This window comes from Prionailurus bengalensis, chromosome E1, assembly GCF_016509475.1.
Source record: "Prionailurus bengalensis isolate Pbe53 chromosome E1, Fcat_Pben_1.1_paternal_pri, whole genome shotgun sequence".
Classification (NCBI taxonomy): domain Eukaryota; kingdom Metazoa; phylum Chordata; class Mammalia; order Carnivora; family Felidae; genus Prionailurus; species Prionailurus bengalensis.
Window position 1 is genome coordinate 35,115,330 of NC_057347.1, and position 60,948 is coordinate 35,176,277.

A 60,948-nucleotide genomic window follows, 5' to 3' on the forward strand; every position below is an offset into this window, starting at 1 on the left:
TGGGAGGAACGCTGATAGACACATAAGCGGCCACCCAAGAGAGATCTAGGACAATGTAATGACCAGAAACCCGGGCAGCTCAGATTGAAGGAGACTCGTGGAAACATGAAGGGCCTGTCAGAACCCAGCTCATCGTGGGCAACTCCAGCCACGTGGCCACCTGATGTCCCGGCTTTAGATACTCGGCCTCTGCCAGGGCCCTTCTATAGGGCACACAAGAAGCTGTTTTTCCAACAGTGCCTAATTCTCCAACGCAGACGGTCTTTCTCCAGAACGCCAGGGGTCTACATCGTGGTCCTCCTATTGGGGTGTCAAAATCCTTTCTGACGCCACAGATATGATATGATGATACCATAGGGTCTGCGGGTCTTACGGTCCAAGTGGCCACACCCGGAACTGTCACAGGGCTCTTTCCTGCTCTGGGTCTCACCCAAATCTGGCAGCCTCTCACGCTACCTGTAAATGGGTCAGAGCCATCTTCCCAAGTGTAGACTGTGTTTTCTCCAGCGCTAGCAAAGCCCTACTAAATGTACTTACTTGCGGGGGCGCCTGGGTGGCTCCGTCGGTTAAGCGTCTGACTTCGGTGCAGGTCATGATCTCACAGTTTGTGAGTTGGAGCCCCACGTCAGGCTCTGCTCTCCGGAGCCCGGAGCCTGCTTCGGATTCTGCGTCTCCCCCTCTCTCTCCCCCTCCCCTGCGCACGCTCTGTGTCCCTCTGCCTCTCAATAATAAATAAACGTTAGAGAAATTTTTTGTACACATGATGTTAAGTGTAGGTCGTCCAAAATAGCCGATCAAACTGATACTCTGTAGACAGTCCAGATGATCCAGGTCCCCTCAGGCTACGTTATGACAGAGAGTGGGAGTGAAATATACCTGGAGACAAGACCTCAAAGGCATGCTGCAATCCAGCCCAAGTGAATGCAAATTATTTCCGCTCCTCTTGATAGGGAGGAAAAAAGAATGCACTTGTGGGACCAATGGCCATGTACCATATGCCCGCAGTGTGTTCATCCGGTTTAGTAAAGCCATCCCACCTGGCCCAGAGGCGGCAATGAGACTAGCACTTGGTGGCGTCCATTGCCGTCGTCCGACAGCAGCTGTCTGGTGACTTTCTGATTTTGTGTGACACATCCACCCTAGCAAGCCCACTTCTCTGCGCCTTTTGATCCTTTCCTGTCCGCTCTGGCAATTCTAGCATTTCCATTGCACTCGGCGTGAAGTCAGCCCGCAGGTGATCCAGGTCCCAAATCCTGTGAGAGAGTCTGTTTCCTGAGGTGCCTGTAGAGCCTGTGACTCTTGATCTCAGGGTTGCGAGTTCGAGCCCCACACTGGGTTTGGAGATTACTTAAAAAAAAAACAAATTAAGTCAGCTTCCTTGGACCACTCCTGGCCACCAACTGTCTTAGGACAAGCCCCTGGGAAACGGACTCTGAAATGGAGATTTGGGTGCAGGAATTTGTTGGGGAGTGAATCAATCAGGACTCGACAGAGAGAGATCTTTAACTGCAATACACATTCATCACGGACGTCTCCACCGATCCCACGAAGAGTTCTGGAGCTGAGATGGCCCTTCGGAGTTGTCCTCCCTGGAGACAAGGGTTTGGGCGTTTGTACCCGCACGTCAACCAGTCATAGGATGACTGCCTCCGAGGAGGAAGCATGATCTGTGGCAAAGGCAATCCCTTTGGCGGACAGTGATTCTGGGAGAGGGCTGGGGAGTCCGCGGCTCCCACATTGCCATCCGCTTGGGAAATGGGTGTCTCAGTCCTGCGGTGGGTGCCTGGACGCACATCCCAGGAGTGCCTACGGCACAGGTTGGGGAAAGGCAGATTTCAAAGACGCCTCCGGCCATGAGAGCTTCTTTGAAAAATAGCGACAGCCCTGTCACCAGAAGTATGTGAGCCTGAATCTATAATTACCTGTCTCGGGTCTTAACAGAAAAAAAGCATGGACCGAGCAGAGCTTGGGCTCAATTAACAGTTTTCAGGGAGCACCTGGGTGGCTCAGTCCATTAAACGCCCGACTCTTGGTTTCAGCTCAGGTCATGATCTCACAGGTTTGTGAGTTCAAGCCCCACATGGGGCTCTGTGCTGACAGTGTAGAGCCTGCTTGGAATTTTCTCTCTCCTTCTCTCTCTGCCCCTCCCCTGCTTGTGCTCTCTCTCTCAAAATAAATAAATTAATTTTAAAAAAAAACAGTTTTCAAACTGGGTTCCAAGGCACCTCGAGGGTCTCTCAGACTTCTCAGGGGGCCGCATGGAGATTCAGGTTCAGGTTCATCCCGCGCCCCTTGCCATCACTGCTGTAACCAGGACAGCTCCATTGTCATCTGCTGATACACTAGGGCTCTCTGCACAAAGTTTTGTTTGTGGAAAATCTTTTGCTGCTGGAAAATAACACGAGGAAATTTTGCAGAATACCTAACCAGGACTCCTCAAGATATCAAGGCGACGAAACATAAGGAAATACTGGGAAACCATCATAAACCAGAGAGGACCAAGGAGGCATGACAACCAGATACAATGTGACGTCCCTGATGGGATCCTGGAACAGAAAAGGGACATGGGCAGAAAAACTAGTGAAACCCAAGTAAACTCTGGAGATTAATTAATAGTAACAAACCAATATTGACTTCTTCATTTTGGCAAATGCACCGTGGTGATGTAGTCTGTGAATGCTGGGGAGAACTGCGTGAGGGATAAATGGGACTTTTCTGTATTTCCTTTGCAACTTTTCTGTAAATCTAAAATTGTTCCAGAATAAACACATTCTTCTGGAAAAAAAAATCGCATTAGGAGCCCATCGGACAGATGAGTTCCAAATATTTCCAGAAATGAAAAGACAGATGGGCTTTGCTGATCTAGGAAGGCTTCCAGGAGGAGGCCAAGCTTGGATCTTAGGTGGGATTGGGATGTCAGGATTGGGTAAATTTCCTGCCCACAGATTTCTCTGTGGAATGTTGGATGTCCATATTCCTGTCTTTCCTTATCTCCAGCTTCTCCAGGAACGTAAGGACCCATCTGGAAAGGAGGGAACTGAAGTTGGGCTCACTGGGGTGGATGAAACTATTGAAACATTAAAGTTCGAACAGGCTTTGAAGGGAGATCGAGAGGCTGGTTTGTGCCTCGGTCTCTTCATCCTTGCTTAGGGGCCCAAGCTAAGGCCAGGAGAAGTCAGACAAAGGAGGAGGGGCCATGCCCCCAGTCTGATGGAAAACGCCAGGGTTATTATCTCAAGGGACCCCAATGTGGTGGGGACAACACAGTCCCTGCTCTCAGGGAATCTCAGTCTGAATGAGGAGACCATAGTTCCTGCCTCTGGGAGCCTCCTGTCCGATGGGAGGGACACAGTCTGAAGGAGGAGGCAGGATACATCCCACACATGCAGCCATATCTAAGCTAGCTTGTGGATATTGGTATTCAGGGACAGGGAGAGCCTGGGAGGAAGGCTCGAAGAGAAGAGGACTGTGGCTCTTGTACAAAGAAACCAGTAGGAAGGGTCCTGGGACAGAGCTGATAGGCCCCCTGGAAGGGGGTCCTGCTCAGATACGGATGTTCGCTCTGACAATGGGGGCCACCAAGCCTCTGATCCCTTGTCCTCACAAGGACTGAGAGCAGCTGAGAAGCAGCGAAGGGACAGCGAGGGACAGGCGATGGATGGATACACACGGAGGAGACAGATAGGGAGAGACTCAGCCGGAGATGCCAGCAGAAGATCTGAGATGGAGAGACACAGAATGGATGTGAGCCTAAGACCAACACAGGGGCAGAGGCAGAGAGCCCGCGCCCCAGTCCCACCCCCCCAGGCCTCGGCCTCCAGCCGACCCAGCCATGGCCCCCGCTGGCCTACCCCATTTGCATCCCCCTGCCTCCAGGCTCTCTCAGCCTCTGGCACTGCCCCAGTGTTTTCCCTCACTAAGTATCAAATGCAAGCTAGAGCCAAAATCCACGTGTCCTAGCTGGCTGGGGAGGAGGCTCCCTGGGAAGGGAAGCGAGTGAGTGCGGGCACAGCCCCCCTCCACTGTGCGGTGCGGGGCAGGGGCAGGGGCAGGTGGAGGAGGCAGCGAGGACCTGTGCCTTGCTCCTCTGGGTGTGCTCAGGGCCTGGCCCAGTGCTGGGCACGACGGGGCGGTCAGCAGTGGCTCCTGACTGGCCGAACGAGTACTGCCCGGTCAATATTAAAGAATGGGTGATGGCACGGTGGCGAGAGCCTGGGTTCAAATCTCAGCTTCACGACTTCCTGGCTGTGTGACCTCGAGCATGTTCCTAGACCTCTCTGAGCCTCGGTTTCCTCCTCTGTAAAGCAAGGATAAGGATGTTAACAAAAAACCCGGCCTTGTAGGATCGTTGTGGCCGTTCCGTGAGCTACTTAGGACAGTGCCTGGCATACAGAAAACACCAAACACCTGGGGGGTGCCTCACGGGTATGGTTTTCCTGCCTGTGTCACATGCATATGTGTTCAGTGTGGAAGTGGTGTGGGCAAGGGTGCTCGTGGGTTGGAACGCAGCGAGGGTGGCGGTGAGGTTATGCAGTGGGAAGAGCGCTCGGTCTGTGGCCAGGCAGGCATGGGATCTAGTCACAGATTCACCACCTCTTGGCTGGGGGGGGGGGGGGGGGGAGGGCGAGGGTCCCTAGCAAGGGGCTTCTCTTCCTCTACAGAATGGGTGTAAGATCTTCCTGGGGGGGGGGGGGGGTCAGGGAGGAGGAGCCAAGTGCCACTTGAAGCCCGATTGAGGGGATTGAGGGCCGTATTCCTTCCCGCGTTGGACGTGGTCTGTTGGACGCGGCTCTGCGTGTTCTAGCCGTTTGCATGGATTTGCAAATATGGGAGGCATGAGACCACGGAACGAAGCCTGATCCAGCTGTCGGGGCACCTGGGGCCTGCCTCAGCTCTAGGAAGAGCATCCTGGGGCCCCGCCTTGATCCCCCCGGGTCTCAGGTTCTCCATCTGTACCAAAGACGTGCCAAGACTGACCTCCCAGAGCTGTCGTGAGGATGAGATGAGATGATGCGTGAGGTGCCGTCAGCCAACGGCCCTTCTCAAGAGCTCTCCGGCCGCCACGGTGCTGCGGTTCGCTTCCGGCCGCCTGACACTGTGAGCCTTCCCATGCGTGCGCGCAAATGGAGTGTGCCTTTTGCGCAAGGGGCCAGATCTTCAGGAAACGGAGGAGGATATCCCTTGGCATCCATCCTGGGTCTCTTGGACCCGTCCAGTGGCGCTTAAGCCCGCGGAGCCAGGCTGCCTGGGTTTGAATCCCAGCTAGGCCACTTCTAGCTTTGTGACCCCAGGCAACTGACTTAACCTCCCTGCGCTTCTCTTTCCTCGTCTGAAATTGGAGACAGCAACAGCGCCCCCCTCAGGGGGCTCTGTGAGGAGTACACAGTTCAAGCGCGCAAAGTGCTCAGGGCAGAGCCTGGTACAGATGTTTGTGGTTATTCCTGAGCGGGACTGGGTCTGTGGGGGTGCGTTCCGCTGCCCAGTTCCCATGTCTCTCCTGGCCAAACAGATAGCTCATCCGCTGGAACAGCCCTTTCTGAGTTCTGACCAGTTTCTCGTAGGCAGAAGTTCCTAGAAGGGTGCAGCCTGAGGCAAAGCAGCCAGCACAAGCTGCTAAAATAATCACACTTACAGGAGGCCCAGGATGTCGGTGGGACAGATAGTTTTGAAAGTGAATGTGAGTGAGTTTCTGGAAAGAGAAGCTGGGGGACACGCTTCTGCAGGTCCCCGGCCGGGTGGGACAGAGCAGGCTCCTCTGTGCTCTATTCCTCCCCCTCCCAGGCCCCCTTCCCACCCAGAACCTCCCAAAGAGGCAAGTGACCTGAGGGGGCGGTGGGAATCGCCCTTGGCAGGGACGGAGGTCTCACCCTCTGAGGGTCAGGTCTCCCTTCCCACTGTTCCTTTCTGCCCTTGCCCTGCCCGTGACCTCAGGAGTGGGAACATGTAAAGGGGAGGGGGTGGGGGTGATAGGGATGGGAGGAGAAATGAGGGGCTGTCAGAGAGAGGGAGATGGAAAATGGGGGGGGGGGGGCGGTGGCGCTGTGACCGGAGCAGGCAGAGGCTCACGAGCTCCTGAAGGGTGTTTGCCTGAGCGCGTGAGCGGATGTGTGTGACGCAGTACCTGTGTCTGTGCCCCGCTGTCTGTCCGTCTGACCGGGAAGGGGCAGAATCGTAGACCCACGCCACCAGCAGGGACATTGTCTGACCAGACTCCTGTTGTGCAGAGGGACGAACAGGCTGAGGAATGAAACGCCCAGTCGCTGGGCAAGTCGGGTACCAGACCTTTGGTCTCTAGACAACTAATCCGGGGCTGGGGGTGGGAAGATGAGGAGGAAGGGGGCTGAGAACACACGTTTCATCTCGGGGGGTGGGGAGAGGATTGGGAACTCTTCCTAACTCCTGCCCTTGCCCTCGGGCTCCCCTCCAGCCCCCAGCTACTTCCTCAGGCTGGAGGAGGAGACCACCCCCCAGGGATGCCCCAGAGAAGGTGGGGGAAGCAGCCTTGCAGGGTGCAGGGCCCCCGTGGGAAGGGGCCAGGCATCCAGCCTCCCACGTTCCTGCAGACGTGGACTCCCCACCCCAGCAGGGATGTGTCATCCTTGGAGCCCGTGACAGTAGCTGCAGCCTCTCTCCAGTTTTCCTGCCAGACCCGGCCTTGAATGTGGGGAGGACCCTTCGGAAAGCCGTCTGGGCACATCCCCAGCCTGGCAAAGCTGAGCCCTAAGATGGAGGGGGGCGGGGAGGAGCCTGAGCCCTCCAAAGTGCCGGCCCTCCCCTACCTGGCCCTCCTCAGTGTCCCCACCTGGGAAATGGGAGAAAAGGGCAGAACGTTCTAGCGGCGAGGGGCAAAATGGAATCTCCCAGCAGGGCCTCACCCTGGTCTGGCATATGGCTTCCCTGCTCCTCCTCCCTGAGCCCCCTGCCTCGGTCCTAAGGGAGGAGCGCCCTCGGCCCTTAGATTGGGGGAGGAGGGGAGAGAGGGTCCACGGCCAGAGGAGGGAAGCTGCAACCAGAGCAGACATTCCCGATGACTCACGGGCCCGGAACGCCTCTCCAGGCGGCAGGGCAGCCTCTGTTCAGCGGGGGCAGCCTGAGAAGACCCAGGCCCCAGCAGGGGGTGGGGGGGAGGGGAAGGCGGAAGGTCGAGAAGCAGAACCCAAGAGAGGCTCGGGGACAGTCACTGAGAGGTGCCTTAGGGAAGAGGGTACAATGTGTCTCTCCCAGGGCAGCGGCAACAAACAACGAAGGCTGGGCGCTATAGGAGACGCCCGTCCCCCACCTCCAGGGAACGCCCTTTCTGGAGAATGGCTTGAGAAGAGGAAACCCGTCTGCCCCTACCCCTTCCTGGGACTGAAAATCACACCCTCCTGCCCTAAGGAGGCAGGGGGGTGGCTTTGATGGTCTCCACAGAGCCCCCCCTTACTTTCTTCGCTGCCATGCCCCACCAGGGGCCCCAGCCCCTTCCATTTGCTCGGTCTCATCTTTGGAGAGGGGCAACTGAGGCCCAGAGCGGTCCAGGGGGTACGGGGAACGCAACCGCTCCCTCCCAGGTCTGCCTGACCTGGCAGAGCTCGGGGCTCAGGGTGCCCCTGTTCAGTTCCTCCTTCCCGCGCCAACCCCCCCCCCAGCAGAAGAAGCAGTAAAGCCATCGGTCTACGTGGCAGGCAGAGGGGGGCCTGCGAGGGAGGGGAGCTGGGAATGAGGTCAGCGGGTTGGATGGGCCAGGCTGTGGCTGTGAAGGCATCTGGGCTGCAGCAGTCTGGAAGGTAGGGGCCTCCGGGCCGGCCACTCCCAGCCCCAACCCGCCATCCACCCGCCCACCATGGCCTGTCTCCCGGCTCCTGCTCCTCCCCTCCCTGCAGCCCACACTCCAGCCAGGCCAGATGGTTCCCATCAAGGCTCTTCCATGTGGCAGTTCCACCCTGCCCACCGGGCTCCCTTCCCCCTCTGGCCACACGGCTCAGCTGAGAGTTGGGGAGCAGCTCTCTTGCCCTGTCCCCCCCAGGCCTGGATGAGTATCACGTGGGATCCTTGTGCCTCTTGACCGCCCTCGCCCCCATCCCCAGTTGCTTCCCTGGCCCCTCCAGCCCCCCAGCGGCCCTCACCACTCAGGATCTTGAGGTGGAGCAGGGATCTTACCCCTGACCCCTCAATCTCAGCCGTGTGACCTTAAGCAGGTCAGTTCCCTACTCTGAGCCTTGGTTTTCTCCTCCATGCAAGGAGGAGAGAGCAGGGCAGAAAGAGTTCAGGGGTGGAAAGAGTTCATTCCACCTGAACATCTGTTGGATCATATTCCCACTTTACAAGAACAGGAAGCTCTAGAATCTAGTAGAAACCGACTTCAGAGGAGTCATCTGGTCTACCTCTTTGCATGCTCCCAAGTGGCGTTTCCTTGATGGTCTGAGACCTGTAAGTCCCACCCACTCTCCTCGCATTTTCCCCCCTTCCCCAGGGGCTCCAGACTTCAGACTTGAATTCTGCGGCTACCAAGGGATAGGTTTTCTGGGCAAGCCTTTGGCAAAAAGGCTTACGACCAAACCCTACTCAAAAGCAGTCACTGGCTCTCTGGCCCCCAAATAGATTTGAAATTCTTGTGCTAGAACTCCAGGCCTCTAGAAGTTGGCCCCAGCCTAATTTTCCAGCTGTATATTCCATGCTTCCTCTGCCCAAGGCCTTTTCCCCACCACCTCTCTCTCTCTCTCTCTCTCTCTCTCTCTCTCTCTCTCTCTCTCTGTTGGAGTCAGGGGAGGTTTCCCAGGTTGGTGATGCCCTCCCTCCCATTCCAGCCCTGCATTCAAACCCTGTCACCCACCTCCAAGGCTCGGCTCAAAAGCAACTCCTCTCTGAAACCTGCCTCATCTCCATTGGCGTTCTCGTCACCTTTGCATCTCTCTGGAGGCTTCCATTTACTGAGCATGACATAGGGCCAGCAAGGTGGCCTCCCACGGCCCCGTTTCACACACTGGGGAAATGAGGATAGACAGACGGAGAACCTTACACAAAATCACACAGCCAGTGCTGCCCTGGGCGAGAGACATTTCCAGCCTTCTTTTATTCCCCAACCTGGCTCCCCATTCTCTAAGGACAGGAGCTGGCCCCAGGAGGTCTGCAGTAACCCTCCACTGAACAGAATTGACTGGAGTATTTGCAGTGGGCACTGAACTCAGGATGTCCTTCCGTGCACGGAGCCCTCGCCCAATCTCCTCCTTTCCAGGGTATCGCGCTATCCAGTCCGTCAGTCAGAAGGGCAGGAGTCATAGGATGACTGCTTCTCACCACCACACTCCGACGTCCACCTGTAAACCCTCCCTCTTGAAGCCATGCTTTTCTCTGGTTCTACCCCCCCCCCCCCTTCAACCTGGTCCAGGCTCTCCTCCTCTCTCACTTGGGCACCTGCCACAGCCGACTTGTACCACAGCCCTCCTGTCTGCACCCGCTGCACCGACTGACTACGGCGGTCTCCTACGAACACAGGACCTGATTGGGCCCCTCCCCGCTTCAGACCCTCTAACGGGTTCCCTGGCCGTTAAGGGACAAGGCTAAACCCCCTGATGTGGCTTCTTCGGCCTGCCGGCCTTGGCTGCCTGTGCCCCAGCCACACTGGCCTTCTCTGGGCTCCCTGGACATCTAGCACTTGCCATGCTCCCTCCTGCCCCAGAACCTGCGCATATGTGGCGACTCTTACTGCAAACCCCCACGCTGTCACCTACCCCTTACCTAAGGTCTCCCCACTCGTCTGCCAGCCTATCCAGGGAAGGCTTACTGGGCCCCCAGGTCCAGGGATGACTCCCTGGGATGCCTGCCACTCAGAGCTCTGGGCTCCTTTCCTTCAAGACCTTGATAGTTGCCATCGCGTGTTTATTTATTTGTGTGATTTCATCCGCGTCTGTCTCTACCAGATATAAGTTCCGTGAGGGCGGGCACCGACGGGCCGGACCCCAGTGCAAAGTGCCTGACATGTAAATGTTGTCGAATGAATAATTCTGGATCCTTTCTGTGCCCAAGCCACGCTCTGTCCAAAGGGGTGCCTTGCCCAGGGCTGGAACAAGTGAAAAACTGGGATCCCCCCCGCCTCCCCCCTCACTCAACCCCCACCCCAGAAACTCCAGAATCCCAGGTTTGCCAGGAGGAACCAGTGGCTGAGGCTTCCTTGTGGGGGCGGGGGTGGGGTGAAAGAAGTGGATGATGGGCTCTGGACAGGTGTCTCCATCTCACAGAGGCTCCCCACCCCCCTGCTCTTTTTTTTTTTTTTTTCCTTCAAATCTAAGCCTCCAAGGAGCCTTTGCACCCACCTCCTAGGCACTTGGATCAGACATCTGGTTGTGATGAGAGCCTTGCCCCCCTCTGCCCCACTCTCCCCTCCCCCCCCCAGGCTGGCAGCTTTCCTGGGGTGGAGGCCTGCACGCGGCATCAGGAGACAGCCCCACCATGGGATCGAGGTTCCAGAGATACCGGAAAAGAATGGGAGAGAAAGAGCAGGGAGGGAGGAAGAGAGCGTGGGTGGAGGGGCGGGACAACGGGGCGGCCAGACGCAGAGGAGAGAAAGAACACGGGAAGGAAAAGATCTAAGGAAAGGAAGGAAAATCTGTGACCAGGAGAAATGGGGGGGGGGGGTGGAGGGGGGTGGGGGGATAAAAGAACAGTAATCAGGAAGGAAGTGGGGAAAGAGAATGGGGCTAACACCAGTACAGAAAGGAACCAGACCAGAAAGGAGTAAAAAGTCATTCAGCTCCTTGGCTCACCCAACCTCTGACAAGAACCTTCTCTGCCCCCAGACCAGGTGAGGGCGAGAGATGGGGCGGAGCCCCTGCCAGGTCCCTTTCCGGGGAGCTCACGCTCCAGCAGGGAAGATGGGCATTGACTCCTCACTTGAGTTCACCACGGAGCGAGGCGAGAGCCCATTCAGCACACTATGCTCATCTGGGACCTGGAGGAGACCTGGTAGGGGTGGCCGGAGTGGGCCTCAGGAGTCCTGATGTCACTGGTGGCTCACGCTCCAGCCCCTTCCCTGGCTCCCCTGCCCCTCCCTTTTCCCCCTCCTGGACTGGGCCCCTCACCCCAAGAATAGTTGCCAGGGCTAGAAATCAAGCGTTCTCTTCAAGAGCCCGGACTGAGGGCACGTTCTAGAAGAGAATGGGGTGCCGGCTGGGCCTGGATGTGGGTATCCGAGGGGAGAGAGGGCCAAAAGCAAGGGGGATCCAGAAAAAGAGCTCAGGAGAGGGAAGGGTGGGGGAAAGAAACACAGTTTCCTGGAAGAAAAAGAGGAGGGAGGCAGAAGACAGACAGACAGACAGGAGTGGGGGTGGCTCCGAGCAGGCAAAGAAAGAAGGACAGGAGGGAGGATGGGGCATCTACTCACTCTCCTCCCCTCTCGGCTAAGCTCCTCCTCCAAGCCGGGAGCTCTCCGACCCCATTTCCTGGCCTCCCACTTGCTCCCCAGCTCCTTCCAGTGTGGCTTCGCCACCCACCGAAACTTAGGGCGCTAATCAATCACCGCCATGTTGCCAAACCCAGGGAGCATTCCACTTCTTGTACTAATTCTCTCTGCAGCGTCTAATTCTCCCTCCTTCTAGAACAATCTTCCCTTGCACCCACCAACCCTGTCCTCCGCGCCTTCCTATTCCCACTCTTGTTCTGTCTCCCGTGCGGGGCTCCTCCACCCCTTCCCACCCCCTCAACCATGAGGGTCCTTATCGCTTCTCGGCCTTTTGGCTAAGATCGAGTGCAGCCATGAGGGTCCTCAGGCTCATCCCAGCCCCTCACCGCTCCTGCCTCCATGATGACTCCCTCCACACCACCGTCCCGGGGTCCCACGTAGGGCTTTCCTCTGAGCTCCAGACCCAGCCACCCACGGGTTTCCCCGCACCTTGCTGACCGGACGTCTCGCGGCACCTAACACTCCACGTGGACAGGCTTCCTTCCTCACCTTCCCCCTGAGCCTGGAAAGGATGGAAGAGACGGAGGGACATCTCGGAAGGCTGAGGGACTTGGATGGAGGCTGAGGCCCCAAGGGCCCGGGTGGTGGCAAGCTGAGGAAAGGGAGGAAGAGAGGATCCCACACACTTGGGGTCTGCCCCAGACTCTGTCCCCAGGGACCCTCGATAGGACCCGAGCAGAGCTCTGTGATGGGGACCCGTGGAGACCAAGCTCTCCACTGCAGTCACAATCTCAGAACCCCTCCCCTTCTCTCTCTTCAACCCTCTCCTAGGGTCCCTCCGTCACCAGCTGCGGCCAGGGTGGGGTAGAGGGGCATTCTAGAGGGTCAGACTGGGGAAGGAGAGTCAAAGCAGCTGCAAAGGGCTGATCCCCACCCCCCACTGCCCCCAGGTGCACCACTGCGTCCCTGCCCCACACCACAGAGTCCAGACGGGGGACCTGGGGAGGGGGGGTCCCGAGGGAGGGGGGAGCTGGGGCACCCAGGCCTGCCCTCTCTCTCATGGAGGGAGGGCACTTGGGGAAATTTGGAGAAGCAGAGAACTCAGAGCTCAGCATTTTCCTCTTTCTGTTTTTCTTCTTGAGGAATTTTTTTCCCTAAGTGCTGATGACTTTACCATTGCTTGGGGTGTGTGTGCGGGGCGGGGGGGGGGGAGATTTTTGGCTTTTGCTCCCCCCCCCCCAACTCCAAATGCCGGACAAAGCCTCACATTCCAGAAGAAGCCAGAGCTTCAGAGTTTCCTAAAGATGAGGTGGCGTCTCCTCCCCTCTCCCAGCTCCCTCCCTCGTCCCTCCGCCCCCCCCCCCCCCCCCCAAGTCTCAAACCCAAGGAGGCCCAGCCAGGCTGGGAGGAGACCCCAAGCACATTCTTCCTCTCGCTGTCATGCTGCAGAAATTAAAGACACATCTTTGGGCTGGGTGCCCGCCAAGCGTTTCAAGTCGAAAGTGGCAGAGGAGGCCCTGGGCCTCCGCTCTATGCCACGTGTAAAAGAGTGTAAAGGATGCTTGGAAAGCCTCTCCCCGCAACTCCGGGGACAGAAGTCTGAAACTGGATGTTGGGGCAGTGATTCTCACACACACACACACACACACACACACACCACCCGCCAACCTCAGGGGTCCCTGAACATCCTTCAGAACCCCGGGCCCAAGAACCCCAAGCTCCTACTTCTCATCTGAGGCTTAATCTCTTCTTTAAGACAGGCGTGGGACAGCCTGGACCAGGGGACTGCAGGCTGGAGTCAGTCAGGGAGGTTGGCATGAGGCACCAACCCTCACCCCAAGCCTGTGACTCCCTGCCCCAGGCGATCACTGCCAAGCAACAGGACCCTTGTCCTCTGTTGGGGAGGGGCGCCCCTTGACCTGACCCACACTGGGCGGGGGGGGGGGGTGCAGAAACTGCCATCTCAGCATCTCAGCCCCTGTCCTGCCCTGCAGTCGCTGGCACTAGGCGGGGGCAGACCCTGGGCCACAAGCTGCTGCCACATGGTGAGGATAATTGATGAAGGCCCGTCCCTCCATTGCTGTCTGCAGCCCTGCCTCTCTGGAAACTCTATATTTTCCCTTTAATTATAGCCCCTGCACTCTGCCTCTGCCGCCCCACCCGCACCGCTCATCCTGGCTGCCCACGGCCCACGCCGACGTGGCTCCCTCCCCTTCTGTTCCCTTGGTCTTTTTTTTCTTTTTTTTTTTTTTTTTTTCCTTTGCCTTCGTTGCCCAAAACCAGCTGGGGGAGGGCGTGGAGAGGGGCGGGGTGGGGGGGAGGCAATGGAATCTTGGATGGTTTGGGGGAGGCGGGGACTCCCCGCTTCCACGTTAGCAGCTCTGGAACGATGGGGGTGGGGGCTCCAAGGCAGGAGGGCCTGGAGTTGACGGGCATTGCAAGGGACCCCAACTGGCTTCTCTTGGGCCCACAGATTGTGGTAGAGCCAAGGGTAGGGTGCCGTTGGGAGGCTGGGACACAGGCAGGGGAGGACACTAGCTTTGGGGGCATCTCCCCCCAGTACAGCCTGTTGTTCTTGGGATCCTCACCTCCATGCAGGGTACAGAAGAAACTCTCCTGGTGCCAGGGGCAGAGAGCAATGCCCGGGTTTTCAGGAAAGAGGGACAGCAGTGGGAAACATCCTCTAAAATAAAGTCATCAACCTCCCCTTCAATTCCATCCCGAGCCCCCAAAGCCTAGTCCCCCCCCAGACACCCAAATTCTCCCTCTGTCCCCAACCTCAAGTCCAGGTACAAGCAGTGAGTGGCTTTCCGCAGCTCCCAAAGGAGCACCCTCTCTCTGACCCAGTGCCTTCCACCCAAGTTTTCTGCTATGCTGTGTACGGGGGTCTCTAACCAGACCCTGGCTGCAGCCTGGGCCAACCCCCCAGAGGACCCTTTTCTAGGTCACTAGTGATCTTGGCGCTCCCAAGCAAACCCACTGGCCTGGGCGTGAAAGAGTCCCGGCAACTTCCCACGACCACTCGGCTGCCCGGCCACTTAACCGCCAAGCCTCCTTCTGGAGAGACCACGCAGTCAAATTTCTCATCCAGTGCCTCAGCCTCCCCACCCCATCCTCTCTCAGTCACGCCTCGGGTTTGGGGGAGAGCGTTCCAGGCTTCCATCCTGAAGCCTCAAGCATGGCAGAATTGACATCCTCAAGATAAACCCCTTCTGGCCAACACCCCCCCCCCCCCGCCAAGTATCTGATTCTTAATGTCTGCAAAGGAATCTCTAAACGTGTTCCCCAAATATGCCTAAGCTTCATATCCCAGCCACACCAGAAGACACCCCTAAACGGGCACATCTTTTAGAGGGAGAACGTGGTCTCTTCCTACCCATCCTTTAGCTGTTGCGGGACAGGTCAGGAAGGCGAATGAGGCATGGCCAGGACGGCCCTCTCCCAATCACCCCCAGTCCTTCCACCTCGGGAAGGCTCCCCTGCCAGCCCCTCAGTTCCAGATCCCCCAGACGGAGGGATCCCAGGAAGAAAGCCCAAGGGGGCCCCACGGCCCGGTCTTTAGCCCGCACTGTACTGAGGACCTAGCCGTCCCTCGGCAGCAAGCATCTCTGGCCCAGCCTGGGCTGGGGGGCTGGGGAGGCAGCCTTTCGAAGGGGGAAATGCGTGGTGGACTCCCTTCCCCGTCCTCCCCTCCCCCTCTCCCTTCCAACTCCCAAATTGGGGGCCGGGCCAGGCAGCTCTGATTGGCTGGGGGGCGGGCGGCCGGCTCCCCCTCTCCCAGGGACCGAGTTCCTCCCCGCACTCCGTCAGGATGGTATAAAAAGGGCCCGGGCCAGTCGTCGGAGCAGACGGGAGTTTCTCCTCGGGGTCGGAGCAGGAGGCACGCGGAGTGTGAGGCCACGCATGAGCGGACGCTAACCCCCACCCCAGCCGCAAAGAGTCTACATGTCTAGGGTCTAGACATGTTCAGCTTTGTGGACCTCCGGCTCCTGCTCCTCTTAGCGGCCACCGCCCTCCTGACGCACGGCCAAGAGGAGGGCCAAGAAGAAGAAGACAGTAAGTCGCAAACTTTTGGGGAGTCCAAGGCTACTTGGTACCTCGCCCTGCGCTCTGTCCCGGGGGTCCGCGACTTAAACTAAGACTCGGGATGCTCCGGAGACTCAGGGACGGAAGGGAGATGGCGAGGGCTCTTCCTGGGCGCCCCGGGAAGAAAGCAGTGTACCCTGGGTGGGGGGTGTAGAGGAACGCGCCCCCCCCCCCCCCGCCCCGCCGGTAGTGAGAGGGCAGAATGGAGCGCCGCCCGAGTTGGCACAGGAGGAAGTCCCGGGCTCGCTCTGTGGAGCACCACGGGGGAAATGGGGGTCTGCGCGCCGGGTGAGGGGAAAGTACGTCGGAGATGGGATGGGGGGCGCCGTGCTGGGAATTTGGAGCCCGAGATGTAAAAGGGATCAGGAAGGCTTGGGATGATTCATAAGGAAAGATTGTTTGCCCTCTCTGCAGGCTAGACAGTGTTCCTGGGGCTGCGGGGGTGCTGGGCTGAGGGGGGAGGGGGCGCGGAGAGTGGGCGGGTTGGAGGACGAGAAACTTTGGCGCGGAGTTGACAGGGCGGGGTCCTTGCGCCCTCTGCTGATCCGCACGGAGCCCCGCGCCTCCCCGTCCAGCGCTTCCCCGCGCTGGGGCTGCGTGGAGTGGACGGGCGCTATTGCCGGTTGTGGCCCCCGCCTCTAGACCTGGAAAATAAAACTGGGGACCCGGTAGCCTCAGTCTCTGAAAGAAGTGGCCGAGGCCGAGGAAATTGCTTAGTGTTGCCCGCCACCTAGTGGCTGTCTGGGTAGACGCTCGCGCGGTGGGCGTGGTTAGCTAACTTCGTTACTATTTGCGGACTTTTTGGTTCTTTGGCCAAGGAGTGACCCAGAGGTCCTGGCCAGGTTTAGGAAACGGGGGTTGTCCCGAGAGAGGGCTTTTGAGATGTCTGGGGGCTGGAGGGTGGGGTGTATCCTACTTTGGAGGTATAATTCAAGTCTCTGGGCGGGACCCCAGGCCAATAGGCCCCGCCCCATCCTCCTAGCACCGCCCACGCCATCCCACCTGCCCCGGGATGGGCGGGATGGGGGCTGGACCTTCCGTCTCTCCTCCTACCCGTCCCCGCCCCCGTCTCCACCCAAACCACTCCCCAGGAGCCTGCCCTCTGGTTGGGGCCCCTCTTGTTCTCCTCCCCAGTCCCCCAACTCCCCTCCCCCACCCAATGGCTTTTTATTTCACTTGGCTTCAGCGCCGATGGGCTGGGGTTGGAGTTGGAAGCAACTCCGGCCTAAAGCTTTGTTTAAATTCCTGAGAACTGGAAAGAGTTACAGCCGCCCTGGCCGGGCGCCTCGGCGCTGTCACCGGCCCTGATGAGGAGCAGATGAGCTTTTAAGGATTTGGGGAAAGGGTTGGGGGGCGGGGCGGTGGTGAAGGAGGCGGCGGGAAATGGAAAATCTAAATGTGTCTCTAAGACAAACGGGAAAGGAGGGTAGGGCTGGGGGTCCCTGGAGCCCCGAGGTGGGGGGGGGGGGGCTCGAGCGCCGCTGACAGCCCCTCCTTTCCCCTCTTGCCCCAGTCCCACCAGTCACCTGCGTACAGAACGGCCTCAGGTACTATGACCGAGATGTTTGGAAACCCGAGGCCTGCCGGATCTGTGTCTGCGACAACGGCAACGTGTTGTGCGATGACGTGATCTGCGACGAAACCAAGAACTGCCCCGGCGCTCATGTCCCCCCGGGCGAGTGCTGCCCCGTCTGCCCCGACGGCGAGGGTACGGCGAGGGGCCTGGGGCTGGGGGAGGGCGGGGCCGCCGGGAGCACCCGGTGCAACCCCGCCGCTCACCCGCGTGTCTTCTCCCCTAGCGTCACCTACCGGCCAAGAAACCACAGGAGTCGAGGTAATCCTCTGCCCTCGACTTTTGCCCCCCCCCGCCCCCCCCCTCCCGAGTCCTCAAGCGCCTCCCTTCTCTAACTCGACTTCTTTTGCTTCTTCTCCCCCCTTACCCCATAGGGACCCAAAGGAGACACTGGCCCCCGAGGCCCAAGGGTAAGCGTTGCGCTCTCTGCTGTCGGGGCTGGAGGTGGGCGTGGCTCCATGCCTGCGCTCACCGCCGCCCGCCCTCTCCCGCTGCAGGGACCTGCCGGCCCCCCTGGCCGCGACGGCATCCCTGGACAGCCTGGACTTCCTGGACCCCCCGGCCCTCCCGGACCCCCCGGACCCCCTGGCCTCGGCGGAGTAAGTGAAGATTCAACACACTCCTGGCAGGCCGGCCCTGAGTGCTCCCCTCACCTCCTGTTCTTTGGTTTTTTGTGGGTTTTTTGGCAGATGGCATACTTTGTATTTTGAAATGGTTCCAAACTTACAGAAGAGCTTCAAGAATAGTGCCAAGAACTCTCACATACCTTTCGCAGTTTGTCACATTTGCTTTGTCAGTCTCTATGTATACATATAATCGTCGTTATTTTTCTTTCGGAACCATTTGTTCCAGAATCAGTTGATGTTGTGTCCTTTTGCTCCAAACTACTTTAGCTTTGGTTGTATTTCCCGAGAACAAGAACTTTCTCTTACGTGACCATTGTAGAGTGATTACATTTCGGAACGTTAACACTGACACATAACTATGATCTGAATAGACAGTCCCTATCCAAATTTCACCAACATCCCAATAATACCCTCTGTGGCATCTTTTTTCTGGATCCGGGATTATAAATTGCATTTAATTGTCATAGCTCCTCGGTTTCCTTTACTCTGGAACATTCCTCAGACTTCCTTTGCCTTTCATGACCCTGGAGTTTTTTGAAGAAGCCAGTTGCTTCGTAAAGCCCAATTATTTTAGTGGCCCTCAGCTCAGGTTGGCCGGATGTGTCCCCATAATTGGAGTTGGGCCGTGCCTTCTGGGCAGGAATATCTCACAAGTGATGTTGTTGACTTTCTTAGTGCATCAAGCCAGGAGGCATATGTCAATATCCCATTGTCAGTGATGTGTTGCCTCTCAACTCACTGATTTCTCATGCCCTCTCCTCTCTCTTGTTTCTTCTAGAACTTTGCTCCCCAAATGTCTTACGGCTACGATGAGAAGTCAACTGGAGGAATCTCTGTGCCTGGCCCCATGGTGAGCCACTGGGGTGCAGAGATGACAGAAGAGGAGCCCGTGGGAATCTAGACAGGATGGGCCAGTGGTGGTTTATGGGGGAATTTCAGAGGTGGTTTATGGTGGAAATTCAGAGAGGATGCCAGACGAGTGGGAACACTCCAACAGGAACCACTGGAAGACAGCAAGATCACACCCATGTTGCACCTTCCTAAAGAGGTATCAACATGGCCGCTCTTTTTTTTTCCCCCTTCTGTAGGGTCCTTCTGGTCCTCGTGGTCTCCCTGGTCCCCCTGGCGCACCTGTAAGTATCCAGGATATCATCATACACCACCCTGGGCTTTGGCCTTTTGAAGGGAGGATGGGGATGAGGGCAGGTCAGGTGCTCTGAGAGATCTCTTGGTGAGATGGGGAAAGACTGACGGGGACCTGTCCTAACTGAATCCCTCTTTCCTTGTCCTCCAGGGTCCCCAAGGTTTCCAAGGCCCCCCTGGTGAGCCCGGCGAGCCTGGAGCTTCAGTAAGTGCCACCCCCCTCCCCACAAGTTGTACTCTATCCAAATACATACTCCCTCTACAAACATGTGGATTGTCCTATTGAAGGACTCCTCCACCCCTGCCATCTGAAGTCTTCCTTGACTCCTCCTTCCAATCCCAGCCTCCCCCTTCTTTTTTTCCCCTTATCCTGGTCATTCTAATCTCCTTTCTTCCTGTTTCCTCTAGGGTCCCATGGGTCCCCGTGGTCCCCCTGGTCCCCCTGGCAAGAACGGAGATGACGTAAGTAACCCAGGCAAGATGATCCCATGTAGCCCCCAATGCCTCCATGGGCTAGGTTCCTGTAATCTCCACTCCAGTGCCCCACCACCTGTGAAGGTGATACCCAGAGAAAGGAGGCCAAGTTCTCCCTGATGCATGGGACTGCCCTTGAACAATGATCTTCACCCTTTATGGGATGTTCCCCCTTTCCCCAGTGGAGGTGACTGACCCTCCCCTCACCCCAGCCACTTCAAAGCAATCCCCAACACTGTCCCTCGGGGTGAATGACTTCCTTAGGCTTGACTGCCCTGGGCACCGCAGATTTGCTCTCCCTATACAGAAATAAACAGAAATTCCCTCGGAGGGACTCAAAATTCACCAAGCAAGGATTTCACTGTAGATTTAAGCTGCGCTCTAAATCCAAAGACAAGATTCTGGGCTCCTAAACCTGACCTTCAACAATGCCAAGAAAATTCAGACCTTCCACACGTTTCCAAGGCATGGGCATCATGGCCTTTTCTCTCCCTCTCAGGGTGAAGCTGGAAAGCCTGGTCGTCCTGGTGAGCGTGGGCCTCCTGGACCTCAGGTGAGCAGGAATGCGTGGCCGGCCCTGGACATCGCCACAGGGGGGCTCCACTTGGGCACTGGGTCCACAGTGGCGTCTTCTAATGGCCCTGCCTTTCTCCTCCTTTTCTTTTCTCTCCAGGGCGCCCGGGGATTGCCTGGAACTGCTGGCCTTCCTGGAATGAAGGGACACAGAGTAAGTCCCCTTTGTAGCACCCCACCATCCTACCCCTTCCCCCAAAGGATCCTCCTGCGGGTGTCGACGTGGGGTGGCAGCTACAGAAGTCCCAAGGGATAGAGAGTAGACATCCAAAAGAACTTCCCTCCATTGGGAAAGAAATCTCCATAGGATTGGGTGAGATCTTGGGGCAGTTGGGGTCTAGTCTAGTGCAGAGACAGGGGGATGGCTGTGGTGACCCCCTGAGGCACCTTGCCAGGTCAACATGAGGGCCAAGGTGGTCCACCCCTTCCAACGGCACTCACCTTGGCCCTTCTTCCCTATCTTAGGGTTTCAGTGGTTTGGATGGTGCCAAGGGAGACGCTGGTCCTGCTGGTCCCAAGGTAAGAGGATGCCTGAGTATCTGGGGCCCCCACCGCCCAGTCTTACCACGAACAAATTCCTAACTTCATTCTCTGTTCTCTAGGGCGAGCCTGGTAGCCCCGGTGAAAATGGAGCTCCTGGCCAGATGGTGAGTGTGTCCAGTTCTAGAAGGAAGAGATGGAACAGGGTAGAGGGGCGAGATGGGATTTGGGGGGAAGAGTGTGTCTCTGATCTCACTCGGCTTTCCTGGCTTTTGTCGTCAGGGTCCCCGTGGTCTGCCTGGTGAGAGAGGACGCCCCGGAGCCCCTGGCCCTGCTGTAAGTCCTCTTGGCCCCTTGGGGGGATCCCGGGGCACCGGAAGGGGTTCCTGAGGGGTTGCGGGGACCCGCCAGCACTCGGTGCACGTGACTGGGGCCACCCCTCTCTCTCCCGCAGGGTGCTCGTGGAAATGACGGTGCTACCGGTGCCGCCGGCCCCCCTGTGAGTACAGCCCCCGGGTCTCTGTGCCTGGGAGCCCCGAGGGCTCCTGGGGCTCCCCCCCGGGGCGGGCCCCGTGGCCACGAATCCCAGGACCTCTTTTGCCGCCGGGTGTGACTCACAGTGGCCATTTTCCTTCTCACTAACGGCTCCATTTCATTCACAGGGTCCCACTGGCCCCGCTGGTCCTCCCGGCTTCCCTGGTGCTGTTGGTGCTAAGGTGAGATCCCTGCCCCCGCTCTGAGCCCAGCACCCACAGGCCAAGGGATGGGCGCCTCCCTGCTCTCCAAACCCGGAGAAGCCCATGCCCCAGCACCTTTGTCCTCAGGTCCTCTTCTGTGATCTTGGAGTCCTAATTCCTGCTCTCCTGTCCCTGCCCTCCACCCTCACCTCCCGACGTCCAAAGACGCGCTTGGGCTCCTGACCTGTCCTTGTCTCCTACCCAGGGTGAAGCTGGTCCCCAAGGAGCCCGTGGCTCTGAAGGTCCCCAGGGTGTGCGTGGCGAGCCCGGCCCCCCTGGCCCTGCTGGTGCTGCTGGCCCTGCTGTAAGTGCTCCTCAGTGCCCCCGTGCCACCCCCCAATTCAGAGTCCTCTTCTGTCACTCACCCTCCTCTCTCCGGGCCACAGGGAAACCCCGGTGCTGACGGACAGCCTGGTGCCAAAGGTGCCAACGTGAGTATCCTGCAGCTTTCAGAGCCGCCCCCGGCGCCGCCCTCCCCCCTGCCCCACGCCCTCCGCTCCGGGGCTCAACCTGTTCTGCCTCCCACAGGGCGCTCCTGGGATTGCTGGTGCTCCTGGCTTCCCTGGTGCTCGAGGCCCCTCTGGACCCCAGGGCCCCAGCGGCCCTCCCGGTCCCAAGGGTAACAGTGTAAGTATCACTCTCTCACTTGTGCCCACCCGCGCGCGCGCGCTCGCGCGCGCGCGCGCCGGCTCCGTCCGGCGTGGCCCCGCCTGAGAAGCGTGAGGATGCGAATCAGCCCCCCTCCCCGCCTCCCCCCCCCTCATCTTCTTTTCCCTCCCGCAGGGCGAACCTGGTGCCCCCGGCAACAAAGGAGACACTGGCGCCAAGGGAGAGCCCGTAAGTCCCCCCGCCCGCCCCCCACAGCTCAGCCCATCTGCCCCCGGGGAACCCCGGGAGGACGGGAGGGGGCCCCCCGGGTCAGCCCCTCACCGCGGACCCTCCCCTCATCTCTGCCCCTCTCCAGGGCCCCACTGGTATCCAAGGCCCCCCTGGCCCCGCTGGGGAAGAAGGAAAGCGAGGAGCCCGAGGCGAACCCGGCCCCACTGGCCTGCCCGGACCCCCTGGCGAGCGCGTAAGTGTCCCCTTCTTCGCCCCCAAGGCCAGCCCGGTGCCCCCCGTGTCAGAGCTCACTGGCCTCTTCTCCTCCTGCAGGGTGGACCCGGTAGCCGTGGCTTCCCTGGCGCAGATGGTGTGGCTGGTCCCAAGGTAACTTCTCTTCATGGCTGGGGTGCTGGCCCTGCTCCGTGGACATCACCTGTCCCTCCCCATGTAGTCACCCCCACCCCCCTCCCGCCCCCATCAGTGCTCCGCGCCGTGGCCGTGCACTCTCTTCTTCACACTCGGCTTCGCCTTGACCTTCCCCCTGCCACCGTCTGAGCCACCTGACCCTGTCCCACTGGAGGAATAAGAGGCCGGCCTGTGGTAAAAAAGAAGCCCGGACTCGAGCCCCTAATTGTCCCTGTGACTCCCCGACCAGGGTCCCGCTGGTGAACGTGGTTCTCCTGGCCCTGCTGGCCCCAAAGGTTCTCCTGGTGAAGCTGGTCGCCCCGGTGAAGCTGGTCTGCCTGGTGCCAAGGTGAGCCCCCCGCCCCTCTGCCCCACTTGCCCTGAGACCCTTGCCCTGTGTGGGGCTGGAATGAGGCACCCGGAGCGGGACCGCGCATCTGCCCTCTGAAGGGCCCTCTCGCCTCTTCTGTCACCCTCACTCACATGTCTCTGTCCCCTCTCCACTAGGGTCTGACCGGAAGCCCCGGCAGCCCCGGTCCGGATGGCAAAACTGGTCCCCCTGTAAGTACCGCTCCCCCGGGGCCCCTCCCCCGCTCCCGACCGCCCACCTTCGGTCCTCGCCTCCCATCTGTGCCTTCCGTCCGTCCGTAGGGTCCCGCTGGTCAAGATGGTCGCCCCGGACCCCCAGGCCCCCCCGGTGCCCGTGGTCAGGCTGGTGTGATGGGATTCCCCGGGCCTAAAGGTGCTGCTGTGAGTATTCCTCAAGGGACGTCGCAGAGCCAGGGACAGGCACTCCCGGGAGATGAAAGGCCTGGGCGCCAGTCCCAGCTTTGCCGCTGGCTTGCTGTGTGGCCTCAGGCCGCTCACTGCCCCTCTCTGGGCCTCAGTCTCCTTATCCATAAAAACGAGAGACTGATCCTGGCTCCACTACCATTGCTCTATCCTTGGAAACAAGCATTGTTGGGGCCACCCCTGCGCCCCCCCACGGGGTAGAATGGGCCTTTTATAAGATAGGCATCCCCAAATCTTGGTGGGTTCTTTGAAAAATAGGTCCCAGAGGAGGTGAAAGCCCTTTGCAAACAGGTCACCGTAGGCATATGGCGGCGAGAAGGAAAGGGGGGGCGGGGGGACAGCAGCCTGAAGGGGCATGTGGTCTCAGAGGGAAGAGGCCTCAGGGAGACACCAAGGGACCAGCAGAAAAAGCCAGCAAAGCGTTTCCCCAGGCCCAGAGCTGGGCGAGAAGAAAACCCCTAAAAGAACCACTCAGGGTAAACAGGAAGGACCCAGGGGACCCGTGTTCCCACTTAAGCCCCCTTAACTCCCTGACTGTCTTTGCCCGTAGGGAGAGCCTGGCAAAGCAGGAGAACGAGGTGTCCCTGGGCCCCCTGGCGCTGTTGTAAGTATCGCCCTATGGTCCCCTGTCCCCTTCCTGCCCCTGCTCGTGACACGTCCCCTCCCCTGCAGGAGGGGCGCAGAAGGCCACAGCCATCACCAGGGCATCAGAGGCCCCCCAGCGGGGTCTGCCCTGTCCCCCCACCCCTTCCCCGGCACCCCACCTGCCCTGCTCCCTCTGTCGGCTGCCCTCCTCACCTCCCTGATCCTTTGCTCTCTCCCCACAGGGTCCTGCTGGCAAAGATGGAGAAGCTGGAGCTCAGGGACCCCCCGGCCCTGCCGTAAGTGTCCCTAAGAGTCAGCCTGGGGAGGCCACACTGTGGAGATACCCCCCCACACACCCCTTTCCTCCTGGGTCTTCTGGTGACCACAGCGTTCTCTCTGTGACAGGGCCCTGCTGGTGAGAGAGGCGAACAGGGCCCTGCTGGCTCTCCCGGATTCCAGGTGAGGCCTCAAGGCTGGCCGGGGGTTAAGGTATGGGCTCCCCTTTGTCCTTTTTCAGATTCTAATCCCACCCCCTCCCCTCCCCCATTTCCCACCTCCAGGGTCTTCCTGGCCCTGCGGGTCCTCCCGGTGAAGCAGGCAAACCTGGCGAACAGGTAAGAGGTAGCAGGTGGGGAATGCGGGGCATTTAGAGGGAGAGGTCAGTCCTCCCGGCTGATCAGATAACCCTCGGCTAGGATCAAGGTTAGACCCCCTCCCCAGAGGACTTCCTTCATGAAGGGAGCCACACAGAGGGAAGCTGGGCGCTACACAGCAGCATGATATGATCTAGAAGTTTCCGCATGGCTGCCAGTCTGGACGACTTTTTTTTAGAGCTGCAGGGATATCTCTGACTCTCCCTCACCCCAGAGTTTGAAGAGAGGGCCGTCTTTTTTTTTTTTTTTTCAACGTTTATTTATTTTTGGGACAGAGAGAGACAGAGCATGAACGGGGGAGGGGCAGAGAGAGAGGGAGACACAGAATCGGAAATAGGCTCCAGGCTCTGAGCCGTCAGCCCAGAGCCCGACGCGGGGCTCGAACTCACGGACCGCGAGATCGTGAGCTGGCTGAAGTCGGACGCTTAACCGACTACGCCACCCAGGCGCCCCGAGAGGGCCGTCTTTGACACATCCCCAGGAGAAGTAGAGAAAGCATCCCAGTTCAGGTTGTGAGAAGGGGCTGGTCTCTAATGACAGACCCCAAGGGCCAGCCCCCAGGAGGAGAACAGGAATGCTTTCTAGTGGGGAGGGGGGGGTGCTCACTGTCTGTCCCTCCCTCCCCCTCAGGGTGTTCCTGGAGATCTTGGTGCCCCCGGCCCCTCTGGAGCCAGAGTAAGTAACACTGTCCCCGCCAAGATGCCCTACGCCTGGCCCTGTCTCTCGAGCAGCCATCACGTGCCCTGTCCTTCTTTTCCAGGGCGAGAGAGGTTTCCCTGGTGAACGCGGTGTGCAAGGTCCCCCCGGTCCTGCCGGTCCTCGGGGAGCCAACGGTGCCCCTGGCAATGATGGTGCTAAGGTGAGGCCAGCACGGGGACCGGGTCTAGCCCCTCTCGAGGCAGGGGCGCCTGGCCATGGCCAAAGCCACCTAGATGTGGGGGAGGGCTGGGAAGGGGACAAAACTGGGTGGGGTCCCCCAGCAACCTGAAGTTCCAGGCTGGGAGCCTTTCCTCTTCTTAGCCGGCTCATCTTTATCCTCGCAAGCAAGCCTGGGAGATCTCACGAGGGCGCTCGGGGCTGTGACCCACTCCTGGGACCCCAAAGCTCATGGCCGTCCTCTCGGTTGTCACCTAGGGTGATGCTGGTGCCCCCGGAGCCCCCGGTAGCCAGGGTGCTCCTGGCCTTCAGGGAATGCCTGGTGAACGAGGTGCAGCTGGCCTTCCTGGCCCTAAGGGTGACAGAGTAAGTCCCACAGTCCCACACCTCCTCCCCTGATCCATGTAGGGTTCCCATCTCTGTCTCCCTCTACTTTGGATGCTTCAGCCTCCCTCTTTACCCTCCCTGGGGTCTTTCCCTCTTCTCCTTAATCCTCTCTTCTTCCCTTCTGGCCTCTTCACTGATAAATCCTCCACCAGCTATGCAGGCTCTTCCCTCCCCCTGAATTACCATGGTAACGGGAAGCAGTGTGGCCTCCTGGATGGGGGAATCCCTTATTCATCCCTCCACACAAGGCATGGGCCTCTTAACCTAGCTTCCACCACGCTCCCCTGAAAGATCTCGAGTCCTGAGCACAGGTCGGGGCAGGGCAGAGCTGGGGAGGAGTGGAAGCCGGTAGCAGGATGCTATGGGTCACCTCCCTGCCCCCGCCGGAAGTCTCAGGCCTTCCCTGTGTCTTCAGGGCGATGCCGGTCCCAAAGGTGCTGATGGTTCTCCTGGCAAAGATGGTGTCCGTGGCCTGACTGGCCCCATTGGTCCTCCTGGCCCCGCTGGTGCCCCCGGTGACAAGGTGAGGTGGCCCCACCATCTTCCCTAACACACAGCTTCTCCGGCGAACCTGGGCGTGATTCCGGCCTGGGGGAGGGAGGTCCTGCCATTCTGAGCTGGTGACCTGAAGGTGGGAGGTTCCAGGAAGGAGGGGAGACTCTCCCGGGGTCATCTGCTGGGAGCGCTTACAGCTGACCTGCGCCTCTTGTCCCTCCCTCTCAGGGTGAAGCTGGTCCCAGCGGCCCCGCTGGTCCCACTGGAGCTCGTGGCGCCCCCGTAAGTACCGAAGACCCACACGCCGCCCGCCCGTCTGCTTCACCCTTCCCGGCCCTCTTTCTGTGCCTCGTCTGCCTTCACGCTCACCTGCCCTGGGCCCTGGGGCATGCTCCTCAGGGCCCCGCTTCCCCACCTGCCTGCGCCATCCACCCCGCCTCCCCCAGGTCAGAGCCCCTCTCAGTCCGCCTCCTTTTCTTCTAGGGAGACCGTGGTGAGCCTGGTCCCCCCGGCCCTGCTGGCTTCGCTGGCCCCCCTGTGAGTACCAAGACCCCCATCGTTTTCTATCACCGCCTGGGACCCGGGACCTCGGGTGACCGCATAAGGACAGAGGCGTGGAGAGGGGACGGTGTCCCGTTCAAGCATCTTTGTGCCTGGACTTACCGCCCTTCCCCAGCCCCGCGGAACCGCCCAGTTCCCCACGCTGCCCCATCCCCCTCCTCCGCTCACCACACCCCTTCCTCCCCCAGGGTGCTGATGGCCAACCTGGTGCTAAAGGCGAGCCCGGAGATGCTGGTGCTAAAGGCGATGCTGGTCCCCCTGGTCCCGCTGGCCCCACTGGACCCCCCGGCCCCATCGTGAGTGTCCCACCCTCTGAGCCCCGAGCCACAGGCGGGGCTGGGCCTGGGTCTGGGCCTGGCCCAGTCTTCATGGCTCTGTGCTCTCCTACAGGGCAACGTTGGTGCTCCTGGACCCAAAGGTGCTCGAGGCAGTGCCGGTCCCCCTGTGAGTATCGCCCTCGGTGCCTCCGCTGGGGCTGTCGCTCCAACCTGGGTTCAGAGATGGGGGCGCTGGGCCAGGTGAGGGGGCTGCTGTCCTCCTGACTCCTTTGTCCTCTCCTGCCAGGGTGCTACTGGTTTCCCTGGTGCTGCTGGCCGAGTCGGTCCTCCCGGCCCCTCTGTAAGTATCGTGGCGGTGACTCTGTTGCTCGGGGAGCGGGGGACAGACTGTCGGGAGGGTGGCGGGCCCATCTGAGGCCTCAGCGGCGCTCCGGAATCCACCGGAACCTGACGGCCCCGCTTCTCCCCGTCCAGGGAAACGCTGGACCCCCTGGCCCTCCCGGCCCTGTCGGCAAAGAAGGCGGCAAAGGCCCCCGCGGTGAGACTGGCCCCGCTGGGCGTCCCGGGGAAGTCGGTCCCCCTGGTCCCCCCGGCCCTGCCGGTGAGAAAGGATCTCCTGGTGCTGACGGACCTGCTGTAAGTGCTCCGGAGGGGCCCCGGGGCGGGGGCCGCGCTCCCGGGGCCCTGCAAGGCGCCTCACCTTCATCACCCTCCCGCAGGGTGCTCCCGGCACTCCCGGACCTCAAGGCATTGCTGGACAGCGTGGTGTGGTTGGCCTGCCCGGTCAGCGAGGAGAAAGAGGCTTCCCTGGTCTTCCCGGCCCCTCTGTGAGTGCCCCCCTCGCCTTGGGGGACCCCGAGAAGAACCATCACGGGGCTTGGAGGCTGCAGGGGGCGGGGGGGGGTGTGCTGGGGCCAGACAGGACAGGTGTGGTAGACGAGCTTGGGGGCCCTCGGGCCCTCCCCCCAGCCCATCTCTGGCCTGACTCCTTCTCCTTCAGGGTGAACCTGGAAAACAAGGTCCTTCAGGACCAAGTGGTGAACGTGGCCCCCCTGGTCCCATGGGCCCCCCTGGATTGGCTGGACCCCCTGGCGAGTCTGGACGTGAGGTGAGCGGTCGCCAGCCCCACACCCGCGCCCTCAGCATGGCCATTTTGGCCTCTGCCTGAGCCTGACTTCCTCTGGCTGACACTCACCTCGCGCTCTCTCTCCGCAGGGATCTCCTGGTGCTGAAGGCTCCCCTGGACGAGATGGTTCTCCCGGCCCCAAGGTAAGGTGGCTGCATCCCAGGGCCCCAGCCCCACCTGCCACTCCCCTGCCCCAGCCTAGCCTCTTGAGCTGGGACTGATTCATAGACCCCGCCCCTCCCCTTCCCAGGGTGACCGTGGTGAGACCGGCCCTGCTGGCCCCCCTGGTGCTCCTGGCGCTCCTGGTGCCCCTGGTCCCGTCGGCCCTGCTGGCAAGAATGGCGACCGTGGTGAGACTGTAAGTAGCCAGGCCCCGGGGACTCTCCGGGCCTGCCCACGGGCCCGCAGATGGACATCTGGCTTCACCTAGGCTGGGGGAGGAGAGGAGGTCTTACACGACGTCGGGGCCCCTGGCCTTCCTGAGAAAACTGAGCCACAGCTCAGTCCCGAGGCCCCTCCCCCAGGCAGTACCACCCTTATTCCCCCGGGGAATGGGGTTCATCCCCAGGTGCCTGCCCCAGCTCACGTGAAGCCTGAATTCACATGAAGGTTCATGTGGGGCTCAGGAGGGATGGGCACGGCGGGGAAGGGTGTGAGGAAGGGTGGATGTGGCCGAGGGGTGGTTTCGTCCCGCAGCTCAGGCTGCAGCAGGATCTAACACACTCTTCACTCTCCCCAGGGTCCCGCTGGTCCCGCCGGTCCCATCGGCCCCGTCGGTGCTCGTGGTCCCGCTGTAAGTGCCCTGCTCTGGCCCTCGTGTCCTCAGAACCCGGCCCAGAAGTGGGCTATGCCCGACTCGGTGCCTACGGATCTTCCACCTGACAGCCTGTCCTCTCCTCTCTCCTAGGGACCCCAAGGCCCCCGTGGTGACAAGGGTGAGACAGGCGAACAGGGTGACAGAGGCATAAAGGGTCACCGTGGCTTCTCCGGTCTCCAGGGTCCCCCTGGCCCTCCCGTGAGTATGCTCGGCACCCCTCCAGCCCCCAGCTGCCATTGAGCCCTGCCACACAATGAGGGGCGATTTTGCCTCAGTTTCCCCTCTTGATAGTCATTTTCACTCCTCCCTAGCGGGGACCGGGGTCTGAAGAGTTATGGGCATTTCCAAGGGCCTTCTGAGACGGCGAGGCTCACAAAGAGGGGTTGTGGGAGGCGTCTTAGCCTGTGGACACCTTGGGACTAGACGTCCAGAATAACGAGGCGGGGGGCAGGTTGCTGACCACGTGTGACCCCCACTGAGCTTGCGTCGCCTTTGCATCTGTCCTTCAGGGCTCTCCTGGTGAACAAGGTCCTTCCGGAGCTTCTGGTCCTGCTGGTCCCCGAGTAAGTCACGCCTCTGTCTATCTTCTCCTGCTGGGACCCAAGCCCAGGCTCCCTTCAGGGCCCTCTGCCTGGTATACAGGTGTCCCCGCCTCTCTGCAGAAGGGTCTGGGGGCAGGGGTCGGGAGAAGAAGGGTCCTGGACAGTCTTGCCCGACTGTGGGAATGGCCGATGATGAGGTCGTGGAACCAGAGGCAGGCAGGGAGGGTGGTGGGTTTCTCCGAAGAGTTGGGCTGGTGGTCCTGTGCTTTCTGGCAGGCTTTCTCCAACCACCTTCCCCTTTGCAGGGTCCCCCCGGCGCTGCTGGCTCTCCTGGCAAGGACGGACTCAACGGTCTCCCAGGCCCCATCGGCCCCCCTGGTCCTCGTGGTCGCACTGGTGATGCTGGCCCTGTTGTACGTAGCCCCTCAGCCCATCTGCCCGTGGCCCTCCAGCCCCATGGGCGCTCGGACCCTGGTAATCCCGACTCCTCTCCCTTTCCGTGCAGGGTCCCCCCGGCCCTCCTGGACCCCCCGGTCCTCCCGGTCCTCCCAGCGGTGGTTTCGACTTCAGCTTCCTGCCCCAGCCACCTCAAGAGAAGGCTCACGATGGCGGCCGCTATTACCGGGCCGATGATGCCAACGTGGTCCGTGACCGTGACCTCGAGGTGGACACCACCCTCAAGAGCCTGAGCCAGCAGATCGAGAACATCCGGAGCCCCGAAGGCAGCCGCAAGAACCCTGCCCGCACCTGCCGCGACCTCAAGATGTGCCACTCTGACTGGAAGAGCGGTGAGGGCCTGCCCCAGCTGTGCCCTTCCTCCTCCTCCTCCTCCTCCTCCTCCTCCTCCTCCTTCCCCCGTCCTCCTCCTCCTGCCAGCACGGGCCTGAGCCCTGAGGGGCCCAGGGGCCCATGTGTGTCCCCGCTGCCATACCTCCCCTGACTCCATCCTGCTCGGTCCCACTGCAGGAGAATACTGGATCGATCCCAACCAAGGCTGCAACCTGGATGCCATCAAGGTCTTCTGCAACATGGAGACAGGTGAGACCTGCGTGTACCCCACTCAGCCCCACGTGGCTCAGAAGAACTGGTACATCAGCAAGAACCCCAAGGACAAGAGGCACGTCTGGTATGGCGAGAGCATGACCGACGGATTCCAGGTGAGGAAGTTGGCCCTGGAGCCACTCTCACAAGATGGGGCGGGAGGCGAGGTCCGCGCCGGGCTAGGGGCAGACGGAGCTGGGTGGGGAGGCTGGAGTCCTGGGTCCCCGATGCTGGCTCAGACATCCGATGCCCATGCATGATGCCACTTCTGGATGGGGGAGGGGTCCGCTGGAACGCCATCGGAGGACTCCAGGGAGGGAGGCCAGGACTAGAGGCTCCATCGTGGTCACTCACTCGCTTCTCCTCCTCCCCCCGCAGTTCGAGTATGGTGGCCAGGGCTCCGATCCCGCCGATGTGGCCATCCAGCTGACTTTCCTGCGCCTGATGTCCACCGAGGCGTCCCAGAACATCACCTACCACTGCAAGAACAGCGTGGCCTACATGGACCAGCAGACTGGCAACCTCAAGAAGGCCCTGCTCCTCCAGGGCTCCAACGAGATCGAGATCCGGGCCGAGGGCAACAGCCGCTTCACCTACAGCGTCACCTACGACGGCTGCACGGTAAGTCCCTGGCCGGGCCCCTCTCTGGGCTCTGGCTTTCCTGGCAGGCCACACTTCCGTCACCCCCTCACTCCCACCTGGTGACACCCCTCTCCCGTTGTCTCCCCTTCGCCCCAGAGTCACACCGGAAACTGGGGCAAGACAGTGATCGAATACAAAACCACCAAGACCTCCCGCTTGCCCATCATCGATGTGGCCCCATTGGACGTTGGCGCCCCAGACCAGGAATTCGGCATCGACATTGGCCCTGCCTGCTTCCTGTAAACTCCCTCCCACCCAACCTGGCTCCCTCCCACCCAACCCACTCGCCCCTGACCCTGGAAACAGACAAACAACCCAAACTGAACCCCCCAAAAAGCCAAAAAATGGGAGACAATTTCACATGGACTTTGGAAAATATTTTTTTCCTTTGCATTCATCTCTCCAACTTAGTTTTTATCTTTGACCAACCGAACATGACCAAAAACCAAAAAGCACATTCAACCTTACCAAAAAAAAAAAAAAAAAAAAAAAAGAATAAATAAATAACTTTTTAAAAAAGGAAGCTTGGTCCACTTGCTTGAAGACCCATATGGGGGTAAGTCCTTTTCTGCCCGTTGGGCTTATGATACCCCAACACTGCCCTTTCTCCTCCTTTCTCCATCCCTCCTTGGGGCCTCCCCTCCACCGCTCCCCAAATCTAAGTCTCCCCAAAAAAGACACAGGAAACAATGCATTGTCTGCCCAGCAACCAAAGGCAATGCTAAAACACCCAAGTGACCCCCGCCCCAGACTCCCAGCCCACTCCCCTCACCCAGCAACCCCCAAACCCTGGGGGGACCTGAGGTTCGCAGACTACCAAAGAAGCCTCACCATCTGGCGTCCCCGTGGCTCCAGCAACATACCCCCTTCGTTTTTGAGGGGGCATGCGGGGGGACCACTGGCCCCTCGCTGCCTGCCTGCCGGGTCTGGAAGAAAGTCAGGAGGGGCCACGACAGAGCGGAAGGAAACATCGGATTCATTCGGGGACACGTGTCAATCCCCCGTGCGACAGGGCTGGGCGGGAGAGACTGCTCTGTTCCGCGTGTAATTGTGTTGCTGAAGGACTACCTCTTCGTGTCTTTCTGTGTCACCGGGGCAACCGCGTGGGGGCGGGGATGGGGGCAGGGTGGGAAGGGGCTCCCCATTTTATATCAAAGGTGCTACATCTCTGTGATGGGGTGGGGTGGGGAAGGAATCACTGGTGCTAAAGAAGTCGAGACGCCCCACCCCCCAGGCCAGCAAATGTTCCTTTTTGTTCAAAGTCTTTTTTTATTCTTTGGTTTTTTTTTTTTTTTTTTTTTTCCTTGCGGATGGGGACTCGTGAATTTTCTAAAGGTGCTATTTAACTTGGGGGGGAGAGAGCCTCGCAGCTCTGCGCGCTCCTTTCCACCCCCTCTCCACCCCGCTGGCCGCCTCTCTCTCTCCACCTCTCTCTCTCTCTCTCTCTCTCTCTCTCTGGAAGCCCTCCTCCTCAGCTGCACCCCATCCTCACCGCCTCTCTGTCCTGTGTCCTCTCTCTGGGTTCCAGAGCACAACTTCCCAAAGCACAAAGCAGTTTTTTTCCCCCTAGGGGTGGGAGGAAGCAAGATTCTGTACCTATTTTGTATGTGTATAATAATTTGAGATGTTTTTAATTATTTTGATTGCTGGAATAAAGCATGTGGAAATGACCCAAACATATCGGTAGTGGCCTCCTAATTTCCTGCCTTGGAGTCTGGGGAGGGGAGACCTGGGGAAGGGGCTTTGGCGGGGGTGGGGGAGGTTGGGGGATGGGCTCTCCTGTTTCTTGTCCCTTCCCTCCTCCTCCTCATCTAGCACCCTCCACGGGGGGGTGGGGGGGGGCCTGCCTCTTGCCTTTCTTATGCCTTAACCCTTCCCCCCCCTCACCTCCACTCATGCAGGCTTCCTGCTATACAGGCAACCCCCCCCAACAGGCGCCTCCCTTCAGATCCCCGGCCACCCAAACCTCAGGCCCACCCTCCACCAACACCATCAACTCCGCCGGGCACCCTGCGGGCTTGGGGGGCTGCGGAAGGCACGGCCCACAGGGCACTAGGAGGCCCACATGTGGCTGAGGGAGGTGGGACCGGTGGGGAGTACCCGGGAGCCCCTCATCTGGCCTCCCCTTCCTCCTGCTCACTCTGAGTCCCCCCCCCCATAGGAGTAACAAGCAGGCCAGCTGAGGAGAGTCCCTGAGCCCGTCCTGAGGGCCTGTGAGGAGAGAGAGGAAGGGCTCCTGCTCCAGGGTTCCCAGGGAAGGAGGCAGGGAGCCTCCCCAGGGCCTTCAGAGAGCTGCCGTCAAGGCACTGACAAGGTGCTGTCCTGAAGGCAACAGGTGCTGACCCTTCTGAGCATGGGTCCCTCTTGGCCCTCTAAGTCCCTGTAACACCTGGGTGCAGGGTGGCCTGGCAGGTCATTGTGCCCAGGCCCCTGCCTCCTGCCCATGCCTTATCCTTTTTTTAAAAAAAAACTCTTGCTTCCTCTTCCTCCTCCTTCTCTCTCTTTTCCCTTTGCTCTCACCCTCTGCCTGCCCCTCCCTGCCTGCTGGTGAACCTGAGGCCCCTGGAAGGAAGGTGACTGGTCAGCTCCCCAGTCTCAGGGAAGGGGGACGGCCGTGAGCAGTCACGGGGACACAGAGGTATCCAGAGGGTCAGAAGTCTGGAGCAGACTCGGCATCCAGAGACTTGGAGACAGGGAGAAATTGAAGCTGTGCCCCACCCAGCCACCCAAGGTCTCAGGGCCGATACCTCAAAGGCAGGAAAGGCCCAAGTCCCTCCCTCGGGTCTCAGAGAAATGGACAAGTCTACAGAGCCCATCGCCTGCTTACTAATGCCATCGCCGTCGTTAAGTGGCCTTGGTGATTAATTGTGCCTTTTAATAATTCATCATTAGCACGTCCACCACAATCTGGACAGTGTAGAAAGGGAATTAGTCTAAAGTGGTTAAGAAATCATGACACAGAAATGAAGGTTTCTTCCTATGCAAACCACCCGAGCCGCTGCGCTGATTGACGGGTGAGGCCTTGGTAATTGCCCCTCTACCTGTGGGGAGGGGGCCTCCAGGCTGGCTCAGCCCCCGCCGCCTCCCCCTCTGGGGCCAACCAAGGCCCCACCCACCTGTCCTCACAGCCCCCTCCCTCGCCCGCACCTGTCACGCTAACCAAAAGGGGTGACTCCAGTTCTCACAGAGGCACCACACTTTCCACCTCTAGGACTTTCTTTGTGTCTCTTCCTCTGCCTGAGCGGACAGCCCTTCTCAATGCCTGCTTAGCCCCACCGTCCAGGCCACGCTCAAACGTCTCATGTCCCCTCATTCTCCTGCCCAGCCCAGGCCCCGGTCTGCCCCCTCTCAGTTTCCCAAGCTCTCCACACCTGCAAAATTCATCTCAGCCTTACCGGCAGACACGGCCCGGCAGGGGCTGACTGAGGCCAGACATCAGGTGTGTGTGCCACACGGGGCTGGGCACCAGGGCCTGGGCCAGGGCTTTCTGCAACGAAGGACACTCTCTGTGTGCTTTCCAGTACCACAGCCACTAGCCACACGTGGCTATGGAGCCCTTGACATGTGGGTGGTGTCCCTGAGGAACTCAGTGTTGAGTTGTGCTTAACTGGGATTAATTTTTTTTTAATTAATTTTTTTTCCAATATATGAAGTTTATTGTCAAATTGGTTTCCATATAACTGGGATTAATTTTAACAGCGACAAGGGGCCCGTGGCCACCGCATCTCCGGATGAACAAGAGAATATGCCTCTTGCTATGTATGTACAAATCCGCACATGGGGGCATGCGTGCCTGTGTGCGTGTGTGTGTGTGTGTGTGCGTGTGGGTGTCTGAGGGCACCTGAGGTGACAGCGCCCGGTAGGGCTGTGGTGGCGGGCCTGGTGTGACAGCGCTGGTGCTCCGTGCCTGGGTCACGTGGGTGCGAGGCCAGAATGTGTTTTCCGTGTGTGTGCAGGACAGGAGGGGAGGGGGACAAAGGGGCCATTGTGCCACATTCCCAAACTCAAGCCCTCCTTTCCGCTGACATCACGGCTGCCCTAAATAGAGCTGCCCAGACCCGCTCCCCCAGACCCGGGCTGCCCCCTGCATCGTGGCGCGGAGCCGGCCGTCCCCAGTACCGCTCCACGGGACTCACCTTTGCCTTCTCTGTGACGAGCCGGGCCACGTTGCCCTGGCTGACTTCTCAGCCGACTTCAGGTGGAAAATTCTAAAAAGGAAAGAGGCTTCGTTTGGATGTGCTATTGCTGCTGCCGCTCTCAGAATCCTGGGTCCCTTTGGTGATGCGAGCCCGCCTCCTGGCAGGATGTTTTACGGCTGAAACATGGCGGATTCCCCCTCCTTTTTGGGGTCAGCTCTTTACTCCTCGGCTGCCTGGGGGCCTCCAAGACTTTTCTGGATGGACACGGGTGAGCGTGAGGGGGGAAGAGGATGGGGAGGGCGCCGCTTAGCTGGAGTGTGGGAGCCTCAGGTGAGGGGGCACGTGGGGCTGTGTGTAGAATGGGAGCGAGCGTGGGGCTGCTCTCAAAACCAGAACCCACAGGGAAGGCTGCGTGGACGCTGGGAGTGTGGGCCGCTGTGTGAATGGGTGAGGCGGGTGCCACCCAGCCGTCCCAGTGTGGATGAGAGTGCGTCTCACTCTCTGGTGCCCACCCACCCGTGAACACGTATGTCTGTGCTTGAAGGGGCCCTACACACGTGTGGGTGTGTTGGGGGTGGATGGGGGGCTTTTGGGGGGGGGACCGCTCCCCCCCCCCCACATGACGGCGGAAGAGATGACTGTGAACTGAGACCATAAGGGTCAAGCCCTGGGGACGTGCGTGTGCCTAGGCATGACAGAGGGCACAGGAGGGCCTGCTGATGAAGGGGGGCAGCTGATCAGGAAGGAGCTGGGAAAAACCAGGAGAGCTTGGGCATGGGGGAGACCATTGTCCTTGGGGGAGACCATTGTCCCAGGGCCAGTGGAGCCCTAGCACTGGTGAGCAGCTGTGTCTCTGTCCTCCTCCTGGTGTGCCTCCAGAGGGTACCAAGCAGAGCTGAGAGATGTCCACGGACCGGGAGGCAAGACCCCGGAAGAAGGATGGCCCTTATCCTTAAGGGCAAGCAGACCCTCACACCCGGAGATTTCGATACCTTTTCGGAGCATGCGCACTGCCTGGAGGGAGGTGAGTCTGGCGCGTGCAGGTGCTGGAGAGAGTGGGGGTTTCTCTGCCTAAGACAGTGGGAGGAAGAGGAGGACGGGGTGGGATGGGGACCAAAGCACATTTTAGAATAAGGAAGCCACATATTCAAGTTCTAGGTGACTTTACTGCTGTGGGCAGAACCCCCCCCCCCCCCCGCCCTGCCCCGCCAACTCCTCAAGACTTTGGAAAACTCATGCATGCACAGAGGTCTGGTATAAGCCGGCGTTCTGGAGGAAGCAAGGAAAGGGGCCGAGCTCTGGGTCTGGGGCGATCTGGAGTGGAGATAAAGGAAAAACCATGAAGCCAGCGCTGCCCAGTGAAAACAGAAGGGAAGCCGCACACGTAATCTTTCGGTTTTTTGCAGCCGTCCTAAGACCACAAAAAGAAAACAGGTGACGTTAATTTTAATAACAGATTTCATGGAACCCCAATTTACCCCCACATAGCATTTCACTGGCCAGCAGATCAGCGCCAGGAAGCATGGGAATTTCAGCCTCTTGCCCCAAACTTGCAAGGGCAGCTTGAACCCTTCACAGGGTGCAGAATGTAGATCGAGCTCGTGTAACCTGAGCCTTGGGGGCCAGGGGGACCCCCCCCACCCCGGGGCCTCTGGTGCGGGGGTGATCATGCGAGTGCTTGTATGTGATAATGTCTCTCCACTCCTGGGCGCTGAGAGATGCCAGACACTGATCGTTATCATCAATCCTCACAACGGCCCCGGGGCACTTAATGATTAAAGTCTTACGCGTAAACTAGCCGTCAGAGCCGAGATTTGAGTCCCGCTCGCTCTGATCCCAAGTCCCAACAACACAACACAGCCTGTAAATGGTGTGTGTGTCTGTGTGTGTGTCAATAGTAAGGGAGACACACGCCATATGGGGACTGAGGCAGGCTGTAGGCAGGGCCCTGGGTCCCCGCCCTGGCAGAGATCCTCCTCCAGGATCGAGAGGTGGTGAGGGAACATCTAGAGGCAAGCCGTGGCGGGGCTCTGTTGAGAGTGACAGTGGAGGCCCCACACACCCACGGGTCATGGGGCTGTGCTCGCCGTGGGACTGGCGGAGCCGAGGGTGGAGCCGGGTGTGAGGCTGAGTCTCAGGGTGCGGGGGCTGGGGGGACACCGTGGCTACTTTTCCTTGGCTGTGGAGGGTTGGGCGTGACCACCGCTGGACTCTTGCCCCTCAGTGGGAAGAGAGGGGCCGAGGACTTCCACGCCCTCCCCGTGTGCCGCCAAGGGGCGCCTGGGTGCGCTCACGCCATCCTCCGGGCTATTTGTCTGGGCCACTCCCTCCCAGGCCGGCAGCCAGGCTCCCGTGTGCTCCTTGGAGCCAAGATCCCAAGGCAAAGCCGGGAAGCCCAGGGGAGCGAGGGGGCTGGCCCGGGAACTCTCCCACCCCTGGCTGGTGCACAGGAAGAACACGGAGGCCCGAGCGGGCCTGGCTGCCAGGGTAGGAGCACAGAGACGGGGAGAGGACAGCCCCTGCCTCCAGGGGGGCAGGGATCAAGGACCCCAGATGGCAGGCTGGCAGCTCAGAGCCTCCAACCTGAGCAGATTCGGCACGACTCCAGGTTTCCACCGGATGAGGGGCCTCAAGGGAAAGGAGGAAATGACGCACGAGACAGAAACACTGTCTTACCAGAGGACCCATGTGGTTGGGGGTGGCCACCCCAACAGGCCTTCCGTCTGTCAACAAACGTCTACCGAGCGCCTCCCGTGTGCCGGCCCTGAGCCTCTGCCTGCCTCCGCAGATGCTTATGGGATAACTAACCAGCTAACCAACCAACCAACCAACCAACTAACAGGTATGGGATGCCCAGCAGGGGGGGAGGAGGGGGGCCGAACATAACCATAGAAGCACTTGCAATGGCCTTGCTTACCAGCTTTGCCCAGAGAGGAGGAGTGACTTTCTTAAGAGCTCTGAGCACGCCCAGACCTGAGCATTCCTTCAGAAACTCTGCCCCGAGCACTTACTGTGTGCAGCACTTCCCCCGTCCCCAGTGGGCACCAGAATCCCGCCCTCCTGGAGCATAGGTCTAGGGTGGGAAGCCGGCCTGGAACAAGGGACCCAGACACAGCACACCCTCTCGGAGCACAGGGAGTGCGGGGTGCGCTGGAGGCAGGGGGGCCGGAGGGGGCTCTCCGAGGAAGTAGGGGGGCTCTCTGAGGAAGGGGGCTCTCTGAGGAGCTGCTATTTGGGCAAAGACCAAAACAAGCACAGTGAGAGCACAGTTCTGTGGATGGGGGCGGCGGGGGGGTGGGGGGCACTGGGAGTTCCCAGCAAAGATCTTGAACAGGAGCATGTTATGAGGCAGTAGGGCTGCGGTGGGCGTGGGAAGAGCAGGGATGAGATCAGAGGGCTGGGCAGGGCCAGCACGGCTGGTCAAGAGCGTGGATCTCACCCTCAGTGTGACCGGAAGACATTGGAGAGTCAAAAGCAGGGGGCGAGATTCCCGATCTGATCTTTCTCCTGAAAGGACGGCCCGGCTCCTGCTGGAGCTGAGGGGCTCGAGGGGCAGGGAGCCAGGGAGGCGCTGTGCAGGGACCCCGGGAGCCAGATCCTGCTGCTGCACCGGGAAGGTCAGAGTGGAGGCCGAGAGAAGCCGATTCAGGACACGCTTGAAGGTGGGGATTCCGGGGAATGAGAGAAAGGGCAGGGGGTCCAAGGGCACCCTCACCACCCCTTTGCCTGTACATTTTGGGACACCCGGACGCAGTATTCACAAACCCAGAGGTCCTTGGCCCAGGAGGCACCACCATCAGACTGGGGCCCCTCCCCATCGGCCCCCAAACCCGGGCCCCTGCCTCCAGGGAAGGGAAAACCCCAAGTGCAGCGCCCCCGCCTCCACCGCCCCATGGCAGCCCCCTTCAGGGAGCGAGAGGGATGATTAAGAGTCGGTTCCAGGATAATGGGTAGATCCCAGGCCTGGTGGGATTTAGAGGCCACCGTGGCCGATGTCTTGCCCTTGTTTGGATTTTCTGGGAGATGCCACCTGGAGCCAGGGGCCTGGGACCTAGGTCACAAGTCCTTGCCCCTCTGCCATCCCTCCTTTATCTGGGTCCCCCCTCGGGTCTAGTCTCTGGCTCGTCCTGGAAAGGGAGTGGTCAGATGTGAGCCTGGATGTAGGCTCAAGATGTAGGCCTGGATGTAGGCCCCTGCAGTAGGCAGGGGCACGGTGGCCCGGCGAGGTTGTAGCCACCTGGGAAAAACCAGCTCAGGCCTCTTCCTAGCCAGCCGAGCTCTGCAGGGCCAAGCTGGTGACACTCAGCACAAGGGTTCCAGGTCATGCAGTGTCCTCTGGACCTCAGTCCCTGGAAAAGCCCACTAGGAAGGGGGTCATTGAGCCCGGGCATTCGGGGTCCTGTAGCTCAACCCCTTCTCTCCACATACAGACTAGGTTCCCTGGCAGCATGCATTACAAAGGGGCTCTTCCCCTAGGGGATCTTGACAGGTAAGAGCCTCTTGCTTCCAGAACCCTTCAGCCCTCCAGAAGGCAGGGTAGAGATGGACATGCCAGGTTCTAATCCAAACTCTGCCACGTGCTTGCTCTGTGACCTTGGGCAAGTTGCTTACTCTCCCTGGGCCTCAGTTTCCTCATCTATATAATGGGGATAATGACGCATCACTATCAGGTTCACGTGAGGATTCAGACCAGGGCCACAGGTAGCTGGTCCCTCCCTCTTTCTTCCAGAGAAGGTGAGAAAACAGTAAAATGCCAAGAGTCCAAAGGGCAGGCTGGCAGCCCCTGGCTGATTCTGAGGGCTCCCAGGAGGCAGAAAGGGAAACTGAGGCAGCGAGTGTTGGTGGGAGGCTGCTGAGAAGAAGGTGCTGGTGGCAATAGGTGAGCAGAGCGGCAGCTATTTATTCTGGGGGTCCTGACCCCAGACACCCTCACCTCCCCCACTGCCACCTCTCTGCTTGTTCCAAGCCTGGGGGCCATGAGGCCGGGAGCCGGAATCAGGAGGAAGCATGTGGCTGTGAGTCGGCTGCTCTGTGCATGGGGGGAGAAAGGAGGATGAGGCTCTGGACCTGGAACGGCAGAGGGAAGGGATGAGGGGCCGTGAGGCCCAGGCCCTGGTCCTCCTGCCCTCCTGGCCACCCCAGACCTCTGACCCCGAGTGTCTGGCCCTGTGGGCCACAGCCCTGGCCCTGCCGAGCAACCCCCACCCGTACCTCAGAGGAGCGGGCAGGTCTGTGTGCCCCTTCCCTGGACCTCACCCTCCCCACCGTCTGCCCCAGCCTTGAGACAGAAGCCACCTTGTTCCCCAAAATGAGGCTGGCACCGCCCACCCAGACCCACCTGGCTGTGCCCTCAGTGCTGGTCCAGGATGAGGGGCACCTGGGCGCTGTCCACCCGGGGGGGCAGCCGCTCGCCCGTGCGCACGTTGAACATGGGCAGCGTGGAAAGCGGCCGGGGCACCTCACGGCTGGATGCCATCTGTCGTAGTTCCTCCGTGTTCCCGCGGATCGTGCAGTGGTGGACCATCTGGATGCTGGGGGCACAGAGCCGGCAGAGTCATCAGCCCTGGGAGTCAACCCCCGTGAGGTGCAGCGTGCCGCTGGCTGCGAGCCCCCCTGCCACCTCCCCCACCTGGGGGAGAAGCTCGCATACACGACAGGTGAGGGGAGGACAAACTGGAAGGTCTTCGGTGACAGCTCAGTGGCCAGTCATGGGAGCAGAAGCCGTGGCTGCAGACGGCCTGGATTCAAAGCTCTGTGTCCCTGGCAAGTTGCTTAACCACTCTGCACCTCAGTTTCCCCAACTGTAAAATGGGATGATAATAATAGGACTACCTTCTAGCGCTGTAGCAGGAATTAGGGGAGAAAAGTGTTTTTAGAAAAGCGCCTGGAGCATGGTAAGAACTTCCGGGATGCTAAGACATGAAGAGATACCCACAGAAGATATATTATTTCCAGAGGCCGGTGCCTGCTGGGCTTTATATACTGATGACCCTGTAGGACCCTTCCAGCACTCAGCTCCCTCCCCTAATACTCTCTCCTACCACCAACCGTCCAGCCCTCCCCGCCTCATCCCTTAGTCTGGCAAACCTACCCCCTCTCTCTTCCCACCTCCCACCTTTGCTCAAGCTCTCTCCTGGCTGGCCTTGACAGTCTCATCTTCTGGCTCCTCCCATCTAGCCTCCCCTGCCTTTGTACCTTGACCCCTCCCAACCTGCTCCAGTCTGCCCCCAGCACCAACTAGCTCTGGACACCGAGTCTCTTCTTTCTGTCTTTATTTCAGACCAAGGCTCCTTGAGGCCTGCACCAAGCCCCGGGCTCAATGGGCCTGGAATCCCCGCGTCCTTCCTGAACTCAGTTTCTTCCCAGAAGGCTCAGCCTCGTTCTCATCTGACAAGTCTCATGAGCTTGCTTTCCGCTGTCTGGGGCAAGCTTTAGTTCACTCTGAGAAGGAGGGTCGCACAATGCAACCTAGCACGAAGACTTGCTTTGGGTTCGAATGTGAGTTCTACTCCTTACTGGCTGTGTGACCTTATGCAAGTCACTTAACCTCTCTGTGCCACGATTTCCCCGACTGTAATGCGGTTGCTGTGCAAATTAAATGAGTTAATGCAGGGAAAACAAATCTCGCCCGGTCAGCATCACGGCAAGCGGCAGCTAATATTACAGGGAGCTTGCTGTTGCTATCATAATTATCAATGTTGTTTTGTTATAGCGGGCCCACTGCTGTGCTTAGCCTCCAGTAAAGGGACGTTTCCAAGCCCCTTTCCACGAACCCACCCACATTTGTGAGTCCAACTTGGAGATATTTTCCCAGACTACTGGTTGCCAGGTGAGACAGCACGAGCCTTTCATCACAAACAATAAAGGGCTGGGGCCCTAGGCAGGGCGGAAGCTACCCTACTTGCCTCTGGGCTACTGATCAAATCGGGAAGGGGCAATGACCCCCACCCCTGTCCAAGTCTCAGTTAGTGGACTGAGCTAGACTCCAGCTAGACTCCGGCTAGAACCTGACAGATGAGACGACAGGTCAGACTCTCTAGCTTCACGCCGAACGGGCCACTCTCCTCCTCGGGGGTGGGGGAGTAGGACCAAGTCCCGTCTGGTTGGCGGGAGGGGGCGGGGTCACCCTAGAAGGCCAGGGTAGGATCCAGATGAGCTCTTGAGTCTGGAATTTGGCAAGCGGAGTTGTCCAAAACACAATTTTCCATTCCCAGGCAAGGGGAGGCTGAGGGAGAAAGGAAGTAAGAAACATGTGGATGCTTAGGGCTGGAGGCAGCGGGGCAGGTAATGCCCTGGGTAGGAGAAGGGCCTGAGTTAACGGGCCCCCTCCCTGTCCCCAGCCCCACATCTGGGTCTCATTACTCTGGCAACACACACAGGTGGAAAATGTTCTGGGGGATGTTTTTCCAGAGCAGGAGGAGAAGCCAGACCCGCACTGCCTTCTCCCACATTCCTTCCACATCAGCACTTGGACAGACGAACGAAGGGGCAGGCATTGCTACACATGCGCGCGCACACACACACACACGCACACACACGGCCCACTACCAACACACAACGCTCGAGCCCTGTCTCTGGCACACAGACCACACGAGAGGGTCAGGCTGGCCGGCCTTCTGGCCAGCAAAATCTGATACGGACAGCAGAATCACAATTTGCGGTTTGAAAAAAAAAAAAAAAAAGGTAGTTTCAAAAAACTTTTGAAAAAATGGTAGACATTGAACAAGCAAAAACAAGAACTGAATTTGTGGAGATAAATCGACGCAAACCAACAAGGGCTAATATGGCACCTGGTAAACCTGGGGATTGATTCAAACGGGATGAAGATTTTCTGATACCTTCGGAGCTACAACACTGACCCAGGAAAGCTGGCCGCTGGTGGAAATATCTGGTCAGAAGAGGATTTCCACAATGGCAGAAGATGTGAGTGATCAAATTGGGCACGGCCAAAAAAATGGAAGAATGAAATCTTCCTTGAAAAACGTACATGGAGGGGCGCCTGGGTGGCGCAGTCGGTTAAGCGTCCGACTTCAGCCAGGTCACGATCTCGCGGTCCGTGAGATCGAGCCCCGCGTCAGGCTCTGGGCTGATGGCTCGGAGCCTGGAGCCTGTTTCCAATTCTGTGTCTCCCTCTCTCTCTGCCCCTCCCCCGTTCATGCTCTGTCTCTGTCTGTCACAAAAATAAATAAACGTTGAAAAAAAAAATTAAAAAAAAAAAAAAAGAAAAACGTACATGGAAAATCCTCCACCTCTCTGGGAAAAAATTCTATCAAATAAAAATGAGAATAAGAGGGGCGCCTGGGTGGCTTGGTCGGTTAAGCGTCCGACTTCAACTCAGGTCATGATCTCATGGTCTGTGAGTTCAAGCCCCGTGTCGGGCTCTGTGCTGACAGCTCAGAGCCTGGAGCCTGTTTCAGATTCTGTGTCTCCCTCTCTTTCTGCTCCTCCCCTGTTCATGCTCTGTCTCTCTCTGTCTCAAAAATAAATAAACGTTAAAAAAAATTTTTAAAAAATGAGAATAAGAAAAAAAAAAAAAAAGCAGAAGCTTTCCATTGCTTTGTGGTCAAAGATGACCAAGGAATCAAATCGACCTAGGTAAGTTGAAGAAGTACATTTCCGTTCACTCTGGAAAATATTTTCCCCATAAAAATTCACAACTGTTGATGGGGCACCTGGGTGGCTCAGCTGGTTAAGCGTCTGACTCTCGATTTCAACTCAGGTCATGATCTCATGGTTTGTGAGTTTGAACCCCGCGTAGGGCTCTGCACTGACAGCACAGAGCCTGGTGGGGATTCTCTCTCCCTCTCTCCGTGCCCCTCCCCTCCTATCAAAATAAATAAATAAACTTAAAGAAAATTCACAAATGTTGGTATAATTCTGATTCTAAAAGTGTTTCTATTCCTCAACCCAATGGGTTGCGATGGTGGGGTCAAAATGGTGGGTTGGAAACCAGGGTCTCAGAACACCCTGAAATCAGCTGGCACATTCGTTTCAAAACTCGCATGCGGATGGGAGGCCCCACACCTCAGCCCTTCTTCCCGGGGTACCTGGCTTGTCAGATGCCCACACTATCTGGCAGCTCCCGTCTGCACCTCCCAGGAGGGAACGATGGCACTATTGTGACCCTCACAGGATTCTGGTGACCTCACAATGTCCCCCTGAGGTCACCACAGAGATAACCTTGCCGCCTCCTGCCCCTGAGGCACAAGTCTGTGGGGCCAGCCGTGGGTGATCATCCTTGGTCCTCCTTCTGGCCACCCAGGGGAAGGCTTGGGCCGGAGCCCTCTGCGGGCGGAAGCCTCTGAGGGAACCAGGAGCAGAGACTCACCTCACCCACCGAGGAGAGACCGAGGGGAGACTTCCGGCCACCACCCTGGAGGTCCTTGCGCCTAGTTCCCTTCACCCGCCCCAGGGAGAGATGCAGAAAAACGCTTCGCTGCCGCCCACATCTCCACCCTCGGCCTCGAACGCTCTGCAGGGTGCGGGCCGGCAGGCCAGCCCATCCGGAACCCCTAGCGAGAGTGAGACTGGGTGCCCAGCCAGCCCCAAAGTCCGCCAGAAGCCCAGCATATCCAAGGTGATCCTGGGGGTTGTGACCCACAAGGGGGCGCACAGACACGTGACGCTGACCACGCTGAAGAAGGCCGTCGCCACCGCAGGCTACAACATGACGCAAAACGCCTGGCGCTTCAAGCGAGCGGTCAAGGGGCTGGTGGACAAAGGCATGCTCAAGCAGGTGACCGGCAAGGGGGCCCTGGGCTCCTTCCGCATTGGCAACAAGTATGCCTCCAAGGTCAAGGGCAGGTCCCAGAGCCGGCGCCAGTCTGGGCAGCGCCGGCCTGGGCAGCGCCGAGCCGGGCAACGCCGGCCTGGGCAGCGCAGGTTGCAAGCAGGCTCCCAGAAGGGGCACAAGCGACTAAATAAGAGGGTTCGCAGGGTGGCCAGATGCCGCCGCAATTAACGAGGCAGGCCAGGCAAGCAGGCAGGGGTGCCAGGCCCGCCAAAGGCTCAGTGCAGTGGAAATAAAAGGAGCCTAACTTATTTCACATCTGCCTCCTGGAATCTTTGGGGCTCAAGGGGGTGGGAGGGGAAGAAGGCTGGGAACAGAGGAGGGTAAGGCCGTGGGGAGCGGGCACCTGGGCAAAATAAGGGTGAGACGGATTTGGGAAGGGCTGGGGGAATTGAAAGCATCCACTGACATTTAGCTAGTTCAATGACAACATCAGTGATGTTGCAGGTGGAGAAACCAGGGCCAGAGAGTGTCATGGTAATTGTGTGACAGAACCCAGCCTGGAACCATACATGGTGTGAGAGTGTGTGTGTGTGTGTGTGTGTGTGTGTGTGTGTGCAGCCTCTTAGGTTGCTCCTCAACCCCCCCCCCCCCAGGGTGGCAGCGAGCCCCCAGACCTGGCTGGCTCCCCACCCTTGCCCATCCCAGGTTAAAGTCTCCCGTGGAGACCAGGAAATGAGAAGGCTGGGTCAGGGAAGGTCAAGCCCAGCAACCAGTCAGCCCAGAACTGGAGCTCAGAGGCCAGGGGCAGACCCCATCATCCCAGGGCAATCTGGCTTGTCTGTGCTGCTCATGGAGGTTAGAGGGTCCACCCCAACAGTCTAGGAGGGCTCCCACCCAGCCCCCGGCTTTCCCCTACTCACTCAGAGGTGGCCAGGTCTCTCTTCAGCCTGTGGGAAAGCAAGGGAAGGGATTAGTTATTACCCATAAGCCTCTCCTGGTTCCAGGCCGGGCAAGAGGTCCCCACTCCTTTCCTGGATGAGGACCCTGCTCCCTGAGAGGTCTGCGTACCTGGGCAGCCACAGTGCCCTCCCTGCCCTCTGCCCCCCACACTCACCGTCCCTCCCGCCGGCAGCACATGATGTAGGCCAGCAGCAGGGTGAGTAGCAAAGCCACCAACAGTGGCACCAGGAGGGTGACCAGCGCGTCAGTGAGGAAGTCTCGGGCCGTGGCCTCAGTGGGTGGGCAGAAGAACGGGTCATGTTCCAGAATCCCATCGCCTGGGGTGGGCACGTCATCTGCAGGCTCTGGCACTGACTTATCCACCTGCTCAGAGAACCCAGTTGGCTAGACACAGAGACCCCACGGGGACAGGGCAGGGGTGCCCCCATGCCTGCCTCCCCCAGCTTGACCTAGCAGGACAAGCACTGGAATAAGAACCAAGACAGAAAATCTAAGAAAGGCAGGTCCATACAGTGGTTACAGCACACCTCTGGGGTCCTCCCACCTGGGTTCGAATCCTGATTCGGACAAATGCTATGCTGGATGACTTACCTCCAGCTGCCTCAGTTTCTTCCCCTGCAAAGTCAGAATGCTAACAGTGGTACCTGTCTCTGGGGTGGTGGGGAGGGTAAGACATGTTGATTGGATAGTGCCTAGCACACAGCAAGTGCTCAGAGTTGTTGATTATCAGTCTTTGGCCGCACTGTCGGTCAATTCACAGGGACAGAGTATTCCAGGGGTTCCCAGCCCGGGGAGCCGGGGTCTCTAGGAACCGTAGATAATTCTGTTCAATATCCCAAAGGGCAGTAGCGAGCATCTTTGGTTTATAACTTGGAGGTGGAAACTATCTGGAAACTATCCCAGGCAGATTTGGACACCTTGGAAGGAAGCAGACAGAGCTGTCCCAAAGAGTACCCTTGTGGGGAAAGGATGCTGGAATTGCTCTACGGGAGTGAAGTTTCCAACTATTGGAGACTGCTGGAGCCGGGAGATGCCTTTCCTGGATTATGGACTCTGTCGCCCTCTCGTGGGACGAGGTGGAACTTCGGAGCGCGCGCATTCGCGCACGGAGGGGTGGGGGGAGGGGCGGGGTGGGGGGCTGTGGCGCGCAGTGTCTACTCAGAGAAAAGAAACAGGAACAGAGAGATGGGGTGGGGAAGAAGGGTAGGGGGGAGACTGTGATGGGGGGCATGCCCCATCCCCATCCCCAGGGCCAGGGCCCCTCCTCACCAAGGACACATTGCACCAGTCCACACGAAAGTGAGGTGCCAAGGTGTCGTAGCAGGACAGAAGCGGAGGCTGGCCCTGGGCACAACGAGCATGGCTGTCGGGAGATGCCACCATCTTCAGGCAGGTGGAGAAGGGTGAGGCCGAGCCCACCTTGATGTAAACCCTGGGCCCAGATGGAAGCCACAGTTAACAAATTGGGGAGGGGATGTACACTGGGCACTGGAGGTTTGAGGGTTGCGGGGCCACCTTGAGACCTGGGTTATGGGTGAGAGTACATAGCTCCACATCCTTCTAGGGGGCCTTACACTCCCACGAATGTCTTTGGATACCTGGATCGTTTACGTCCTCGTAGGGTACCAGGGAGTGTGGCGTTTGGGGTGACTAAGGTTTGGGCTCCTCCTCCAGGTGGCCCTCCCGGATTGCACGCTTACCCTTCCTTGCGACCCTCAATGGGAAGGGGGACACGACCCCCACGGTCCAAGGCAGAGGTAACGTTGAGTAGCTGGAGCTCTCCTGACTCCCAGAGCCCTCCCAAGGCTGTGAGGAAGCGACTGGCGGGCGTCGAGGGCAGCACTTCCTCCACATCGTGGCTTCGAACCAGGAACTCAGCCTGGTAAGGCAGCAGGGGGCCTGGAAATGCCAGGTTGGCACCCAGTTCTGCATGGATCCTTCCCAAGCCTCCCCCCCAACCCACACTCAAGCCCCTCCCCATGCCCCCTGACTCCTCCCTTCCTCCCTAAAATCCCCATGCATCACAGGCCCCAAATGCCCTCCCCGTGGCCTCAAGGACTTGCCCAAGGCCCCACGCACTGTCAGCAGAACAGCCAGTTTATACAACTCTAGAGCCCTCCCATGATGCCCGGCTCCCACTATGCCCAAGTGTCCCCTTCACACCCCCTCCCTCCTTCCAAGGGAAATCCCCCAAGACGGGCTTGGTGGGTGGGAGTGGGGCAGGGGTATGGCTGGTGGTACCTTCTGGGTCTCCAATCAACAGCACCAGCCTCTGCCAGGTGGTGTCAAAGCTGTCCCGATTGTACGCTATGACCTGGCAGGGGGAGGGGATGGGGAAGAGGGCTGAGGGACGGGGTTAGGGGACAAGACATGTGGAGAGGACAGAGACGCCCTCACCTAAGAGGCATCTAAGTTATGTAAATGAACATGAACGAATGCCCACATGGGACCCAGCCACTGGGGTCCCTGCTGGTACCTCGATGACCTGGCGCCCACGATCTTCTGGGGTGGGGGTGCCGTAGAGGAAGCCAGGGTGGTGGGGGCTGCGCTGGGTGTAACGGAGCCACCGAGGCAGGTCTGGGTGTCCCTGGAGGTGGGCGTGGTAGGTGATAGGGACGGTGGGTGGGATATCTGGTGAAAGGGAGGAGATTGGAGAAATGACCGGAGCCTTCGCCAGCCCCTGGCCAGTCCCCAGCCGTCCGCCCAACGCCCTTGGGGCCCCTCTCACCAACGTGCTCAGAAAGACTGGGGAAGGTTTCCTGGTCCAAGGTGTGCACAAAGACGCGGCCCACAAGAGGCTGCAAGGTGGTCTGCTGGGCCTCCGTGTCCCCCAGCCCTGCCAAGAGACCTGTGGGGACCCCAGAACCCCCAAACACACGCATCAGCCTTAGTATCAGGCAGGGGATAAGCTCCTGGTGCCCCTAAGAGACAGAAGTGGTGGTGGCGGGGGCCGGGGGAGGGGGCTCTCAGGAAAGGACAGGGTGGGGCCTGGCTGTGACAAGTCCTAGACCTTTGTTGGTTTGGGTTCGTGGGAGCCCCCTCCCCCACTCATTTTAGGCTTCCTTGGAGGAGTCACAGTGGGCGGGGACTGCTGTCGGCCTGAGAGGGGTGTGAGATGGGGGGGTGGTGTATGTGTGTTAAAGGCACTTGGAAAAGAACCCTTAAGAATGCTGGGTGTCTGGGAGGCTGGAGGGGAGGGGGAGAGGGAAGGAAATTTTGGAGGAGGTGGGTAGCCATTCTGGAACCCTCTCCCCTTTCCCCGCGTACACGGGGAGAGGGACCCACAGGAGAGGCCAGGAAAAGCTGAGCCAGTAGGATCCTGTGCCCCAGGGAGAGTATTTGCCCCAGCGGGCCCCCACACCCTCACGGCCAAATTTAGCCTGGGCCTAGAAAGAAGGCAGACCAGCCAGCCCATTAAAGGGCCCACGACGCTCCGGGCCTGTGCCGTCAGGCCCACCTCGGCCTAGGGCACCCCACCCTTCAGAGCTCCCGGCCCCCCACTTCCCGGAGCCCTGCTCCCAGCCCCATTTCCCTGGACCTCCCACCGGACACAGCATTAACACCCCAAAGTCCTTCTGGCTCCTGCCCCCAGACTCCTCCCCTGAGGGACCTCTGTACTTTCGCCTCTCCACCCTTAAATCCTGTCCCTTCATCCTGGGCCTCCTCCCAGAAGAAAGCCCCAACTTGCCCACAAGGAGAAGAATCCAGATTACTGCTGCTGCCATGGCTGCCCCAGCCTGCCCGGCCCCCGTGAGTGACAGAGACAGGAGCGGTGGGGAGGAGAGAGGGAGGGGAGGAGGGAGGGGAGGAGAGAGGGAGGGACAATGGGGAGGTGTCCCAGAGCAGCTGGCCCCAGCTTCTGCCGGCCGGTCCCTCCCCATTCCCACCCAGAGCAGGCACTGACCCTGGGGTGGACACTCTCTTCACATGACAAGGTCCCTCCAACAATCCCCTCCAGGTGGTCAGAGAATGTTCTCCAAGCCACTAACCTGATCCCCCCCTAAAAACACTAAGGGCTCCCCCTTGCCCTGAGTGTCCGGCTGTCGATGGCTTTCAGACCCTGCCTGCACCTGGCCCTCCTGTCCAGAATCCCCTCCTCTCCCCACTACCGACCACACACACACTACCCCAGGGCTTCTGCACAGCCTCGCCCCACCCCTGACATACTCCCCTAAGCCTCCCAAGTGCCTTGCACAAGCTTAGAGTTCCCTTCCTGCCCTCCTCCGGCCGGCACACTCCGTCACCTCGCAAGGACTCGGCACAGGCCTCCTCTCCTCCCTGAAGTCTCCCTTTGCCCCCTCCTTCCGCTAGGCTGAGCTGGGTGGCCCCTTGGCCCCTGTGCACAGCATCGCGGGGCGGACCAGAGTCTTATTATCTTTGTATCCCTGGATCTGGCGCAGGCAGGTGTAGGGGACTAGGTGACGGCCTCCTTACGAGTACGCTGAACCGCCGGGTGCCTGTTCACCCAGCCCGTGTCCCCAGACCCAAGTACTCCCAGCGTGTACCCCCGGTCTGGGAAGACAGACTGCGGCCTGCAGGCCTGGACGCACATCCTCCCCTTGACCACTCAGCTGGAGACGGGGGCGGGGCGTGAAAAACTCAATTGCCCTCTCTAGGCTCTGTTCCGGCAACTACCACTTGGCCAGGACACTGCTTACCTCTCGACGCCCTTGTGAGGAAGCCTCAACATCATGAACTCTGGTGCATGCGTACAGAGCACCTACCGCGTGCCAGGCACAGAGGAAGCCTCGACGGGCAGCACCCTGCCCCCCACGGAGCTTGCACACCACCGGTGGGTAATGACAGGTAATCCCCCGCCCGCCACTCTGCTCCAGGCTTTACGGACATTTCCGGGCGGTAACTCATTCCATTCCCCCAGCAGTTCCGTGAGGCCAGTGTTATTTCATCCCCATTTTCAGGTGCGAAAAGGGAGGCATGAGGGCCGCTTGGCTTCCCCAAGGCCATGCTCCTGACCAGCTGAACACATGTGAACCACTCAGCCCAGTGCCCTACTCAACCCCCGTGGGGCGGCTGCTCTTGCTGGTGGGGCACCCTTCCCCCTCCTTCTTGCCTCCGCCCAAGGATCTTGGTCCAGGCGCGAAGGGGTGGGATGCCCTTCTCTTTGGGGGCTTCTTGGAGCAGACAGAGGGGACTCTCCCCAGCTGCCCTGAGGAGGAGGCAGAGACCCACAGGTGCCAGGGTTCCAAAATGCTCTGTGTTCGGTGAGCACCCCTCCCGGGCCCTGAGATGAAGGGCCCTGGCATCTCACCGCCATACCCAACACCCCAAGCAAGGGTGGTGGGGCCCGAGGGGCAGGGTGTCGGCCTGCCGGTGGGAATGACCAGCACGTGGGCAGCTTACTTAGTCCTCGTCTTTTTTGCTGTCTCTCCACCTGACCGTCCCACCCGTCCCTGGAGAGCCACCAAATTCCAGAGTCAGCGTCCACTCAGGCTCTCAGGCAGGGCAGGCTTTGTCCCAGAATCACCTTGGCACCTGTCCGCCTTCTCAGAGATGGAGGGCACGAGGGAGAAAGGTTCTGGAGAAAGCGCAAAAGTCAGAGGGCTCTGGGCGGGGGAGGGGGGAGGCAGAGGTGCCAGGACTGGCTGGCGGCCCAGGCCTCAGCCCCTCCGTGGCTCCATGTGACTCCTCTGCTATATTTGGAGCGACCCACTCACACCCTCTGCTGTTTTCAGGTAGCAGGGCCCGAACCCAGTGCTGCCAGGCCCACAGAGGCCAGCTTCCTTACAGATCCTTTTCCCCTCCGCCTCCAAACCAGGGGACCCGGGGACTGTGCCAGGGGTCAGCTGGAAGTCCCCTGTGGCCCACCAGAGGACCTCTCCCACTCAGAGCTGTCTGGATGGTAACCTGCCTCTGTAACTCTCAACACCTGTGTTCCTTGGGAGCCTGGGCGGGGGAGGGGGGGGCGGACAGAGAGTGGGGTCACACATCCTTCAACTTCTTACTTTGCAAATTTTACCTAAAACCAAAGTCCACAGGGCCCCCACCCCCACCCCCCGGTGGCTCAGTCGGCTGGGCCACTGACTTCGGCTCAGGTCACGACCAATCGTGATCGTTCGTGAGTTCGAGCCCCGCGTCGGGCTCTGTGCTGACAGCTCAGAGCCTGGAGCCTGCTTCAGAATCTGTGTCTCTCTCAAAAATAAATAAACATTAAAAAAAAAAAAAAAAAAAACTAAAGCAAAACCAAAAACAAAGCCAAAGTCTACAGAATGAAAGAACGAACTGCCACGTACCCATCCCCCAGCTTCAATAGTTAGCAGCTCGTGGCCAATCTCCCGTCACATATACGACACCCGACTTTCCCTCCTAATTTCCTCTGTCAATACTTTGGCATGTATCTTTGAAAGATAATGACTCTTTTTAAAATTTTTTTTTTCAACGTTTATTTATTTTTGGGACAGAGAGAGACAGAGCATGAACGGGGGAGGGGCAGAGAGCGAGGGAGACACAGAATCGGAAACAGGCTCCAGGCTCTGAGCCATCAGCCCAGAGCCTGACGCGGGGCTCGAACTCCCGGACCGTGAGATCGTGACCTGGCTGAAGTCGGACGCTTAACCGACTGCGCCACCCAGGCTCCCCAATAATGACTCTTTTTTAAACAAGCACAATCATTACACCTAGTGCCTTAGTATTCCTTAAAGTTAATAATAATTCCTTAAATCAGATCTATAATGTTCAGATTTCCATCCGTCAAAAATGTCTTTTTTTTTTTACAATGCATTTGTTTGAATCAGGATCCGAATAAGTACACACACTGCAACCGATTAATGTGTCTCCTTTATATCTCTTTAAATCCATTGGTTCCCTATCCAATCCTCTCTCTCTCTCTCTCTCTCTCTCTCTCTCTCCCTATCTTTTTCCTTGAGGGAACCAGGTCATTTGTCGTGGAGTTTTCCAGTCTGGGTTTTGCTGATTTGCATCTCTAGGGTGTTCTTTAACATGTCTCTCTGGCCTCTGTACTTCCTGTAAATTGTATTTCCTGTACATTGTTATTTCCTGCAAATTGTAGTTGGATTGAGAGTCCTGATCAGGCGTAGGTTCTATTTTCTTTAGCAAGACCGCTTCACAGATGGTGGTATTGCTTCTTCCATCCCAAAGCACGGGCAACCACTGATGCTCTGTGCCTCATCTATCAGCCTTTCCCCGCCCCCCTCCCCAAAATGGTGATATTCCCATTCAATCACTCCTTCCTTTATTGGCTGGAATAATTCTAGACCCAGCAATTGCCCCTCACTTACTGTTTGGTTACTGAGTGGTATGAAGGCAAGGTGGGATAAATACTTGCTTCTGTTCTTGTATTTACCAATTTTGAGGTAATGAATTGATTCTCTAGCATCCCTCGAACTTTGGCCGGTTAGCTTTTTTAAAAAACGTGAGTAGCACAATTATGACTTTATGGCTTTAAACATATTTGATCTTCAATCCACGGTGACTGGTATCGCTCCTGACCTTCATACTGTCCCTTCATGAGCTCCCGCTGTGGCCTCCTCCCGCTGGAGCATCCTTCTGGGGCGACTGCATCCTTCTGGGTCATCTCTGCATCTCAGTGTCTCAGCCTGGTCTCCACCTGTGCCACCCGCACCTGTCTCCCCAGCCTTCCACCTGACCTTCGCCTGTCAATGTCTCAGTTTAAGTCCTCTGGTCCTTTGTCCCTGGCTCTGCCCATCTCAGTGAATATTTCCTGAATGAATGAATGATTGAATGAATCAATGCATCATCTCCCCAACTCTCTCAATCTACTCTGTCTCTGTGAGCCTCTAGATTTCTGAAGGCCATATTTTCTTCGTCTGTATCTGCAACCGGGGATTATTTGTTGTCACGAGGGACAAAGGAAAGGGATTCTCATCATTGTGATCTGATTGTCGCATCTGCCTCCCAGACTCCACCCACATCTTTCCTCCCCTCCTCTTCGCCGCCCCCAGCCCACAACAAAGGATGTGATCTGTCAGTCTGCCACGAGAGGGCGCGTTCGCGGCTGCGACCCGGACCTGCGCCTGCGCAATGTTGGGACAGAGCAGGGCCTGGTGGGGGCGGGGGGAGGGGTCGGGTAGGGGGGCGGGGGGAGGGGCGGGAGCGCCCCGCCCCGGGTTGGGGATGCGCGTCACTAGTGTTGGCTGAGAACCGCAGCTAGAGGAGGCGACGCTAGAGGTGGCGACGCTGGAGGAGGCCGACGGCCTCGAGCCTTACCTCGTCCTCCCCTTCCGGGTCCAGAGGATGTTCTTCCAAGTGGGGAGGAGAATCCGCATGGAGGCAGGGAACTGGACACAATGCCCTCTTCCCCACCATCCTCATCATTTGTTATCAACCCTCTGACTTCCAAGCACGTCTATCTTTGCCCACGGCATTGGGGGCACCAGTCTGAGGACCTAAGGGTACCCAGAATCCGCCCTTTATCCTTGAACTTCAGCCCTCAAAGAGGTTTCTTGAAGCCTTGTGACCGCCCAGGGCAGTCAATCCTGAGTCTGAGAATCCCAGAGACCATCCCTGACCAAACTTTTTAGCTTACAGGAGAAACAGAGAAGGGGAGGGGACAGTCAGAAGTCTCACAGCACAGCATTCTGCCCAGCTAGCTCTCCGGACACGGACACGCACGGAGCGGAGGGGAGACACTCCTTCCCTGGAAAGCGGGGGTAATAAGAACCAATGAGATAATGGACGCCAAAGTGCTTTGTAAACTGTATAAAGCTCTGGAGAAAGGAAGGGGTCTTTTATTTATTTATAGCTGACGGTGCAAGACAATAGCTGCCCAGGGCCAGCCCACTGGCACAGCCGGAGAGCTGGAAGAAGTCAGATTTAGAAGCTACTGCTCAGTGATGGAAGGATTAGGGAAAATAAAAGAAAGGAACTCTCTGACATTTTTCGCGGATGGTATGATTATTTATATAGAAAATCCAAGAGATACTACAGGCATGTCATGAGGGCTATTAAGGGAGATCAACAAGGTTGCTGGACCAAAATTAACATCCAGATGCGATTAAAATACCAAATGCCACGGTGTTCCTGGACACTCACAATGTTACTGGAAACTGTAATATATTTTTTAAAAACTAAATTATTAACAATACTATTAAGATTGGACAGAACCCTGAAAAAACCGCGCGGATCCTTATGAAGAAAAACTGTGAGCCATAAAACTATAAAAACTCTAGGCTATAAGAGGAATAAGCGGAGAGATGTATTGAATTCAGGGGTGAGAAGCCTCAGTGTCCTGAAAACAGCTCTCTCCGTATTAGTCTTCTGATTCGATGCGAGTCCAATAAATACGCCAATAGGACTTTGCAGAGTCAGGCAAGGCTCTTCTAAAATTCATACGGAAGAGCTGGGGACCAAGAGGCCAGACAGTTCTGAAAAAGAATAAGCCCCTGACAGATACCAAGACTTCTTTGAAAGCGATATTAATGAAAACAATGTGGTATCAGTGCCGGGCTAGACAAAGAGATCAATAGAAGAGACTGCCCAGAAACAGATCCAAGCATATGTGGGAACGTGATTTATGATGTCAGCGGCATTGCGACTCAGTGAGAGGGAATAGGCTATGTAATAAAAAGGGTCTGGAATTTTTAAAATAATAATAAACAAAAGGTTAGCGTCCAAGATAGAGAAAGAACTCCTGCAAGCCAATAAGGAAAGCACAGACGTTTCGAGTGCCACCCCAAATGGCATTCTTTCCCTTCCTCCCTGCTCATGGAACCCTGGTCTGATTCAGGAATCAGGAGTCCAGGCTTTTGAGAAGGCTGGGCCTTCCCCAGCTGCGTCAGGTGAACGGCGATCGGTCTACATATAGCATAATTCAGTTCCTCCGGTCCGTGGCTGGCTTAGGGGTGGACGTGTATGCGATTCTGGCCGCCAAGACCAGAAGGGAGATCTCCTGTGGGGCCTCTGGAAGAAAACGTCCACTTCCTTCTACCTTCTGGACGTTTGTCGGCACACGACACCTGGAGCGGAGGCCACTTTTGTGGCCCATGAGGGGCTGGTCCTAAGAGGCAAGACACCGTGATGAGGAGGGTATTGTGGAAAGATGGAAAGCACCTGGTCCTTGACTGTCACAGCTGAGATTCTGAATTAACCAACCCTAGGACTTCTTGCTATAAGGAGGCAACAAAATTCCTTTTTTTTTTTTTTTAATTTTTTTTTTTCAACGTTTATTTACTTTTGGTACAGAGAGAGACAGAGCATGAACGGGGGAGGGGCAGAGAGAGAGGGAGACACAAAATCGGAAACAGGCTCCAGGCTCTGAGCCATCAGCCCAGAGCCTGACGCGGGGCTCGAACTCACGGACCGCGCGAGATCGTGACCTGGCTGAAGTCGGACGCTTAACCGACTGCGCCACCCAGGCGCCCCACAAAATTCCTTTTTTGCTTAAAGCACATCTAGTTGGGCTTTCTATAACTTGTATCAAAAGGTGCAACAGGGGCGCCTGGGTGGCTCAGTCAGTTGGGCGTCTGCCTTTGGCTCAGGTCACGACCTCACGGTTCAGGAGTTCAAGCCCAGTGCGTCGGGCTCTCTGCTGTTGGCATGGAGCCTGCTTCAGATCCTCTGCCCCCCCTGCCCCCCTCCGCCACCTCTCTGCACCTCCCCCACTTGCACGTGCACTCTCTCTCTCAAAAATAAAATAACACGTTAAAAAAAAAAGAGGTGCAATGGATAGCAAAGGAGCCGGTCAGAAGCAATTCGACCAGAGGGAACGCAGATGGCCAACAAGGACGAGAGAGTGCTCGACTTCTCGCAGGCAGGGGACGCAGGCTCAGATGAGATACTGCTTCACACCCATCAGACCGACAAAAATAAAAAGTCTCCCAAGAGCAGCTGTTGGCAAGGATGTGGTCAGACAGGACATCTTGTACAAACGTTGGTGGCGAGGGCACAAAGTGGAGCCGTCGCTGGGGAGAGCAGTGGGGTGGAACCAGACAAGTTGAAAGTGTGCCTGCCCACGCCTCCGGCTCTCTGCTCCGAGGTGTACCTTCTCCGGACGGGCTCACACGAGTACCGGGGTGTTCATTGCAGCCCTGTTTATAATGACGAAACACAGAAACACCTCAAATGCCCTTCAGTAGAGAGGAACTGATAAATAAATTGTGGCTTATTCCCCTGCCGACATGACAACCAGAAGTTAAAGTGAAGGAATCGAAGCCACACGTGTCGGTGGGGCTCCGCTGTGAAAGTCCCGCCAAATGAGAAAAAGACACAAAATGATCCGCACGACAGGAGGGTGGTTATATACATCCCAATAATGGAAAAAGCGTTACTGTCTCCTGCTTTAGGAAGACATCAATGTGTAGGGGAAATAGCAAATTACGGGCTAGACTTAATAAAGCGAGGAAATGCTGATCACATGCTACAACACGGAGGAGCCTCGAAGATGTTGTGCCAAGCGAAATAAGCCAGGCACAAAAGAACATATGCTGTATATGATTCCGCTTGCATGGAGTACCGACAGTTGTCACATTCATAGAGACAGACAGGAAGTAGAACAGTGGTTGCCAGGGGCCGAGGGGAGGAAGACACGGGGAGTTGGTGTTTAATGAGTACAGGGTTTCAATTGGGAGGACTAGAAAGTTCTAGACATGGACGGTGGTGTTGGTTGGTTGCAGGACAGTGTGAATGTCCTCAACGCTACTGAACCAAACACTTCAAAGGGTTGAAAGAGCCAATTTTATGTTATTTTCCATATTTCACCATTTAGAAAAATAATAACTTGTGGGCCATAAAGGATGCATCCCAAATTTATGACGGTGGGTAGGGTGGGCAAGGGGACCCGGGAGAAAGAGAAAGCACCAGCTTCTGTGTTCTGTTCTCTTCTATGAAGGAACCCGAAGCAAAAATGATGCAAGGCTAGCATTTGTAAATTCTGTTTGTTAGGTGATTCTCTGAACTTTTCTTATTTCTAAAGAAACTTTTCAAACTGAAATTATATACGTCGTGTATCATATATGTGATATATGAGATCATACGTATCATATATGAGATCATACATATCATATATGATATATCTCATATATCATAGATATCACATATATCGTCACACTTCTTTTTTTAGAAAGAAGAGTTTTCTGAAATAGAACTGCTCTGAAGTGGCAGGATTTGTCCCCTCGAGGTCACCCGAAGCACAAGGGGTCGAAAGTGGGAGGCGGGAGAGCTGGCCTATGGAGGTTGTACCTATGCCAGGTGCCACACCAGGCTGAGCCTGGCAGAGCCAGGTGGGAAAGGGGCCGGCATGGGCAACAGTTTCTTTTCCCTGACCCAGAGCAGGTGAGGCAAAGGCGGATGGAGGAAGGGAACTCTGAGAGCCGGTCTCCTCCTCAGGCACCCACTGCACAAGATCCAGAGAGCAGATGAAAAACAGAAGCCACCATCCAAACAGAGGAACGTATATTATTAGCAGTTGGAGCAGGCACTGGCGTCCTTCGAATCTGCGGCCGACCAACTATATTGCCCAATCCTTCCGGTTAATTTTTTTCTTTGACCTCCCTGCATGTCTCTGGAGCTCCCACAGCTATGGCTGTCTGCGTTGCAAAATACATATTTACAGGCCCTCTAAGCCTGGCTAAATATAGGCTTTCTTTTAAAGCAACTGATGAGTTGGAGAAATCTTTCTTCTGTCCCATCCCTTCCCCACTCCCCAACACACACACACACACACACACACACACACACTGACTCTCCTTCCACCGGTGGGCCCCAAAGGACCCCTGTCCTTGCTTAAGCAATGGGGGACTCTTGAGGCATCAACAGCAGGAATGAAAAACCCTTTGGGAAATGGAGAAGGGAGATCACTTTCACTTCAGGGATGACCCCAAAAGATCTGGAGGACCTTCAGGCAGGGGGCGTTTATATTTCAGAAGTCCACACAATAGACCTCAGAAGGAGGGGCGCCCTGGTGGCTCAGTAGGTTGAGCGTCCGACTCTTAATTTTGGCTCAGGCCATGAACTCACGGTTTCAGCATCAAGCCTTGCATCAGGCTCTGGGCTGAGCGTGGAGTCTGCTTGGGGTTCTCTCTCTCCCTTTCCCCCTTCTCTGCTTTCTCTGTCTCCCTCTCTCTCGCTCTCTCAAAAACAAATGGACATTACAAAAATTAATTTAAAAAAATACAGCTTAGAAGGAAACAAGAGGCCGGAAGCTTCATAAAGACCCACACGGATGGGGCGCCTGGGTGGCTCAGTTGGTTAAGCGGCCGACTTCAGCTCAGGTCATGATCTCTCGGTCCGTGAGTTCGAGCCCCGCGTCGGGCTCTGTGCTGACAGCTCAGAGCCTGGAGCCTGTTTCAGATTCTGTGTCTCCCTCTCTCTGACCCTCCCCTGTTCATGCTCTGTCTCTCCCTGTCTCAAAAATAAATAAAACGTTAAAAAAAAAAAAAAAAAAGACCCGCACGGAGATGCCAACGTGGACGTCCAATTTTGGCCACACCTGCTCACACATGTGCACACACCTCCATACATGTTCAGATGCACATGCAGGCAACAACAGGAGACTTACCAAGCTCCTACTTTGTGCCAGGAGCTGTTCTAAATGCATAAAGCACTCACAGAACTCATTTAATCGTTAACACTCTGAGGTTGCTATGTTTTCTCCAGTTTACAGATAAAGAAAGTTGCTAAAATCCCTTAACTGGCAAGTGGCAGGTTGGGAACAAAGACAGTCTGGCTTCAGAGCCCCTGTTCCGCCTGGCTCCACAGAGAGTGGGGGAGCCCCAGGGTCCCCTGTGCTCAGGAGACTCACTCAGACATACACATTGAGCTTTCTGAGGAAATTAGGCTTAGGGAGGGAAAATGACTAACCCCAGGTCACCTGGCAAATGCACGAAGCTATGATTCAGTTCAGACCTTTTTGAACCACAGCCTAGTCTTTCCTCTAAAAACTGGGTAAGTCACTTCCCTCTGCCTGTGTCTCAGTCCTTCTCACTCCCCTGGGAAGCGGTCAACCAAGGGCCACTAAAGCCCCCCCCCCCCCCCCCCCCCCCCGTAGCAGCACCGTCATCCTGGATTTATGTTATGTGAGAACATGCACGCCTTTCCCAGCAGCTTCCTATCTGCTGAAGCCCCTGGCAGAGGAGGACAAATGAACGGGAGTGATTGGGGCGGGGACCACTGGCTCCCCACAAAATGGTTGAAGGGCAGGGTCTAGGTCGGCCTCTGCTCAGATGACTGTGGCCACAGAAACACAACGTTCACAGGCTGAGTCTCAAGGCCCCAGGGCTGGGAAGAGAAGTCAGCCTTGGCGCCCAGCCCAGGCCTGAGCCCAGGGCACTGAGGGCTTGGGACTTATCACAGATCTCCCTGCCTTCATCACCCGTGACACCTGGTGTTTAAAACTGGCCAGCCTCGAGGAACAGTCTCAGGGGGCCCTCATCAGATCTGGGGCTAGGTGGAAAATGGGGAGGGGCTCTCTCAGAAGGGTCAAGGGCAGATGATCTCTCCCTGTAGAAGCCCCCAGCCTTTTGATCAGGAACCCGGAAAGGCATCTCCTTCCCCACATACCTTACTTTCTGTGTTCCAGCTACTTCTGTTTATCTTCTCAGAGCAGAGACACCGAGTGACTTTCCCAAGGTCACACAGCTAGCAAGTGGAAGAGCCCCGATTTGATCTCTGACAGCCTAGCTCCTGGGTCAACTTTGGGAACTGCCTCACCCTCTCTTCCAGTGCAAGGTGAAGAGGGAACTTCCATTTATAAACATTTTTTTTGTAATGTTTATTTATTTTTGAGGGGGGGTGGGCAGAGGCAGAGAGTGGGAGACACAGACAACGAAGCAGGCTCCAGGCTCTGAGCTGTCAGCACAGAGCCCGACATGGGGCTCGAGCTCATGAACTGCGAGATCATGACCTGAGCCGAACTTCCACTTAAAGACCACCAGACAACTTGGCCATCAAGGCCTTCTCCACACAGGACTACAGAAAGAATGATTAAATTACCATGGGGTGTGGGGTGCTGATCCGAAGGAGAGAGGTGAGGATTCACGGTGACAGGATGGAAATTAGGTTTAAATCTTTCCATTTGGATGGTAACCCTTCC

The 60,948-nt window shown here is 58.0% G+C and overlaps 2 protein-coding genes and 1 long non-coding RNA gene across 8 annotated transcripts; 2 read left to right on the forward strand and 1 right to left on the reverse strand.

Moving 5' to 3' along the window:
* Positions 1 to 15,113: 15,113 nt before the first annotated feature.
* Positions 15,114 to 32,767, forward strand: COL1A1 (collagen type I alpha 1 chain). 5 transcript variants are annotated; one of them, XM_043585588.1, is made up of 51 exons: positions 15,114 to 15,433; positions 16,977 to 17,171; positions 17,263 to 17,297; positions 17,411 to 17,446; positions 17,534 to 17,635; positions 18,441 to 18,512; positions 18,751 to 18,795; positions 18,957 to 19,010; positions 19,214 to 19,267; positions 19,779 to 19,832; positions 19,953 to 20,006; positions 20,318 to 20,371; positions 20,455 to 20,499; positions 20,615 to 20,668; positions 20,787 to 20,831; positions 20,995 to 21,048; positions 21,275 to 21,373; positions 21,456 to 21,500; positions 21,598 to 21,696; positions 21,853 to 21,906; positions 22,034 to 22,141; positions 22,222 to 22,275; positions 22,547 to 22,645; positions 22,804 to 22,857; positions 22,948 to 23,046; positions 23,639 to 23,692; positions 23,916 to 23,969; positions 24,079 to 24,132; positions 24,234 to 24,287; positions 24,957 to 25,001; positions 25,087 to 25,185; positions 25,461 to 25,568; positions 26,005 to 26,112; positions 26,313 to 26,366; positions 26,568 to 26,621; positions 26,834 to 26,941; positions 27,036 to 27,089; positions 27,210 to 27,263; positions 27,398 to 27,559; positions 27,643 to 27,750; positions 27,924 to 28,031; positions 28,139 to 28,192; positions 28,300 to 28,407; positions 28,789 to 28,842; positions 28,957 to 29,064; positions 29,376 to 29,429; positions 29,714 to 29,821; positions 29,914 to 30,196; positions 30,375 to 30,565; positions 30,828 to 31,070; positions 31,188 to 32,767. In XM_043585588.1, the coding sequence occupies exons 1-51, from the start codon at positions 15,340 to 15,342 to the stop codon at positions 31,332 to 31,334; spliced, it is 4,386 nt and encodes a 1,461-aa protein (XP_043441523.1). In that variant the 5' UTR covers positions 15,114 to 15,339; the 3' UTR covers positions 31,335 to 32,767. The 5 variants fall into 5 exon arrangements, with proteins under 5 accessions (XP_043441523.1, XP_043441526.1, XP_043441524.1 ...); XM_043585587.1 differs by having other exon boundaries at positions 15,213 to 15,433; positions 17,411 to 17,635; XM_043585591.1 differs by lacking the exons at positions 27,398 to 27,559; positions 27,643 to 27,750 and having other exon boundaries at positions 15,181 to 15,433.
* A 7,343-nt stretch (positions 32,768 to 40,110) lies between these two features.
* On the reverse strand, positions 40,111 to 49,714 carry SGCA (sarcoglycan alpha). Its single transcript, XM_043585593.1, has 10 exons — positions 49,612 to 49,714; positions 48,652 to 48,771; positions 48,400 to 48,554; positions 48,165 to 48,237; positions 47,624 to 47,822; positions 47,193 to 47,355; positions 46,078 to 46,286; positions 45,884 to 45,910; positions 40,569 to 40,761; positions 40,111 to 40,297 (listed from the first exon to the last, which is right to left on the reverse strand). Exons 1-9 carry the CDS (start codon positions 49,646 to 49,648, stop codon positions 40,581 to 40,583), a joined length of 1,164 nt encoding a protein of 387 aa, XP_043441528.1. The 5' UTR covers positions 49,649 to 49,714; the 3' UTR covers positions 40,111 to 40,297; positions 40,569 to 40,580.
* Positions 49,563 to 58,512, forward strand: LOC122486098. Of its 2 annotated transcripts, none has more exons than XR_006298011.1 (3): positions 49,563 to 49,673; positions 50,540 to 50,715; positions 58,186 to 58,512. It is a non-coding gene; the product is annotated as an uncharacterized LOC122486098 (long non-coding RNA). The 2 variants fall into 2 exon arrangements; XR_006298010.1 differs by lacking the exon at positions 58,186 to 58,512 and adding an exon at positions 51,617 to 51,934.
* The last annotated feature ends 2,436 nt before the right edge of the window (positions 58,513 to 60,948 follow it).

Coding starts and splice junctions, on each gene's coding strand:
- COL1A1 (XM_043585587.1), top strand. CDS start 15,340: ATGTTCAGCTTTGTGGACCTCCGGCTCCTGCTCCTCTTAGCGGCCACC. Junction 17,298..17,410: donor AAGAAACCACAGGAGTCGAG/GTAATCCTCTGC, acceptor CTTACCCCATAG/GGACCCAAAGGAGACACTGG. Junction 26,622..26,833: donor CTGGCTTCGCTGGCCCCCCT/GTGAGTACCAAG, acceptor TTCCTCCCCCAG/GGTGCTGATGGCCAACCTGG.
- SGCA (XM_043585593.1), bottom strand. CDS start 49,648: ATGGCAGCAGCAGTAATCTGGATTCTTCTCCTTGTGG. Junction 48,555..48,651: donor CAGTCTTTCTGAGCACGTTG/GTGAGAGGGGCC, acceptor CCCTTTCACCAG/ATATCCCACCCACCGTCCCT. Junction 45,911..46,077: donor TGCTGCCGGCGGGAGGGACG/GTGAGTGTGGGG, acceptor GCTTTCCCACAG/GCTGAAGAGAGACCTGGCCA.